Here is a 72,089-nt window from a genome sequence, read left to right as displayed (position 1 = left end):
GAATTTTTTTTCTCATTTGATAGCATTTTTTTTTCTAGAGCGTTTGTTAACCACGAATGTATTTGAAAGGGAAATAACTCTCTGGTAAGCACCAAGGATTAGAATATTCAGAATCACACAAGATTACAGTAAGAAGATGCGAGTAATATGCCAATGCGACAACCAACAAGACTGCAAAATTCGTGTATGTAAACCTAAACATTAATTGGTTATCATACGGCCTTCAATAAAAAGAAGTAAATAACTAAAACAAAAACGATCTCAAAGGACAATTCTAACAGAAAGTCCCTAAGTTAATGTCAAAATCTAAAACTAGAATACATTAAACGAAAGAATAACAACTGTAGAAGACCCCATACCAGTAAATAAGCCTTAATCGACATGACAAATACGAAATAATTCAAACAATAAAACCAACGGCTTGGTTTAGAAAACAGACGAGAAATATAAAAGATAACAACCAACGACAACAACGGAACCACAGGCTCCCAAATTAGAACATGCATAATGTGTCGGGTTTAACCACCGGCTCGGGAAAGTGATGCTTGAGTACATGTTGCTTTTTTAGTCTAGTTTGAAAAACTAAGGATTTTCTTATCCCAGGCATAGGTTACCTTAGCCGTATTTGGCACTATTTTTGGGAATTTTGGACTTAATGCTCTTCAACTTTGTATTTTTTTGGTTTATAACTATTTCGATATGAGCGTCACTGATGAGTCTTATGCCGACGAAACGCACGTCTGGCGTACTAAATTATAATCCTGGTACCTTTGATAACTATTGTTTTGTTAAAATGTAATCAACATATTATTTGGTTTCTGTATTGAAAAATTATTCAATAAAAACGTGTGACATTACATATATGAACAATCATTTGCTCTTAAAGTAATAATCTTATGTTATTTGACACAAATTGGCTAAGATAACGCAAAATTAATCGCTATGTGTAGTAATAAGATACTGATAAACGACTGCAATTTGTTCATTAACTACTAACATTTCTAGTGACAATTACTACACAATTTTATATTATCCTATGAATAATTTTGAATACATAGAAAGCTAGGTTTATGTTGATTCTTCACTTGGACATCTGGCTCGTTTTGAATGAAAAGTGTTTAAAAGTTGTAAAAAAAATATTTACTACGCTTTTGATGACAAGCTCTTGCTCTTTGTTATTTTTTTCAAATACCACTTTCCACAAGACGAACTATATTGTATTGGTTTTATTCTATGTTTTACGCCATTCTGTAACATATTATTGCTTCAGCAATTAGCTCCACGGCATTTGGTCTCTGGAGAATAGTTTATCATTGGAAATCATATCACATGTCCTGATATCATGGATGTGTACTGGTTTTGATTTTACGGTTTCTTGTTTTTTCTAATTTAATGACTTTTCTAACATTAAAACTATTTTACCCAACATAAGAAATAGAGCACGAAAAACTTTCTAAAAATCAGAAAAATTAGGCTCTCTCCGCCAGATCCAGCACAATTAATAAGTTACAATGCCCATTAACAGTTAAAAAAAATAAGAACTGACGGTGAGCCTAATCATACCAGTAATATTGGTCCAAGGAAAAATGGTAAGGTAAAGATTTTTCAAATACGATAGTTCTGTTATAATTTGAAAACATATTAGTTTTTCATTGTGGCAGAGTTTCATTTACTAAATAATTTAACCATAAAAATATAATTCTGATTTTTTTTTCTCTATTTTACATAAAGGCAACAGTAGTATACCGCTAGTCAAAATTCATAAATCGAATGAGAAAAAAAATCCGGGTTACAAACTAGAACTGAGGGAAACACATAAAATATAATAGGAGAGCTACGAACACAACACTAAAGTGTAACACACACAGACACGAACTATATAAAAATAACAACGGCCATTTGCCTGACTTGGTACAGGAGATTTTAAGAAAAAAAAGTGGTGGGTTGAACCTGGTTTTATGGCCAGCAAAACCTAGCACTTTCATGGCATATTTAATAAAACACTAAAATGACACCATTAGATGACAGGAATATAGTAGTATTACAAGAACATTCAGGTTAAACATGTTATTCAAACGTAATGGTGATTATTTCACTCTACATATGTTTCAAAAGTAAAAGTTCTAAATTATGAATAAATGGTATCTATAAAAATATTTATTTAGAGTATTCATAAGAAAAGCTGTTTGTGGAATTATAGTATTAATGACATAATGTTTATGCAAATATTGTATTAATAAGATACCCAAGTACCCAACTGATAAGGATCAAACTTCAAAACGAGTAATATAATTGTATCTTGATAACGATTTCGGTAATGTGAAATCTTGTTAAAAAAAGGAATATACATTTTCCAACATGTAACCCTATAATTGTAATGGATTGAACACAATAAACGAATGTTGAATATTAAAGTACAATGAAACAAAATCTAGCCGCTATTAATAGTGTGTTTATAGTTTCATTAAACTTCAAGCTCTAAAGTTAAACTCTACTGTCACATCATAGTGTTGTCTTATTATCAGTACTAAAATAATAATATATTCAACAACTAAATAGAAGTAATTTGAACTGATGAATGTGATGATATAAGTCGCGAATCATAAAAATCAAATTCTAGATCAAAATGAATTATTGGATTAATATATATTTCTATCAATTGCAATTGGTTCCTGTTGAAAATGAAATAGTAATGTGTAATATCGAAATTTAAAAAATCAATAATTAAATATAAGAATGAATGCGCAAGTTCATATGAAAATACAAAATTCAAAAGTGAGTGATCTCAGTGAATAGTTCTCCTTGGTTTTAATTTTTCGTTTAAAAGATACCAAGTGATTGGTTGAAAAGAATTGTACTTGATAAGTGTATTTTTAAATATCAGATGATGATCGGGTTTTAATCCTTGAAAATAACTATAACATGTCTTTATTCCGCTATGTTTTTTTGTTATCCAATTGTTTTCTCGGTTTGCCATTTGCATTAAATCATCGATCACAGTATAATTAATCGCTTGAGAATTTAAATCAATAGTGGTGCCTGTTATGAGCGCGACTTCATGATATGTCGACACTGAGATAACATTATTCCAACTTAATAGTACAATGCAACAAATATGTCAACCGAATATAACAAATATTTCCAATAACTATACTGCTTGATAAGTCAAGCATTCAGTATACAAAACTTAGCATTTTCACTATCGCGATGTGAAATATAGTTCATCTAAGCGAGATTTTGAATATCTAAGATCGCATGTTTGTATAATAACGGATTTCATCAGAGTGAAAAGGAGAGCTACACGAAAGCCAAATCCAATATTTGATTTTAAATGTTTTTGAGCCAGTTTTTTAAAAACCCAATTTTAAAATATGTAATAAGCATCGTACGATTTTAAGCTTTTTCTATTCCATCCTTTAAAACGTAAGAAAAGATAACTGATTTAGCCTAAGCGATTTCCTTGAACTTACTCTTATTTAAGTCCGGTATTGATGTGTCGATTAAAAAAAAAATAAAGAAAATATCTACCTAGAAAAAAAATCTATGTATTGTTATTTGGATGGAGAGTTGTCTCATTGGCACTCACACCACATCTTCCTATATCTATATATGACAAACTAATTGAACCTTATTTCCTTATGAACCAGTGTAAATAGAAATTCTTTTTCCACTGACATCACAGTAAATACACGTCTTTCTAATTATTTCTTTGGTCAGAATTAAAATCAAATTAATTGTGAGGCTGCAGACCAGAAATCAAATGTTACAATTTTGTAATATAACCTTTCAATTTACTCATCAGTGATACCAAGATTACGTAAAGCGGTGTGCATTATGTGACATAAAGGCAACAATAGTATACTGGTGTTCAAAAGTCATAAATCGAAAACGCGATAATGTACTCCAGATTGTTCTGTCAAACTATATTACCATTATTTCTTAAGATGACTAAGGACACCTTCTCGAGTACTCGTTACTTTTTTACCCTTTTTCTCAACCATTATATAACTTGAATATTTCATTGTGTCAGACAACATTTTCCTTTTGAAATTTCATCGACATTTATCACTTTTGAATCTACTCCAAAATAAACTAACCATTGTCCCAGGTTAGGGTGACTGTGGATTCCGCATGTTTAACCCTGCCACATTCTGTATGTATGTGCCTGTCCCAAGTCAGGAGCCTGTTATTCAGTGATTTTTGTCGTTTGTCTATGTGTCACATATTTCTTTTTGTTTAGTCATTTTTTGTACATAGATTAGGCCGTTAGCTTTCTTATTTGAATTGTTTGACATTTTTTTTTTCATTTTGGTGCCTTTTATAGCTGACCTTGCAGTATATGCTTTGCCTTTGTTAAATATTGTACGGTGATCTATAGTTGTTAATTTCTCTGTCATTTGATCACTTGTGGAGAGTTGTCTCATTGACAATCTACCACATTTCCTTTTTTTTTTATATCAATCTCAAAAGTTGCCACATAAAATGTACAGGTGTCTTCAATCTACTGAAATGTACTTATGGTTTTAACGACATTTTAGCTACTCAACGATATGTGTATGTATCAAGAGAGGCGTTAAACCAAATGAGACACGTGAACGAACAATTGTTCTTTTATCTACATTACAACAACTATCGGTTATTCGATTGCCGGTCATTTCACACGAAATAAATCTTTATTCATTTAATTGGTTTGCACATATGAATGCTTAAGCATGCATTTTTATTTGTAAATTGAATGCAAATTAAAAATATCGAAGCCATTTGATTATTCAAAATAAGTTAAATATTTTCTCTCGGGAATTTTCATAAATGCATTATAACGTCATACTATTCATTCATAATCTATTAGATATTTTTTATGTGTTGTTATTAATGTTAACCCCGCGTGACATTTTATATGTTTAATATGAAAGATTCCGTTTTAATTGTGATTTTCATAAAATAACTCATAACGGGACTGATTATAGAGATTGGCAAATTTATGTCCATCTTAAGTGCGGTTTAGTGCATGGGTACCAGTGTTGTATAATAAAACGTAGAATTAATATCACTAAGGAATCGGCATTTCGGACTATAATACCCTTTATAATAAATAACACAATAAACCCAAGTACATGTACGGCCATTATCTAAAAGCAATTCAATGATAGAAAAAATCCTTGTTTATGATCCTCGCAGAATATGAAAGTTGTTATCCATTCGTTTGATGTGTTTAAGCTTTGATTTTGTCATTTGACTACGGACTTTTTGTTTTGAATATTCCTGTCGTTCTATACTGTTATTGTGCATCGCCTGTAGTGACTCTGTTTAGAAGTTCAATCCAAGAAAAATAAAAGAAAGCTTTAAATAAAGGCAACAGTAGTATACCGTTGTTCAAAACTCATGAATTCATGGACAAAAAACAAAATCGGGGTAACCAACTAAAACTGAGGGAAACGCATTAAATATAAGAGAAGAACAACGACACAACATTAAAATGTAACACACACAGAAACGGACTAAGCATTAGACAAAAACCTATGAGAATAACAAACATAACATCAAAACCAAATACATGAATTTGGGTAAGATAAGTACCGTGACACGTCTTATAGTAATGTGAATTCACAATCAAAAATAGGAACAAACGACACAACGAAAACACAACGTTAAAATGTAACACACACATAAAAGGAAGTATAATATAACAATGACCATATTCCTGACTTGGTACAGGACATTTTTAAAGGAAAAAAATGTGGGTTGAACCTGGTTTTGTTGTATGCCAAACCTCCCTCTTTTATTGCCATGTGAAATATAACATTAAAATGACATTACAACATAACAGGACTACAATATAAATAAAAAGGAGAACACAATTGAAAACGAAACACACGACAAATAGCTAACAAAAGGCAACAAGTTAAAATTTAAATACGCCAGAAGTGCATTTTGTCCACATAAGACTTACTAATGACGCCCAGATACAAAAGTGTGAAAACCGAAACAAGTACAAAGTTGAACATCATCGAGGGCCAGAAGTTAAAAAAAAGTTGTGCCAAAAAACGGCCAGGGTTTTCTGTTAGGTACCAGAACATCCTTATTATTTAGAATACTTTATACTTTTGCAAAAGATATACATGATAAAAATGAAGTATTAACTCATTACAGGAACAACCGAAATACGATACATAACCCGACAAAATGCAACACAAAAAATAGACACATCCAAATAAGTCAAAGCCTCAACGCCAAGTGACGTCATATTTGAAATTAAACTATGAATTAATTGAAAAACCTAAGATTACCAGAAACATAAATTAAATAACAGCAGTAAATTTATAACCTCATTATTAATAATATTGAGAATGGAAGTGTATTACGCACAAACGAGAGAATTAAATAACAATGGTCACTCAAATACTGTTAGTCTGATAACACCCAACCGCCGATACTTCGTTATTTTCAATTTCCGACCAGAAGTTTTTTTAACACAATTCAAGTGACTGTCTATCTGAAGGGAGTAACTGATATGGATAGAGATAGCTCTTTTGAAGAAAATCCATTGTGTCAAATAGGGGTGATTAAAAAATTCTCCATTTTAGAGGAAATCTTCATTTGTTTGGCTTCTGCAAAGTTAAGTTTGGAAGAGGGTATTTTGATCAGTTGACTTATGATTTAATGATATTTGTATGGATTCGATGTTAAGAGGCTAGCTGAACCTCGCCTCCAAGTGCAGAATTTTCTCGCTGTGTTAAAGACCCGTTGGTGGCCGTCGGCTGTGTTCTGCTCTGTGGTCGGGTTGTTGTTTTTTTTGAAACATTTCTCATTTCCATTCTCAAATTTGTTGTCCTTAAATCTAACTCTTAAATGTAAACAAAGCAGAAAGACACAACAAAAACACAAAATGGACGTTGCAGGGTACTTTAACATCACAAAAACAAAAGACACTAAGTACCGTTCCCGAGTACTCACAGTTACTGACCGTAGTTCAAAACAAATAAAAACTGATAAAAAAAGGTCATGCCTTTTAAACTAAGATATCAATCAGTACACATCAAACACCAATATGAGTAAGTGTAAAGATGTCTTTAACAGTTTGAGTAAAACATTACCTTGTAATGTTTCCTGCTGTAATTAAGCGTTTCCTGAAAATTCAATTAGGACACATTACAAATTTATGTAAAGACGTCATAAGACGTATGGGCAGGAAAATACTCGTTAGAAGTACCAAAAAAACAAGTCCAAAATACAATCCTGGTACTTTGATAACTAATTACAATCTGTTTTGAAAAATTAAACATTTCCCTAGAAACTGAAAAAGTTAACTTATGCTTAGTAATATGAATTATCTTATTATTTCTATTCTTTGGGTGCAATATTCTACAACTAAAATAAATGACCATGTAATAAATAACTTTTAATTCCTTGATTTAATAAAACAAAATACGAGCTAAAAGCTGGTCTGAATGTAAGATTTGCTTTGTTATGGACATTTTTTATTCAAGGTCACAAAGTGAAAATGGATATAAACAAACTGTAACTGTTATTCTCTAATATCCAAATTAAAGTGTATTGAATTTAGAAAGAAATTATTAACGCTTACAATCAATCCAATATCTACTTTTATTATGTTTGGACGATATCCTTAACATTTATAGTATTTAGATATAATAGAAAAACATAATTTCCGTATTACTACATATAGTTATATGAAGTGATCGAATGACTGTTTGATTTTTAAACGTGATCTGAAATATGATGAAGGTTTGAGAAGCCAAACAGAGTTGATAGACTAGAGGTTCTATTATAATCGTAATTGTGATTTTGATTAGGAAAGTATCCTAATAAAGTATAATCAGTCCAGCAAAACAATGAAACAAAAAAAAACAGCATAGAGGTCTTCATACCATCTTCAACTCTCAAATATACCATCCTCGAAATCGCACATGTTTGAAAATGTTTTTAATTTGAATACTTTAAATCAATATCCAAGATAAGATGAGATTTGAGCAGTCACATCACATACACCCTTTTTGTTTGTCTTGGCATTTCTAACGTCGTCAAATTGTAAAAAGAATCTTGCATATCATTTTAAGTTAATGTTTTGTCTTTTAAATGTTATAAGTTTTTCGTTTTTTTACAATGACGTTGTCAATTTATATTAAACTTATGGGTTTAAATACCACTTTGATATCTTTCGCCTCTCTTTAAAGCTACTATTAGGATACAACTCGAACAAAAAGCATAACGATCAAAGTAGTTACAACCAATATATATTTATCTATTTATCAGTACTGCATAATGCTTACAAAACTACTCTTACACATTAAGCAAAAAATTGAAATGTATGGAATAAAACAAAGAGTATAAAATGTAGATAAAATGTAAATTTGCAAATTATCAGTGAAGCTTGTTTTGAAAATCAGTTTATTGTTTGTTAAAATTGACTTTCATTTTGTTACATTTGATTGATTTTATAGACAAAGTAATTAACTGGATAGAATTAAAACAGCGTGTGTGATACATGTCAGTTTACACACAATTGATTTTTCGAGTTTAATATTTTTCAAAGCTTCTGCAAAATTTACAATATATGAAAACGAAACCAACAAAAGTATAAAACGTTTAACGTCATATACAGGCCAATTGAGCTTAAGTGCAAATTTACGATTAAATAGTTACCATATTTGATAGTCCAAAAAGATTTCTATCTTTGTGAAAACTGTCTTATTTACCCGGGTTTAAACATCTGCACTCTGATTTTTATGCAAAAATAAAAACTGTTCATCTTTTCCTGTCTATGAATAAAGTACAAAAAGGTGGGCTTATTTTTTTGTTTTTGCAATATGTTTTTACTGGGAAAAAAATAATGAAATCATATATTAAATGTTAATAATTATGTTAATTATGGAACCCCAAAATGAGTAAACACGTTAAGACGGTCAAGTAGCCCTGATTGCATGTTTAAAAGTTTGATTTTAGAGGATTGTCACTGAGTAAGAGGTCTTCGTAACTCCCTAATAAAAAATGTCGATGAATATATTTCCTCGGCTACAACAATATGTTTTGAAAGCTTCAGGTACGTAAATCACACAAAAACATATTCAACTCTTATGACACACTAATTTCAGCCATGTGCACCTGTAAATTGTGTTTACATTGTAGAAAATGGCCCTATATACGACTACCAAAAGTGTTCTAATAACAATATATGCTATATCAGCATAATATGGTTGTAACATATTGGTGAATGTGTGAACATTTAGTAATATTTGGCCTCGCTATTGTTAATGGATATAGGACGGTTCGTTATAAGTGACATTGAGACAACTCTCATCCAATTTATTATAGTAAACTTTTATAGGTCAATGTACGGCCTTCAACACAACGCCTTGGCTCACACTGAACAACAAGCTATAAAGGGTCCTAAAATTACTAGTGTAAAACCATTGAAACTAGAAAACTAACGGTCTTATCTATATTTAAAAAAAATGGGCAAACACCTTTTCATAGAAATTGTGGGTTTTTTTTTAGAAAATGCTACATAATGTTGGAAATTATGTGTCGACTAAATAGAAAGGACATTGGAAGGAAATACGGAAATCTTTAAAATTTTCTAGAATTACTTTTGATGCTCAATGCTCTTCAACTTTGTACTTTTTTGGCTTGATAAATATTTTGATATGAGCGTCACTGATGAGTCTTCTGTACACAAAGCGCGCGTCTGGCGTACTAAATTATAATCCTGGTACCCTTGATAATTATTGATACTGTCGAGTTTGGATTCGTAGAGCTGCCAACATTACCACGATAATCAGCACTTCGATGTTGACATGAATTGTCATTGATATGGTCATATTTATAAATGAACTGTTTACAAAACTTTTAGATTTTTTGAAAAATTATGGCTTTTCTACCCGATGAAGAGATGACCTCAGTTGTATTTGACATGATTTTCAGGAATTTTGGTCCTCAATGCTCTTAAACTTCTTACTTTATTTGACCTTTTAAATTTTTTGGGATTCGAGCGTCACTGATGAGTCTTCTAGCGTAAATTCAAAATTTTAATCCTGGTATTTATGATGAGTTTATATATACGTATAAAAATTGGGGTTTTTTCCCAACGCAATCATAGGTTTGAACGTAGTTTTCAATTTAGACTCGTTTATATTTTTTCGTTTGGGCTTGTATCATATTTTCTCTCCAGTTTACATGATCCATTCATCCTTTATTGACTCTTAAAATTCAAGAGTCTATCTAAAAAATGAGGGTACTATTTCTAAAGATGAGGTTACTTTTTATATGGCCTTTCGAATACCGTTTCGATCCCTAACATCACTGAAGTGACATTTATTGTCGAAATCCGGATCTGGTGTACTAAAATTTTTTTGACATCGTATGTTAGTGGCATAACATCGTGGCCACAAGTTAATTTTTATCTGTTTAGTATCAAATTTATATTAAGATCCATTATGATACATCGTGTGATAAATTTTATTTGGCAATTGCCAATGGCAGTCAGCAGGGTTAAAGAACATCAGTTGTTCGACCTGTTACTCAAATGCGTTTTATTTAAATATACTTTTTCACTTTTTTGGTCTTTTAGAAAATGTTGTGTGTGCTGTTTTTAGACCCTTCTACAACGAAATTTGTTTTACATGCACACGTATAAAAATTGCGGTTTTTATCCAACGCAATCATAGGTTTGAATGTAGTTTTCTATTTAGACTCGTATATATGTATATATATAAAAACTCTAGCGGGACGGCTACAGTGCAGGCGATTTGGTGTCACGATATATCAGTAGCATGGGTTCCAATCCCGGCGAGGGAAGAACAAATAATTTGCGAAAGCAAATTTACAGATCTAATTAGTTATCAAAGGTACCAGGATTATAATTTAGTACACCAGACGCGCGTTTCGTCTATATAAGACTGGGTTGATGTTTAGACGAGTTGTATAAACATGATGTACACAGCCATCTATCACCATCATTATATTTATAAGTACGTCTGAGCACGTGACAACTCTACAACAGATTTATCCATCGGATCACCAGCAGTGATGTTGAAACATGGCTGATTTTTTTCCCTCGCCGGGATTCGAACCTATCCTACTAAGATATCGTGACACCGAATCGTCGGCACTGTAGACGTCCCGCTAGACCACACGACCACCTGGGCTTAAAAAAAGTTTTTGGTGGCCGGGTGTTACCTTTCCAGGTCAGTTTTAATATAGCGTCGTACTACAGTACATGATATATAAGGCAAGAAGATGTTATTGTTACAGATCAGAAAAAATATCTATACTAAAGCGTCGTACTACAGTACATGATATATAAGGCAAGAAGATGTTATTGTTACAGATCAGAAAAAATATCTTTAGTAAAGGATCCTACAAATAATTGTAAAATACAGTCATAGAAAATAATTGTATCTATAAGAACAGTAACAACTCTACAACAGATTTAGCCATCGGATCACCAGCAGTGATTGTGATACATGGCTGTGTACATTATGCATATACAACTCGTCTAAACATCAACCCAACGATGTTAGATCTGTTAATTTGCTTTCGCAAATTTGTGTTCTTCCCTCGCCGGGATTCGAACCCCTGCTACTAAGATATCGTGACACCAAATCGCCTGCACAGTAGCCGTCCCGATAGACCACACGACCACCTGGTTTTTAGATGGCCGGGTGTTACCTTTCCACGTCAGTTTCAATCTAGCGTCGTACTACAGTACATGAAATATATTTTCTTTATATATATATATATATAACAGAGACTAAAGTTACATGTAATATTTGAAAGTTCTGAGACCATAATTTGATTGGTAAAACATTTCAATTTTTATATATTTTGAATATCTAACAGTTGTGTTTGATTATTTTTATGCTATTTTCAACATGATAGAAGCAAACAATTTAACAAGTTAAGTTGTGTACGTTTATTGATATTGTGTTTATGAAATACGCAAATGATTTCCAAATTATATTAAAATATCTAAACTTGGATTGATTAAATGATTGCAGCTTAACAATTAGTGGAACTTATTACACGCAGAATCAGAACGATCACACATAGATATCAATATAGATAAGATGATAAACGTTTAACAATATTTAAGAATAGTTGATGTTGGTGAACATATCTTTTAAAAGAAAGTTAAGTGTGTTTAAAAACATACCAAGGTAGGAAAGCGGCTCCTGTATTTTTCAATATAAGATATTTGGTTGATTAAACAGTAACAGTGCAACTGTAGTCTGCGCACCTCTGCACCAACTTATTAATTGATCATACAAGCTACATTAGTGTACATCGTAGTATTTCGTGTTGTTTATTCTTTAGGTTTCTATGTTGTGTCATGTGTACTATTGTTTTTCTGTTTGTCTTTTCCATTTTTAGCCATGGCGTTGTCAGTTTGTTTTAGATTTACGAGTTTGACTGTCCCTTTGGTATCTTTCGTCCCTCTTTTATATAAATTATCTTTACATTTATCGCTGATATACGCTTAAGTCATTCAATGACATTGTTCGTTCTTTACTTAACGCATGTGGCTTCAATTATGTTTATACATTTGTAAATATTTAATGATCAGCGAAAGCTTCAAATAAAAGACAATATGATAAAATATAAATTCTAAAGATGTCGAACAATCATGAAATGTACAACAATGCTATGTAGTCGAAGTCATATAAAAATAAAAATCATATTGTAAAACAACCTATAAATGTTTGATATAATCATTTTGTTGGCCATAATGTATCAATTGCAAAGAGAATATCGTTAATATTGCCATCAAGTAGTGTATCGTTTAAAATGACCTCTTCATTTGATAGTGCTTGCATTGCTTCAGTCTTATCGTCCTCGTTCTCTGAAGCTTAAATTGTCATTGGACTGCTGCTCTTTCTTCGTCTTTTCCTTTATATTCCCGAGACTTCGACTCAAAATTCCTAAAGGAGTAGGCTTGTTTCGTTGGTTTTTTTTATGATTCAAAACTGACATCAAATTTTTCGGCGTTATCACTTTCAACCGACAATGGTCTTAAAGGAGTCATTTCCTCGTCACTATCCTGGTGAATATTTTCAATTATGACTCCATCTTCATCTTCGATGCTAATTGTGGTTTGTCGGCTCATTGAATTCTTTGACAATTTGACACTGTCATCGAGGAAAATGTCGAACGATTTGACAGGCTTGTTTCAAATGCTCATTCGATATTTCTCTTTCTTTCGGAATCCATCGTCACTTGTTGTTCTTTTACCTTTTGCTCTCGGGCTAGTTGATATGCATCGTGCAGAATCGCTGTCAAATGATTTAGAAGATGTTGATAAATAGTCTTTCTTGCTAGATGAGCTTTTGTCCCTTGGCTGTCTTGTGTATGTCGATGAAAATGGCTTGGGGACATCCAAAAAATTATCAAATGATTAAGTCCCTACGCCTAGCTTTTGTCTTGGTTGCAATTTGGTACTGAAGGATTCTGGTTCAGAGCTTTGTTTAATAAGCGTATTTTGTTCTTTTTTCGACATAATATTTTGATATCGTGCTTTCAATAATTCGGTTTCCTTCATTTTTAAGTTAAGTTCTATATCCTTGACATCCCTAGCAGATTTTAGAGATTTCATTGATTTGCTTATTTCTGAAGATTTATGTAAATCAAGAGATTTATTCAATTCCTTTGGTCTACTAAATGCAAGCGATTAATCCCTGTTAACGGCTTTTTTTGGCTGTTCTTGAATTATAAGCGAACAAAATTTGCTTTAAAAAAACTCCTCGTTGTTTTGGCCTAAGTGATTCAATGTCCTCTGACTGTGCACGATCTAGGTACCGAGTTTCCGGTATCGTGCATATTGATCTTGAATCGGGACTGATAGACGACTTCCAGGACATGTTTTCCGAACCACTTCCCACGAATGATGTGTCCGATTCAGTACCAGTATTATGTAAAACCGTTTCTCCATCTAGCATATCTTGCATAAGCGCTTTTCCAGTGCAATCTGTATCCTCCTTATCTATTATCCATGTTACAAGTTTCCAAAATGAGTCGTTCTTTAAATTATCATCACCATTTGTTTCTTCTTGTAATGCATTACCTGCAATTAGAGTCCATAATAGCACCATTATCCATAATATAAAACCTTTTAGGCAGATGACTAGGGAAAATTCGACGATTGTTGCATGCGCACTTTTTATGGTATATTGCTTTGGTTGCTTTTTTTTTATGTTATACGTAAAAGGATCATTAAAAATTTGTCTTTGTTCTTTTAAAATTAATTTGTGATATATATAAATATATAGATTTATAAATAATTGAAAATAATGAGGCATTGAGGCATTTAAAGTTTTCTTGGTACATTTTGATAAGCTGTCTAAAAATTATCCTACAATTTGAACCGCATGTTAACTAAAATGTAAGTAGGAAATGTCTAACAACAGCATATACAGTAAGTGTTCGATTCCTTCTTTTGTAGAATGTGGAGTAAAAACTTGAACCATCGCGTTTTCCATTGTCATCTATTAAGTTAAAGTAATGGGAATATGTTGGTAGTTTACAAAAACAATGATATCTACAAGTCTAGGTAAACCAGAGAACCATGGTCCGAATCTCAAACCTCAAACAAGAGTAAGCCCAGGGTCAAACATATGATAATACTTCTAAAGGGAGGTGTGGTGTGCTTGTCCCTGAGACAATAAAAAAAAAAAAAAATAGACAATGTCCTGCTATACCTATGCAGTATGCGTCAATTATATTCAACAGCATTCACGGCTAGGAACTTGACAGTCAATTAGGACATCCCTGGTTTTTTTTAATAAGCTGTTCATTTTCTCTTACCCTGTATACGCATTCGTTTCTTTATAATGAAACTAAGTTTTGCCAATTTTTTGTTGTCTTTTGTCTTCCAAAAACTATGCATAAAGATATGTACTATTATCTTAAAATGGTAACTTATTTAAAGACATTGTCTTCAGATTTTAGCATTGCAGCAGAAATATTGATTTAAAAAAAAGTTTCCAATATCAGACACGAATCTTGATCATAAACTAAAATTTGATAGATCAATAGAAGGGTTCATTTACTTGTTGCAATAACCCCTACTTGGCATATACGATAAACACATTACTTCTCTTATAAAAAATAAATTGATTGAAAAAGATAGTTTTATTACTCCATCAAAATTTTGTGTTTTAAATTTTATTTGATAACAATGTTAACAAGTGGATATACTGTTAAATCGATTATAGGTATAAAAAAAAAAGTAACTGAAACTAAATACTGAACTATTTGAGGTTATTAAAATAAACTTAAAGAACATTATTTATAACTCTGTTCAATATTTGATTGCGTTTCTATGAGATTTCTATAACTAGTATTGTAACAACACAAACACAACTGCACTAATTCCTTATACTATTTCTATCAATACACTTACGGTGTTCAAAACAAAATGTATATCAAGCACTAAATCGTCACATGTTTTTTTAACAATAAGGACTCAATAACAGAGATTTGCCGGATACTGAAAATAAAAGAAATAAATTAATGATTCAATATTTTGATTGCTAAGTATTTTAAATCTTTCTAATTTCCCTTGTGAATAGCATTGCAATTTTCAAAAGTCGTTAAAAATTTACTTAAAAACATAGCACTAAAGTTCCATATGATCACTTTGAAGTTCTCACATTATAAAACATTGCAATATTGTGAGCAGAAGAAATATTATCGAAAAGATCAAAGTTGCATAAAACTACTGTGTTAATATTGTTTGCACTTTTTATGTTCCTGTCATAAAACAATATATTGGAAATACATTCCAAACTAAAACATTACACAAAAAAGATCGTGTGTCTGACATTTACATAATTATGTTTCATTGTGTTCATCTATGTGTCCTTCGATGCAAAATCTACACTTTAAACACGAATACTGAATGGACATCTGTAAACATGATTTTTTCATAATAATTACAGGTGTACTATATTGCACCAGGAAATGCATGTCATTACGGAGAATCTGAGTTCTAATCCGTCTTTTTTTGTATGGGTTCGTGTTGCCCAGTTTTAAGCTTATTGTGCAGCGTTATTTAGACACGTGTTTTTTTCTTTATCGGTTTTTGTTGTTTTTATGGCCATGGTGTGGTCTATTCTGTAACGGACTCATTGAAAGATTGTTTCTTGCTAAAACATCATAGCTAAATGATAAACTTGTTTTGAATTTTTGATCCTCAATGCTCTTTAACTTTGTAATTGGTTGGCTTTATAAATATTTTGCTATGAGCGTCACTGATGAGTTTTATGTAGACGAAACGCGCGTCTGGCGTACTAAATTATAATCCCGGTACCTTTGATAACTATTAATCGCCAACAATAAAATACTTTATCGTGTAACAATAATACATTAACGTTGACACGTATATCTACATTCGAGATCTACGTTGGGACATATGTCCTCGTGTAATACAAATATGATATATCTAAAAGAGAAAAAAAATAAAAGAGCTTTCTTGTAAGATTAGCTGACTTCATGATACGAGTCCTAAAATCTGTTCTAATCAACTTAAATTTTGCTCTTTGCCTTATAAGACTTAGTTTCAAAGCATTCATTCTTTGTTTTATTATCCAATTATTAACAATTATTAACCTCTCTAATTTCAAATTAATCTTAACATTTTTTAACGAAGTAAAATGGCTTCTGTAATTGTTATGCTGTTATCTACTACATTCAGACGTGGAATAATGAACTCAATTTTTGTTTTGTATTGATAAAAAATAACTGATGTCACGTTGAAACTGTACTAACCAATTAAATTTACTGTACTTACTATACTTCACGATTTTTCAGTTTTGTTGTAAATGAAACCAAGGCTAAAACATGTCATAACCGGATAACATACAAAATACAAGTATACCAATAACAGACAGAAAAATCAATGGTGAAAGTAGGTGGTCGGGTAAAATCCTCGCCACAATGGTTAATATAACTTATAATACTTGACTTCTATCTACTCAAAGATCCCAAAAATCAAACGTATGAAACATTTGAAAACAAAATGTTCTTATTTATATAAAGATTGGAGCAACTTAAATAGGTCTGACAAAACAAATGAAAAACTTGTCAGTCAACTAAGCAGTCGCATAAAAATTTGGTTTAAAAAAAAATCTATTAAATGGAGATACGCATTCCCATTGTAGCCTTCCTAGTAGAAAGATTATGAGCAGACTAAGGAATAAAAACGTAAAATAATATATATCATCAGATCAAAATGCCTGCAGTATGCCAGCCAAGACGACAACAAAAACAAGGATTCGTTAAACGTAGTTGCAAATATTATTATGTGTATATGAAAATCGAAATACTCATAGAAACATAAGCGAAAAAGTAGGAACATCTACCTTGTTTAGTATACTGTCTTTTGATTTACAAACATAAGAAAATGTTTTAAGATTGCCAATGAGACAATTCTCGATAGGAGACCACATAATATAGAAGTTAACAACTATAGGTAGTGGTATGGCTTTCACCAAAGAGCGAAACACATCCCGCATAGTCAGCTACAAAAAACTGCAAAATAACTGTAAAACAACTAAAATAAGAATCTGTATACATAACTACGAACTGTAACAGTTGAAAAGGGCTCAACTCTTCAGATCTTTACAAAGCTGGAAGATAACTAACAATAACACAGACCGGATGTGTCAGGGGAATTAATACTTCCCTTTAACAAAAAAGGGAATTTAGTACATATCTGTTCATTGGGAATACTCTTAGATCAGTACTTTGTGTCTTTTTATTTGTTTTTTTTTAGCTTCATGTCAAAGTGATGATTCAAGCCTTATTCAATGGTGTGGATTTTAAATTAGTTCTTATTGTGTACGTTATATTACTGGTCAATACTAGCGGTAAGAGTGAGCACTCACAAACATGTTCATCTTGTATATGACTGTCCCAAGCGAGGAGTCTTTACTTCAGGGGTTGATGTTTGTTGTTGTCTTTCAAATTTATTTTATCATTATGAATCAGATTGCTGTTATTTTTTCTATTTAAATTGCGTTACTATTTTGTTGTGTTGGAACCTTATAAAGATTACTATGCGGTTTGGTTTTGATGACTCTCCATTTAAAATAACATGACGTCATTTGGTCTCTGGTAGATATTTGTCTCTTTAGCAATAATACCGCATCTCCTTATTTGTATACGTCTTGCATTTTTTTAAGTGAAGATAACACCTCCCGTCAAGGTGTGAAAGTGAAAATTATAATTGAGGTTGTTTTATCATATATAAATGTTTTTGAAATACATTCCTTTAGCTGCACGAACCAGATTCAATAAAAAATTGAAGTTAACATAATTCGACAGTCCTGTTGCATCATCAATTGGTTTGATAAAACAATCATTTAGCTGACATATCTGTTAAAATCCGGACATGGTTAGACTAAACTCGATGTGAAATATAAATAACTAACTGAAATGAGTTAAAACCAAAAAAAATGACATAGATTCATTTGTAATAAAACTATTGTCCTGATTAACTGTTTATTCTTAGTTGATATGCAAGCCGTAATCGTGTTATCATGTGATGATATTTGTGATGAATGTAAACATCCAAATGCCTGCAGGAAATTCTGGAAATATTGTTTATTTATTATCCATTTACTCACAGTATATCAACCATCCTGACGTTATAGTAGGTCATAAGAATTCGAAACCTTGAAGACAATGCTATGATAAATGTGGGTTTTTTTTCTGTGTATCAATGAGTAATATTGACAAATAAGATAATTTACATTTCTTCTTTAGATTGCGGTAAAGTTTAGGTTTGATCGCTTAAAGGGTTATAAGACATTCAGCCATTTTGATCAAGATCACTGGTCATTTTTTGGGAATGTTTTTTTCCCATTGGAGAAATTCTTCTGACCTGTATAAACAAGGTTATCTATATTTTGATATGTATTATTTATTAAGCAATGTATTTAAACAGTTATTTAGAAGCTCCGATCAATAGGAACATGACACTTGTGTTTCCAATTTTACGTTTTCAACAGGAAAATATTTTAAAAAGACGATTTGGTATGATAGCCAATGAGATGACTCCTCACAAGAGACCAAATGACACAGAAATTATCAACTGAAGGTCACCATACGGCCTTCAACAATTAACAAACCCTATACCACATAGTTAGCTATAAAAGGTTCCGAAATAACAAATATAAAACAATTCCAACGAGAAAACTAATAGTCTAACTAAAAAAAAAAGGAACAACAACATATATGTGACACTTGAACAAACAACAACCACTGAAAAAGCATATTTACAGTAAATCCATAAAATATGTTTTATTTATTATTTTCTTTGCTTTTCAACTTACGAAATTTAATAGATTACAAGAACCCCTTTGAGTATCTTTGATTTTAGACAACTTTATATTATAACTTATTCAGGGTTTGTAAGACATAATGCTATATGTGCTTTGACATCATATCAATGTAAGAATTTGAAACGTTTAAAGACAACAGAAAGATATATATATTTAAACTACAGGTGCATTCAGCGCGTATCGTTTCCATTATATAAAAAAATTAATTCAATATCCAGGAAGCTCTTGACTGTTAACAATACATTGCATCATTATTTCATCTCGTCTACAATTCTCTGAGAAGTATATCTAAAATCAAAATCAGCGATTTAATCTTATGCTGTAAAAGTATTTTGTTTGATCGAATTTGTCGCTTTACTCTATTATTTGCAAAACCTATCAGACCGTGTAATCTGGTATTGTGAATATAGTATTGATTTCTACTTTGATGCAATATTTGTTATCAAAAGATCACACTCTGAATTGTTTGACTGACATACTTTCACCGGAAACGCTCAAATCAAACAAAAGTCATGCAAGCAATTGATGTTAATAAATACCTGAAAACTCGAGGAGCTACACTGTATATGACCAAAAGGGACATACAAAGAATAACTTATGTCATCTAAGGTGAACTTTGCATGAGAGAGGATTAAATCATGTCAGTTTCGAAGTGCTAACTACAGAGAGGATGCAAGCCTTGGGAGTTGAGTTCCACTGTAGCGGTAGTGACGACCCAGTGCTAGGATAACAAATAACACCTTACAATATGTTGCGTCCGAAGCGTTTTTTTTTTTATCATACTTCCATCAAGAAAGTTCAATATAACAAGCTTGAAAAGCCGAGGATGACATAAGGATGTATCAATACCTGTATACCAGAAGAGCTTTATGACCAGACGAGACGTATAAGAAAAACCGAATTCATCTTTGGTAAATTTTGTCTTTTTGAGTTGAGACCATAACAATATATTATTTTTTAAATGAAGAATTCAAGAAAAGTACATTATAAATCAGGTCAATACAAACAATGATTTTGATTGCAGTTGATAACGCCCTCCGGAACTTACAGTCCACCCGCAGTGGGATCGATTCCAGTGCTAATATATAAACATAAAACTTTAAAAAGGTAATCACTGAGATGATGAAACCATTGGGAATGACACTGACTAGTGCTGCTGGTACATTTATGGACAAAATACCATTTCCTAACTATATAAAGATTTTCCATAAAATCTTGTTTTATACATTTGATTTAGAATAATAAATGTCCTTATATAACCTACAAGCATAATGTTTCAAAATGAAAACGCAAGAAGAATTCAAGAAACCAATTGAACATTATATAAGAAGAAACCGCAACTCTGTAGTAAAAGAATCAAAATCTAAATCAGGAACATGATAGTTGTTTTCTATACGTTTGATGTGTTTGAGCTTTTGAATTTGGCATTTAAAAATGGATTTTTTTTCTTGAAGTTCAGTATTTTTGTAATTTAACCTTTCATCAGGCAGAACAATACCTCACAGAAAACTAGAGATTGTGCATTATTCAAACCACTAATGAACTCATACTATGTAGCGGTTTTTGCTCTATTACTAGCATTCGGCCCTTGTCGTATGTTAAAACATGACAAGTACTATTAATAGTCAGTGATAAGACTTTATACCATATCGAATTACCCAAAAAAAAAATTTTTAATGTAAATTAGTACGGTATTTAAAACCAACACAGAAAAATATTGACCCACATTGAAAATTAAAAAACAGATAAGAGTTATGTTCATCTTTTAGTTGAACAAATGTTATTTTGGAGGTTAAACAAATATTATTTGTGTCAAATGTCTAGCTGTTCACGAAAATTATCCGACGAAAAAAACAACATTATACGACATAATTGCACTGCCAAGTATTAAGTGTCAGCAGTGGACACGATTGCTGGATGATGCTCACCTCGGTGTTAAGATAAATGCAGATTGAACGGCCATAATCGAGGGTTCAAACTGGCATTTCAAAATAGGACAAAGTTCTTTCAACCAGTCGGAGTGCATGTGTCGAGGTTCCGTCTGTTAAGTCGATGACAATTTTCCATGTTCACCCTTTGAAGATGATTGGCATGTACATGTACGGTCGTAATTGAACATTGTATCGAATAATTGGGAACAATTGGGAACAGATATTGACAATATCGCTAGAGATGATTTTTTTCTTCATTCAATACCATTTTTTTTTCTATCCACGAATGTATTTGAAAGGGCAATTACTCTCTGGTAAGCACCAAGGATAACATTATTCAGAATCACATAAGATAACAGTAAGAAGATGCAGTGTTAAAATATGCCATTGCGACAACCAACAAGAGTGCAACTTACGTGTATGTAAACCTTAACATTAATTGGTTATCATACGGCCTTCAATAAAAAGAAGTAAATAACAAAAACAAAAATAAAAACGATCTCCGAGGACAATTCTAAACAGAAAGTCCCCAAATTAATGGCAAAATCTAAATCTAGAATACATTAAACGAAAGCATAACAACTGAAGCAGACCCCTTACCAGTAAATAAGCCTTAATCGACATGACAAATACGACACAATTCAAACAATATAACCAACAGATTGGTTTAACAAAAACACAAAAAGCTAGTTTTATGTTGCTTCTTCACTTGTACATCTGGCTTGTTTTGAATGAAAAGTGTTTAAAAGCTTTTGATGACAAACTCTTTCTTTTTGTTATTTTTCTAAATACCATTCTCAACCCTTGACTGTGCTGGTTATAATCTGAAGTGATCTTTAATCATAGGGTACAATTCACGTAAGTTGGTTATATACTGAAATCAATTCATGTAATGAATCAATACTCTTGTTATGATCATCTAGGTTGTTTCCACAAGGCGGACTATATTGTATTGGTTTTATTCTATGTTTTAGGCCATTCTGTAACATATCATTGCTTCATCAATTAGCTCCACGGCATTTGGTCTCTGGAGAATAGTTTATCATTGGCAATCATAGCACATGTCCTGATCTCATATATGTGTACTGGTTTTGATATTACGGTTTCTTTTTTCTTCTAATTAAATGACTTTTCTAACAATAAAACTGGTTTCACCCAACATAAGAAATAGAGGACGAAAAACTTTCTAAAAATCAAGAAATTTATGTTCTCTCCGCCAGATCCAGCACAATTAACAAGTAACAATGCCCATAAACAGTTAAACAAATTAGAACTGACGGTAAGCCTAATCATAGCAGTAATATTGGTCCAAGGAAAAACGGTAAGGTAAAGATTGATCAAATACGATAGTTCTGTAACAATTTGAGACAATATAAGTTTTTCATTGTGGCATAGGTTCAGTTTCTATATAATTTAACCATAAAATATAATTCTGGTTTCTCTATTTTACATAACGGCAACAGTAGTATACCATTGGTCAAAACTCATAAATCAAATGAGAGAAAAAAATCTGGGTTACAGACTAGAACTGAGGGAAACACATAAAATATAAGAGAAGAACCACGACACAACAGAAACACAACACTAAAATGTAATACACACAGAAACGAACTATAATACTACAACCGCCATTTGCCTGACTCGGTACAGGAAACTTTAAGAAAAAAAGTGGTGGGTTGATCCTGGTTTTGTTGCCAGCCAAACCTCGCAATTTCATGGCAATATTTAATATAACACTAAAATGACACCAATAAATGACAGGCATATAGTACAATTACAAGAACATTCAGGTTAAACATGTTACTTCAAAACGTAATGTTGATTATTTCGCAATACATATGTACACTCATGATTTTCTTTTACAATCATAGACATAATTTACCACTTTTGAAAACTGTTCAAATGTAAAAGATCTAAATTATGAATACATGGTATCTATACAAATAATTATTTAGTGTATGCATAAGAAAATCTGTTTTGGGAACTGTAGTATAAATGACATAATATGTATGCAAATATTGTATTAATCAGATACCCAAGTACCCAACTGATAAGGATCAAACTTCAAAATGAGTAATATATATAGAATACAGGACTTTTAGTTTTTGATACTGACTTTATCACAGTAAAATATCAGGTGAGCCCAAAGGGCGGGCCTGATATTTTCTGTGATAAAGTTAGTATCAAAAACAAAAAGTCCTTTATTCTGTTTATCGGTAATTTAAGAAAAAATAAAAATCACTACAATAATAGAGAAAATAACAAACGAACTTCTTTTTTCGCGTCGAATCACGGTGAAAAGTAAAATCACAAAAATACTGAACTCAGAGGAAAATCAATTTGGAAAGTCCATAATCACATGGCAAAATCAAAAAACAAAACGCATCAAATCACACTTGTTGTCACAGGTTGCATTACGTCATTTGAAATTTTGTCACAGTGCAGTAAACATGGCGTTCTCTTGCACAAAGTATTGAAAAGGAATTATTGCATGTGTTTCATAAATATTCTGCTTTTGACATGAATATAACAATGGCAAATATAATGGTACCATACCGGTAAGTCAAATTTCTTTATTTTTCACAAAGCATCAACATAGAGGGGGTAGGAGGGGTGCTGATCCCGGGTTTAAAAACCCGAAATCACGAGGTTCCGAATTAAAATAAAGTAAATCCCGACATCCCGAAATCACGAGCTTAAAAGCACCCGATCCCGGAGTCCCGATAAAGTTCCTACCCCCCCTAAATTCGGTCCTGAAATAAAAGGTTACCACAGAGCCTTTAAACTCGTGTTGCTTATGTGATTACAAATCCGGTAAATAGTCTAATTCGGTAGGTCTCATTCATGAAAGGGAAGGGGATTGTAGTTACGACGTAAGGAACATATCCGATATCATTTGTGAAATGGTTATTCCATAACGGTCAACCAACTCGTGATGGCGTCCGTAAAATTTACGAAGGGATGATTTCAACTTCACCATTTGGAACTCTTGGTTTAATAATTTCCTTCTGAGCAGTAACCCTCTATCAAGAAAATCATGATAGGAAATGCAAGCACGGGAATATCGTATCAATTGGGAGATATATACCCCGTATGCAGGTGCTGCTGGAATGTTGCTACTTAGAAATGGAAAGTTCACAATTGGAAAGCTGAAATCATCTCATTAAAACTTCAAGTTTTGAAGTTAAACTCTATTGTTATATCATATTGTTGTCATATTAGTTTATCAATACTAAAATAATAGTATATTCAACAACTTAATAGAAGTTATGTATTTGAACTGATGAATGTGATGATATAATTCGCGAATAATAAAAATCAAATTAAAGATCAAAATGAATTCTTGGACTTATATATTTCTATAAATTAGTTCCTGTTGAAAATGAAATAGTAATGTGTAATATCGAAATATAAAAAAATCAACAATTGAATATAAGAGTGAATGCGCAAGTGCATATGAAAATACAAAATTCAAAAGTGAATAGTTTTCCTTGGTTTCAATTTTTCGTTTGAAAGATATCGAGTGATTTGTTGAAAAGAATTGTATCTTTAAATATCAGATGATAACGGATTTTAGTTCTTAAAAATAACTATTATAATATATTTTTATTCAGCTCTGTTTTTGTTGTCCAATTGTTTTCTCGATTTGCAATTTGTATTAAAGCATTGATCACAGTATAATAAATCGCTTGAGAATTAAAATCAATATTGGTGTCTGTTATGAGCGCGACTGCATGATATGCCGACACTGAGATAACATTATTCCAACTTAATAGTACAATGCAACAAATATGTCAACCGAATATAACAAATATTTCCTATTACTATACTTCTTCATAAGTCAGGCATTTAGTATACAAAACTTAGCAATTTCACTATCGCGATGTGAAATAAAGTCCAACAAAAAGAGAGATTTTGAATAACTAAGATCGCGTGTTTGTATAATTATGGATTTCATCAGAGTAGAAAGGAGAGCTACACGAAAGACAGATCAAATATTTGATTTAAGTGTTTTTGAGCCAGTTGTTTAAAAACCCAATTTAAAAATATGTAATAAGCATCGTACGATTTGAAGCTTTTTCTATTCCATCCTTTAAAACGTAAGAAAAGATAACTGATTTAGCCTAAACGGTTTCCAATGAACCTACTGTGATTTTAAGTCCGTTATTGATGTGTCGATTAAAAAATTTCAAAGAAAATATCTACCTAGAATAACAAATCTATGTATGACAAAATAATTGCACCTATTTCCTTATGAATCAGTGTATACAGAAATTCTTTTTTCACCGACATCACAGTAAATACACGTCTTTCTAATTATTTCTTTGGTCAGAATCAGATCAGAAAAGCAAATCAATTGTTACTTTTTTGCAATATAACATTTCAATAACCTCATCAGTGATACCAAAATTACGTAAAGTGGAGTGCATTATGTGAAATAAAGGCAACAATAGTATACTGGTGTTCAAAAGTCATAAATCGAAAACTCGATAGTGTACTCCAGATTGTTCTGTCAAACTATATTACCATTATTTCTTAAGATGACTAATGACACCTTCTCGAGGACTCGTTACTTCTTTTCCCAGGTTCTCAACCATTAAATGGCTGAACTTGAATTTTTCATTGTGTCAGACAACATTTTCCTTGTGAAATTTCATCTACATCTGTCACTTTTGAATCTAGTTAAAAATAAACTCACCTTTGTCCCAGGTTAGGGTAACTGTGGATCCCGCTAACATGTTTAACCCTGCCACATTCTTTATGAATGTGCCTGCCCCAAGTCAGAGGCCTGTTATTCAGTGATTGTTGTCGTTTGTCTATGTGTCTCATATTTCTTTTTGTTCAGTCATTTTTTTTGTACATAGATTATGCCGTTAGTTTTTTTTCATTTGAATTGTTTGACATTGTCATTTTGGTGCCTTTTATAGCTGACCTTGCAGTATATGCTTTGCACATTGTTAATTATTGTACGGTGATCTATAGTTGTTAATTTCTCTGTTATTTGATCACTTGAGGAGAGTTGTCTCATTGGAAATCATACCACATCTTCATTTTTTAAAAACAATCTCAAAAGTTGCCTCATAAAATGCCCACGTGTCTTCAATCTACTGAAATGTACGAATGGTTTATACGACATTTTAGCTACTCAACGATATGTGTATGTATCAAGAGAGGCGTTAAACCAAATGAGACACGTGAACGAACAATTTTTTTCTTTTATATATTACAACAACTATTACTTATTCGATTGCCGGTCATTTCACACGAAATAAATCTTTATTCATTTTATTGGTTTGCATATATGAATGCCGAAGCATGCATTTATATTTGTAACTTAAATGCAAATCAAAAATATCGAAGTCCTTTAGATTATTCAAAACTAGTTAAATATTTTCTCTCGGGAATTTGTATAAATGTATTATAACGTCATTCTATTCATTTATAATCTATTAGATATATTTTGTACCACATTTTGCTATTTATGTCAATCCCGAGTGATACTTTGATATACGTTTAATATGATAGATTCCGTTTTAGTGGTGATTTTCCTTAAATAGCTCATAATGGGACTGATCATAAAGATTGGCAAATGTATGTCCAACTTCAGTGCGGTTTATTACATGGGTACCATTGTTATATAGTAAAACGTAGAATTAATATCATTAAGGAATCGCCGTTTCGGATTATAATACCCTTTATGATAAATAACACAATAACATAAGTACAGGTACGGCAATTATCTAAAAGCAACTCAATGATACAACAAATCCTTGTTTATGATCCCCGCAGAATATGAAAGTTGTAATCCATTCATTTGATGTGTTTAAGCTTTTACTTTGTAATTTGACTACGGACTTTTTGTTTTGAATTTTCATCAGAGTTTGGTATTTTTGTTATTCTACTTTTTAAGTAAAAGTTAGCTCAATTAATTTCCTGTCGTTCTATACTGTTATATCAACCTTGTGCATCGTCTGTAGTGACTGTGTTTAGAAGTTCAATGCAAGAAAAATAAAAGAAAGCTTTAAACTATGAATTAGCAATTGTTGAGAAACCTTAGAATACCAGAAACAAAAATTAAATAACAGCAGTAATTCATTAACCTTATCATTAATAATATTGAGAAAGAAAGTCTAGTTAGCACAACCGAGAGAATAAGATAACAATGGTCATTCGTGAACTGTAAGTGTGATAACACTCAACCGCAGAATATTCGTTATTTTCAATTTTCGATCAGAAAAGATATTTAAACACAATTAAAGTGATTGTTTATCTGAATGGGGTCACTGTTATGGATAGACCTAGATCTCAAGAAGCAAATACATTGTGTCAAACAGGAAATTTTTGAGAAAATCTTCATTTGTTTAGTTTGTGCAAAATCAAGTTTGGAAGAGGGTATTGTGATCAGTTGACTTATGGTCTAATGATATGTGTATGGATTCAATGTTGAGAGGCTAGCTGAACCCCGCAACCAAGTGCAGAATTTTCTCACTGTGTTTAAAACCCGTTGGTGGCCGTCGGCTGTGTTCTGCTCTGTGGTCGGGTTGTTGTCTTTTTGACACATTTCTCATTTCCATTCTCAAATTTTGTGTCCCTAAATCTAACTCTTAAATGTAAACAAAGCAGAAATACACAACAAAAACACAAAATGGACGTTGCAGGGTACTTTAACATCACAAAAACAAAAGACACTTCCCGAGTACTCACAGTTACTGACCGTAGTTCAAAACTAATAACAACTGATAAAAAAGTTCATGCCTTTAAGACTTTGCTATCAATCAGTACACATCAAACATCCAAAGGAGTTAGTGTAAAGATGTCATTAACAGGTTGAATAAAACATTACCTTGTAAAGTGTGCTTCTATAACTTAGTGTTCACCTGAAAATTCAATAAAAACACACGCTACAAATTTTTAAAGACGTCATAAGACGTTTAGGCAGGAAAATACTCGTTAAAAGTACCAAAAAATAAGTCCAAATTATAATCCTGGTACTTTGATAACTAATTACAATCTGTTTTGTAAATTGAAATTTACCTAGAAAATGACAAAGTTAATTTATGCTTAGTAAAATGAATTATCTTATTAATATTTCTATTATTTGGGTGCAATATTCTACAACTAAAATAACTGACCATGTACTAAATAACTTTTAATTCCTTGATTTAATGAAACGAATTATGAGCTAAAAGTTGCTTTGTTATGGACATTTTATTCAAGGTCACAAAGTTAGTATGGATATAAACAAACTGTAACTGTACCTCACACAGAGTATCGTGTAATGTTCTAATATCCAAATTAAAGTTTATTGAATTTAGAAAGAAATTATTAAAAGCTTACAACCAATCCAATATCTTCTTTTATCATGTTTGGATGATATCTTTAACATTTATAGTATATAAATACAATAGAAAAACATAATTTCCATATTACTGCATATAGTTATATTAGGTGATCGAATGACTTTTTGATTTTTAAACGTGACCTGTTTCATGATAAAGGCTTGAGAAGCCGAGCAGAGTTGAAACGATTGTTAATAAATTAGAGGTTCTATTAAAATCGTAATTATGATTTTGATTACAAAAGTATCCTAATAAAATATAATCAGCACAGCGAAACAATGGGTGATATAATATATGATTCGATGAAGCAACAATACAATGATACAAAAAAAACAGCATAGAGGTCGTCATACCATCTTCAACTCTCTAATATATCATTCTCAAAATCGCACATGTTTGAAAGTGTTTTTAATTTGAACAGTTAATATCAATGGCCAATGTAAGATGAGATTTGAGCAGTCACACATACCCTTTTTGTTTGTCTTGACATTTCGAATGTCATCAAATTGTAAAAAATCTTGCATATAATTTTAAGATTTTGTTTTGTCTTTTAAATGTTTTAAGTTTTTCGTTTTTCACCATCACGTTGTCAATTTATATTAAACTTACGGGTTTAAATGGCACTTTGGTATCTTTCTTCTCTCTTTTAAGCATTATTAGTATAGTAAAAATAAACACAAAAAGTATAAAGTAGTTCCAACCAATATATATTTATCTATTTATCAGGACTGCATAATGCTTACAAATATATAATTACTTTTACACATTAAGCAAAAAAATGAAATGTATGGAATAAAACAAAGAGTAGAAAATGTCAATACAATGTAAATGTATAACTTATCAGTGAAGCTTGTGTCGAACATCAGTTTATTGTTTGTTAAATTTCACTTTCATTTCGTTGCATTTGATTGATTTTATGTAAATAGACAAAAATAATTAACTGGATAGAATGAAAACAGCGTGTGTGATTCATGTCAGTTAACATACAATTGATTTTTCGAGTTTAATATTTTTCAAAGCTTCTGCAAAATATACAATATATGAAAACCAAACCAACAAACGGATAAAACGTTTAACATTTTTTAAAGTGCAAATTTATGATTAGATAGTTACCATATTTGATAGTCTAAAAAGATGTATATCTTTGTGAAAATTGTCTTATTTACCCGGGTTAAACATGTGCTCTCTGCTATTTATGCAAAAATAAAAACTTTATTCCTGTCCTTGAATAAAGTACAAAAAAGATGGGGCTTATTTTTTTGTTTTTGCTACTTTGTTTTGACTAGAAAATAAATAATGAAATCATATATTAAATGTTTATCATTGTGTTAATTATGAAACCCCAAAATGAGTTAACATGATAAGACGGTCAAGTTGCCAAGATTGCATGTCTATAAAAGTTTGATTTTAGAGGATTGTCACTGAGTGAGAAGTCTGTACAAATCATTTATAACAAATTGCGATGAATATATTTCTTTGGCTACAATAACATCTTTTAAAAGCCTCAGGTACGTAAATCAAACATAAACCTATGCAACACTAATTGCAGCTATGTGCACCTGTAAATGTTGTTTACATTGTAGAAAAATGGTACTATATACGACTACCAAAAGTGTTCTAATAACAATATATGCTATATCAACATATTATTGTTTGTAACACATTGGTCAATTTGTGAGCATATAGTAGTATTTAGCCTCGCTATTGTTTATGGATATAGGACGATTTGGTATGAGTGCCAATGAGACAACTCTCCATCCTAATAACAGTTTATTATAGTAAAATAGTATAGGTCAAGGTACGGCCTGAAACACGGAGCCTTGGATCACACTGAACAACAAGCTATAAAGGGCACAAAAATAACTAGTGTAAAACCATTCAAACGGGAAAATAATGGTCTAATATACATTAAAAAATGGGAATACGTATTTATACACCTTTTCATAGATTTACCAAACACATGAAATTGCGTGTTTTTTTTAGAAAATGCTACATAAAGTTTGAATTATGTGTCGACTACATAGAAAAGATATTGGAAGGAAATAACGAAATAGAATTTACTGATTCGAGTTGAAAAAAATCTTTAATATTTTCTAGAATTATTTTTGATACTGTCGAGTTTGGATTCGTAGAGTTGCCAACATTACCACAGAATCTTATGTAAAAGAAAGCCCAGTATTCAGCACTTCGATGTTGACATGAATTGACATTGATATGGTCATATTTATAAAATAACTGTTTACAAAACTTTAGAATTTAAAAAAAAACAACCTAGGCTTTTCTACCTCATGAAGAGACTACCTTAGTTGTATTTGACAAAACGTTTCGAAATTTTGGTCCTCAATGCTCTTAAACTTCTTACTTTATTTGGCCTTTTAATTGTTTTGGATTCGAGCCACACTGATGAGTCTTCTGGCGTAAATACAAAATTTCAATCCTGGTATCTATGATGAGTTTAAATATATAAAGTGATATAAGTATTCATATGTACTATATATATATGACAGAGATTAAAGTTACATGTAATTCTTGAAAGTTCCTAGACCATAATTTGATTTGTTTTTGTGCTATTTTCAACATGATCGAAGCAAACAATTTAACAAGTTAAGTTGTGTACCATTATTGATATAGTGTTTATGAAATACGCAAATGATTCCCAAATTATATTAGAATATCTAAACTTGGATTGATTAAATAATTGCAGCTTAACAATAAGTGGCAAATACTACACGCATGATCAGAACGATCACACATAAATATCAATATGGATGAGATGATAAACGTTTAACAATATTTTAGATTAGTTGATGTTGGTGAACATATCTTTTAAAAGAAAGTTAAGTCTGTTTAATAACAAACCAAGGTGGGAAAGCGGCTCCTGTATTTTTTCAATATAAAAGATTCGGTTGTTTAACCAGTGACAGCCCAAATGTAGTCTGCGCACATCTGCACCAACTCGATAACTGATCATACAAGCTACATTAATGTACGTCGTAGTATAGAAATTATCTTTACATTAATCGCTGACATAAGCTTTTGTAACTCAATGACAATGTTCTTTACTTACCTCATGTGGCCTCAATTATGTTAATACATTTGTAAACATTTAATCAAAAGCGAAAGCTTCAAATAAAAGACAATATGATAAAATATAAATTCTAAAGATGTCGAACAATGATGGAATGTACAACAATGCTATGAAGTCGAAGTCATATAAAAATAAAAATTATATTGTAAAACAACTTATAAAGGTTTGATATAATCATTTTGTTGGCCATAATGTATCAATTGCGAAGAGAATATCGTTAATATTGCCATCAAGTAGTGTATCGTTTAAAATGACCTCTTCATTTGAGACTGCTTTCATTGCTTCAGTCTTATCGTCCTCGTTCTCTGAAGCTTTAATTGTCATTAGACTGCTGCTCTTTCGTCGTACAAGTGACTTTAATTTTGAAGTCTTCTCTTTTATATTCCCGAGACTTCGACTCAAAATTCCTAAAGGAGTATGTTTGTTTTGTTGATTTTTTGATGATTCAAAACTGACATCAAATTTTCCGGCGTTATCACTTTCAACCGACAATGGTCTTAAAGGAATCATTTCCTCGTCACTATTCTGGTGAATATTTTCAATTATGACTCCATCTTCATCTTCGATGCTAATTGTGGTTTGTCGGCTCATTGAATTCTTTGACGATTTGACACTGTCATCGAGGAAAATGTCGAAAGATTTGACAGGCTTGTTTCGAATGCTCATTCGATATTTCTCTTTCTTTCGGAATCCTTCGTCACTAATTGTTCTTTTACCTTTTGCTCGAGGACTAGTTGATATGCATCGTGCAGAATCGCTGTCAAATGATTTAGAAGATGCTGATAAATAGTCTTTCTTGCCAGATGAGCTTTCGTCGCTTGACTGTCTTGTGTATGTCTGTGAAAATGGCTTGGGGACATCCAAAAAATTATCAAATGATTTAGTCCCTACGCCTAGCTTTTGTCTTGGTTGCAATTTGTTTCTGAACGATTCTGGTTCAGAGCTTTGTTTAATAAGTGTATTTTGTTCTTTTTTCGACATAATATTTTGATATCGTGCTTTCAATAACTCGGTTTCCTTCATTTTTAAGTTAGGTTCTATATCCTTCACATCCCTAGGAGATTTTAGAGATTTCATTGATTTGCTTATTTCTGAAGATTTATGTATATCAAGAGATTTATTCAATTCCTTTGGTTTACTAAATTCAAGCGATTTGTCCCTGTTTAAGGCTTTTGGGGCTGTTCTTGAATCACACGCGACCGAAATTTGCTTTTGAAAAACACCTCGTTGTTTTGGCCTAACTGATTCAATGTCTTCTGACTGTGCACGACCTAGGTACCGAGTTTCCGGTATCGTGCATATTGACCTTGAATCGGGACTAATAGACGATTTCCAAGACATATTTTCAGAACCACTGCCTACAGAATCAATTGAAGCCTGCTGACTTGACAAGTTAAGAGATCTTGATGTGTCCGAGTCAGTACCAGTATTATGTAAAACCGTTTCTCCATCAAGCATATCTTGCATAAGCGCTTTTCCAGTGCAATCCGTATCCGCCATATCTATTATCCATGTAACAAGTTTCCCATATGCGTCGTCCTTTAAATTGTCATCACCATTTGTTTCTTCTTGTGATGCATTACCTGAAATAAGCAAAGATGAGTCATCAAGCGCTCCATTATCAATAATTTAAAACCTTTTAGGCAGATGACTAGGGCAATTCAGACGGTTGTTGCACGCGCACTGTTAATGGTATTTTGCTTTGATTGCTTTTTGTAATGCCATACGTAAAAGGATTGTAAAAAGGTTTGTTTTTTTCTTTAAATTTTGGTAACCTCTTCGAGAATTTAGCTTTATTTTGATAAGCTGTCTTAAAATGCTCGTATAATATAAACCGCAAATTAATTAAAATGAAAGAAGGAAATGCTTAACATCATCATATAATGTAAGTCTTCTATTCCTTCTTTTGTAGAATGTGGAGAAAAACTTTAACTATCGCGTTTTCTTTTGTCATCGGTTTTTCTTTTTTAGTTTTAGTGAAAGAAATATGATGGTTATTCATAAAAAAAAACAGCTACAAATCCAGGAAAACTAGAAATCCATGACCTGAATATCAGACCTCATACAAGAGCTAGACCAGGGTCAGGAACTTGATAAAAGAGGGGCGAAGATAACAAACTCATAAATCGAAAATAAACTGATAACGTCATGGCTAAAACTGACCAAGACAAACAGACAAAGAAAAGTAAACTTGACACACCATAGAAGACTAAAGAATAATCAAAAATGGCGGTGATCTCAGGTGCTCTGGAAGGGTAAGTAGATCCTGCTCCACATGTGGCACCCGTCGTGTTGCTCATGTTATGACAAATTCGGTAAATAGTCTAATTCGGTAGGTCACATTCATGAAAGGAAAGAAGATTGTAGTTACGACGTAAGGAACATATCCGATACCATCTGTTAAACGGTTATCCCATAACATATTCATATTCATATATGGAGATGTGGTATTATTCAATTATTCATCAAAAACAACAAAATGGACAGTTTCATTCTACATCTATGCAGTACTCGTCAATCATATAACAGCAATCATGGCGAGGAACCTGACAGTAAATTAAGACATCCCTGTCTTCTTTAATAAACTGTTCACTTCTCTTACCCTATATACGTCATTCGTTACCTTTTATTGTTTCTAAATTTTGCCGTGTATTTGTTTTCTTTGATCTTCAAGCAAAAATGCATAAAGATATTTACTAATCTAAAATTGGTAACATATTTAAAGACATTGTGTTCATATTTTAGCCTCACAGCAGAAATATTGATTTTGAAATAAGTTTACAATATCAAAGAAGAATCTTTATCATAAAAAAAATCATAAACTAAAATTTGATAGATCAATAGAATGTGTCATTAACGTGTTTCAAGTGACCTTCACTTGGTAAATCCGATACACACATAACCTCTCTTTTAAGAGATTTGTTTAATTTAAAACAAAAAGTTTTATTACTTCGTTGAAATTATGCGATAAAAATTTTATATGATAACAATATAACCAAGTGAATATACAGTCAAATGATAATAGATATAGAAGAAGTAACTGAAACTAAATACTGAATTATCTTGAAGTTGTTAAAGTCAACAGAAAGAACATTACTTCTGATTCCGTTTCTATGAGATTGATATAACTGTTATTGGAGACATTTATTTGTTCATCAACGCGTAGCTTTTGAATGTATATAAAATGAATAAAAGAAAATATCTTGTATGTACACATGAAAGCAACGGCAACCCAATATCACAAAAAAAGCTGCACTTTTTATAGACTTAGTAAACTAATGGTGTTTAAAACAAAATTTTCCTATCGAATTCTTAATCATCACGGGTTTGGAAAAAAACTTTTTTTTTTTTTTAAACCAGAGACTTATCAAAAACTGAAAATAAAAAAATTAACTTGATAATTAAATATTTTGGAAGGTAAGTTTTTTTAATCTTTCTAATTTCCCTTGTGACCAGTTAGCATTGCAATTTTCAAAAGTCGTCATATTAGAATATTACTAAAATTCATAGCACTAAAGTTCCACATAATCCCTTTGAAGTCTTCACATTATACATAACATTACTGTGAGCAGAAATATTATTGAAAAGTTCATAGATAGCTTAAAACTACTGTATTAATATTTTTTTGCAATATGTATTTACCTATCATAAAACAATAAAAAGGAAATATATTTCAAACTTAAACATTACACTAAAAAATCGTGTGTATGTCATTGAAGTGCCAGAGTTCAAATCCGTCTTGCTTAGTTTGAAGTTTCTTGTGAAGTGTTGTTTAGACACTTGTATGTCTCTATCGGTTTCTGATGTTTTTAAAATGGCCATGGGAATGGGCCGTTCTGTTTCGGACTCTTTTAAAATATGCAAGTTAGATGACAGTTGACAATATTGCTAAGGCGCATCTATAAACTGACTGCCTTCGAAGTAATGTTATATCTCTCTGAACCAACATGCAATTATAATTCATAGCTGAAGGACCAACAACACAATACTTTTTTGTAACCATTATATATTGAAGTGAACACGTTTATTTATGTTCTGGAACTGGTCTGATACAAAAATAATACATCTAAAAGAGAAAGAAATAAGTCCAGCAGACCTCATGATAAGAGTTCAGAAAGCTGGTAAAGTCGGGTTAAGCTTTGCTCTTTGCCTTATAAAGCTTCGTTTTATAGATGTCAGACTAATTACTAACAAGTGCGTTCATTAACCTTTTCAAAATTTTAAAATTAAACTTAACATAAGTTAACGAAGTGAAATAGCTTATGTAATTGTGATGCTGTTATCTACGACAGTCATGCGTGGGATAATGAACTCGTTTTTTATCTTTTATTCATACAAAGTTACTGGTGTCACGTTAAGACTTTACTAATCAAGACAAAAAATTGTACTTAATCGACTTCATTAAATTAAGTTTTGTTATAATTAAAACCGTACCTTAAACATGGCATAACCGGATAACTTTCAACATACTAACACAATTGACTAGGCAGAACAATCAATGTTATAGGTGAATGTTCAGGTAAGAGCTTCGCATAAATTGTGACACTTATGTCGACTAAAAATCCCCAAAACGCACAAATATGTAAAATTCACTATAAAATCTTCCGCTTGTTAAAAAGATAAAGTAATTAAAACAGGACTTGCATAGAAATTTAGAGAAAATGTGTTAGATAAAGTAAGTGGTCATATAAAATTTGGTTCAAAGAATTTCTTGTATTCAATGGTAACTAAATGCAGATACTCATTCCCTATGTAACTTTCTTAGAATTGTTTTTTAAGAAAATAAGCCGACTAAGGAATCAATAAATAAAACATATAATCATCTGTTCAAAATGCTTAGAGTATGCTGGTAAAAATTTACACTACCTTCACAACACTATAAAACAAATATAATATACCGTAGGAAACGAAAACCGCTGAAATACAGGCTCCTGATTTCGGGACGGACACAGAATGTGCAGGGTTTAAACTAGCTTGCTGGCGCCAAACATATTAACATTGGATAGTGGTGTAACAGAACAACATAAGGACATACTATATAAATCCGTTGAAATAGACTTAACTCATCAACAAAGCAGTACAAATATATAGAAATTACACAAACCGGACGTGGCAGGGTATTAATACATTCCCACAATAAAAAAAGTATTAAACACATATCTGTTCATTACTAGTACTTTTATATTGGTACTTAAGGGTTTTTTTTATTTGTGTTTTTTATAAGCTTCGTGTCGAAGTGATGATTGAACAACGTTTTTTACCATTTGCTCTTATATTAAACTTTGCACCAGTGGCCAAGGCTAGCGGGAGGGTTGATCGGTCTCAATTGTATTTATTATCGCCATATTTTGTATACGCTTCCAAGCTATGAGTCTGTATTTTAATGTTTGCCGTTTGTTGGTGTCTGTCACATTTTTATCTATTATAATAAATCAAGTGGGGTTGCTTTACTTTTTTCGTCGTTTTAAACCCTTTTAAAGCTTACTATGTGGTATTGGTTTTTCTCGGTGTTGAAATAATCACAATCCATTTAAAATTACATTCACATTATTTGGTCTCTTTTAAATAATTGTCTCTTTAGCAATAATACAACATCTCCTTTTTTGTATACGTCTTCCATCTTTTTTAAAATGAACTCAACATTTCCTGTTAATATGTGAAAAATAAAAATTATAATTCAGGCACTAATGAAACAACATATTGAACTATATCAAGTGAGCTGCACGAGACATTTACCAAAACAAAACCGGACGTGAAAAACATTTGACAGTCCCTTGCATTATCAATGTAAAAGCTTGTATGATAAAACAAACATTGAGCTGACATATCTGTTTAAATCCAGACATGGCTAGAATAAACTCGACGTGAAATAATGTAAATAACAATGAAACATTTACGCGTACCGACGATCTTTCATTTTGCAAATTGTTTAACACAAAGAAGAAGAGGCATTAACTGAAACAAGTTAAAACCACGAAGAATGACAAACGTTTATTTGTTATAAAAACTGTTGACCCGGTTATCTGTTAATTCTCAGTTGATAAGCAAGCTGTAATCCTGATGTCATGTGATTATATATGTTTGATGAATGTAAACATCCAAATGCCTGCAGGAAATTCTGGAAATAGTGTTAATTTATCATCTATTTACTCACAGTATATCAACCATCGTAACGTTATAGTAGGTCATGACAATTCAAAACCTTGAAGACAATATTATACGAAATTTAACAGTGAGTGACACTTTAAAGACAACTGACATTTCTGTTTCAGATTGCGGTAAAGAATGGAGTATAGGTTTAATCGTTAAAAGGATTGTCAGGCATTTGAGTCATTTTGATCTAGATCGCTGGTCATGTATACTTTTCCCAATAATAAAAATTCTTTCAGTGTAAGCAAAACTATTTAGATTTTTGTATGCATTAATTATTTACCAATGTATTGAAACATTTAATTAAGGATTGAATGCTTCTTTTTGTAAATTTATTTGGGTGTTAAGGCGTTGACCGAATTACATTTTGTATAAAGCGCGGAAGCGCTTAATTCGAAAAAAAATGTGCGCACTGTCAACGCTTTAACGACCCTATACAAATTTCTAAAAGAAGCATTCAATACTTATTATTACAATTTTTTGCTATGACAATGGAAAATCAATTTTTGTCATTTCTTTTTTTAAATGACCTGTACACTTTTTTGTGATAGCACGTGTCATCAAGAATTCTAAACTTCATTGGACTATGAAGGTGAATTCTAGTATGACGAATAAGCGTTGTTATCCAATAGCGAATTCTTCTAAAACATACATTTAATGTAATTATTAATCGTCTATAACCCTGATCAATAAGAATATGATACTTGTGTCTCGAGCTAAAAGTTTTCAAATGTAAAAGCATGTCCATTGTAAATCCTGACAATATATTGTAAACGTATCTTGTTTGTCAATTTACGAAATTTTAAAGATTAGTGAACAAGCTTTCTACGAGAAGCCTTTTCAAGTATCTTCGAGTTTACAGCGTAAAGTTTTGTAAACATATATGTGCTTTGAAATAATATGAATCATTCAGGGTTAGAAATTTGAAGTATGATTGTTCATATAATATCATGTGTCGAACTATAGTTACTTGCACAAATAACACAACGTGCATGTTTTGAAAAGTAAACCAGTTAATTGTATTGTCTAAATATAGAGTATATACATTTAGCTGATAATGGTTTCTTCGATAGACCTGATTACAATACATTTACTATGTTTGGTATGTGGGGTAATCCATGTCCGTACTTTATCCATTATGAAGGTGGATATGTAAATGATTTTATTTGTTCATGACAATGTTTCATGATAACTTACAAATCGGGTAACAGCTAAGGGTCTTTGTACAAGTTACACCTCCTACGTGTCTGGTCTTTTATATAATGACTTCAAATCTAATCGGATTTATTTTTTTAGAATAGTCTAATGATGATGATTAACACATCAATTGCCCGGTTAGTTTTTATCGGGAATCATGATAAAATAATCTAATAAAAAAAAACAGAAAACAAATACGGAAGTTCGCGAAATGCCATACAGAGAACATTCCTACCAAAAATGCGGGATGAAATCGTTTTCCCCACCCTCAGTGACAACTAGTTTTTTGTAACTTATAGAATACTATTTTAATCATACAAAGTTGTAGACTTGTTTGAAATGACGTTCATAATAGTGAAACGGCTTTTACGTTCAGTAAAAAGCATGCATTAGTAATAACTTCTACTTAAGTTTTCAAAAGAAAATAAACAAAAATTAAATAAGATTGATTTACGCTTGTAGAAAAATAAGCTAATATTATTTATATCGAAAAACAATGGCATCTGTATTACTTAATATAGTATCGTAAAGGGGTATGTTTCAATAGATTTTTCAAGATAACGATACTTTTTTTTAATGATTATGATTTACAGTACTGTTTGAAATACAACACCACTGTTTCTCTGTCTCATTAGCTCAGTGTATATTTCATAAGCGAACATATACATCTATTTAAAATACAGATACATATACATTCAGCGTGGATCGTTTCCATTACATAATAAGTTTATTTCAATATCCAGGAAGCTCTTGACTCTTAACAATACATTGCATCATTATTTGGTATCGTCTACAATTCTCTGAGAAGTATATCTAAAATCAGAATCAGCAATTTAAACAAATGTTATAACGGAATTTTGTGTGATCAAATATGTCGCTTTACTGTATTATTTGCAAACCTATCAGACTGTGTAATCTGGTATTGTGAATATAGTATTGATTTCTACTTTGATGCAATATTTGCTGTCAATAGATCACATTCTGGATTGTTTTACTGACTTACTTTCACCGGAAACGCTCAAAGCAAACCAAAATAATGATATCCAATGATGTTAATTAATACCTGAATACTCGGAGAGCTACACTGTAAATGACTAAAGGGTCATAAAAATAATTACTAATGTCCTCTATGGTGAACTTTGCACGAGAGAAGAATGAATCATGTCAGTTTCGAAGTACTAACTAAAGAGATGATACCTGTCTTGAGTATTTAGTCCACTTGTGGTGGTATCGACGACCCAGTGCTTGGAAAAGAAATAACTCTTTAGAAATTGTTGCATCCAAAGCGTATTTCTTGATGATTATATTTCTATCAGGAGATATCTATCTAAAAACATCCTAAATCCAAGGATGTATATATAAAAACCCGAATACACCAAAAACTATATTTTCAAATGAGACATTATTAGTTACATAGTGTATTAGTGACCTAATATGATATATACAGGGTCAGTAAATTCCATATGGGATGAGAGCGAAGCTCGAACCCCAAATGGAATTTACTGACCCTGTATATATCATATTAGGTCACTAGCACACTATGTAACGAATTTATCTTACCGACTATCTTTATTTGTTAAATTTAGAATAACGTTGTCTTATTTGCTATCATAACATATCTTCTTATTACTGTATTAAAGTGTTCAAGTGTTCAATTTTAAGAACCTTCTTCAATTGGTCTGCACTAAACAACTAACGTAAACGATAAATATTCATTATCAACAACCTTGATATCAACAATATTATACAGAACCTTAAAAGTTTTAAATAATCAAACAGTGCCCAAGTCGTAAATCCACAACTAACCGTGTATTGAAATAAGCCCCGCCTCCCTACTAACCTAATATTGAATATACACGGTCTCCACGAGTTCGCTTTTAACCAATCATATTCCTAGAAATGTACAGGAGGTAAGATAAAAAACAATAACAAACTTCATCTTTGGTTAACTTTGTCTTATACATTTGGAACGTTAACGGTGCCTATTTATTTTCATTGAAGAATGTAAGAAAAGACTGTTATTAATTATGTCAATACAGAAGTACTGATTGATTGAAAGTGAATATCCTCTAGGGGTCTAACATTCCACTAGCAGTTGAATTGAACCAATACTAATATATTTACACTTATAGTTGTTAATATAATTTGGTAACTTGTGAAGAGTTGTCTCATGGCAATCATACCACATCTTCTTTTTTAATTTAAATAAGTGTTTTTGTTCTTTTTCTGGAATAACATTAATTAAAACTGAACGCCAATGATATATACACACCTGAATACGCTAGAAGCTATATGGTCAGAAGTGTCCAAATTCAACTTACGTAATGTCATCTTTTCTTGAGGAAGATAGAACATTAGTTTCTTGATAATTTCTTTATCAATTCATATAACAAAGATTTGAGAAAAGTATGTTAAAAATGATTTTTTTTGTACCCAATGAACAGACTCCTGATATGATGATATCAACAACAATATCGACTCTGTGCTAGAAAATAATAATCCATAACGTTACAATTGATAAATTTTATTGCGTCGGAAGATATTTTCTGGGATGACCTTCACTAGGGACTCCCAAACTCAAAATTTCAAAAGCAGGAGACCTATAATTAAAGTACCCGAGAATCTACATATTATATGACAAAAAGAAACATAGAAATGTAGCCAAATTAACACGCTTACAAATCAAATCAAATACGATTAAAAATAGTTCTGTAACAAATGGGAAACGAGTGTTTCATTGTGACAAATGTCTCCTGATACATGTTCTAAATTATGTAACGATACAAATTTAATTATCTAATTATCTATTCATTAAAATTGAGACTGGAAATGGGGAATGTGTCATACAGACAACAATAGTATTAATGACATAATATTTATGCAACTATTGTTTTAATCAGATACTAAGTCCCAACTGATAAGGTTCAAACTTCAAAATAAGTAATAGAATTGTATCTTAATTATGATTTCGGGTAATGTGAAATATTTTTAAAATATGAATACGTTTTTTCCAACATGCAACACGAGAGTTGCGCTTAAATGAACACACTAAATGAATATTGGAGATACAATCCCTATGAAACAAAAGCAAGCCGCCCACAATAGTGTGTTCCTAATTTCATTAAAACGTTAAACTCTGTTGTCACATTATATTGTTGTCTTAACATAAGAACTTAACCCATTAGATATCCAACAACTAGAAGTGATGTATTTGAACTGATGAATGTTGAGATATCAATCGCAAATCAGAAAAAATCAAATTTCAGATCAAAATGAAATCTTGGACTTATATATTTTTATAAAATGGTTCCAGTTGAAAGTGAAATAGTAACTTTTAATTTCGAAATATAAGAAATCAATAATTTAATATGTGAGCGGATGAGCAATTGAATGTGAAAATTCAAAATTCAAAATTCGAAAGTGAATGCTCTCAGTGAATAGTTCTCGGTTTCACGTTGTCTTTTTCGGATACCGAGTGATTGGCTTTAAATCACTTGTACTTGCATTGGCGGATCCGGGCAGGGTTCCGGGGGTTGGAACCCCCCTTTTGTTAAGCCGATCAATGCATTTTAATGGGGACATGTAGCTGGAGCCCCCTTTTTAAAATTGCTGGATCCACCCCCGAGTCTTGATATATTTTTTTTTAAATATTTTAGCGGTTCATCACAATCCATACAATGATAGGTTTTTCTTGTAATTAGTTGTAATATATTTTTATTCAGCTTTTGTTTTTGTTATCCAATTGTTTTCTCGATTTGCCATTTGCATTAAATCATCGATCACAATATAATTAATCGCTTGAGAATTTAAATCAATAATGGTGTCTGTTATGATCGCTACTTCATGTTAGGTTGACACTGAGATAACATTATTACAACTTAATAGTACAAATGCAACAAATATGTCAACCGAATATAAAAAAAACCAGTTCCAGTAACTGTACTTCTTGATAAGGCATGCGTTTAGTATACAAAACTGACCATTTTCACTATCGCGATATGACAAATCTATATGACAAACATTTGCACCTTATTTCCTATGGATCTGTGTATACGTTTATTCGAAGTTGGACGTAAACACAGTTAACATAGGTCTTCTTTCATATGTGTTTGGTCAGAATAAAAAGTGTGAGGCTACAGACCAAAAAAGTAAGTCAAACGTTGCAATTTCGTAATATAACATTTAAATTAACACATCTTTGATACCAGGTTTACGTAAAGCTGTTTGCATAATGCAGTATAAAGACAACAGTTGTTCAAAAGTCACGAATCGAAAATTTGACATTTTTCTCCCGTTTGTCCTGTCATCCTGTTTACAACTTTGTCGTAAGACGATAAAGGGCACCTTCTCGGTGACACGTTTTTCTTTTTCCGTTTTCTCAACCAAGGCAGATCAAACTTGATTTATTCATTATGTCACACAATATTTTCCTTATGAAAATTTCATCCCCATCTGTCACTTTTGAATCTACACAAAAATGAACTCAATCTCTAAAGTTTTCCCATAAAATACCCAGGTGTTTTCAATCTGTACTAATGGTGTTGATAGTTGCACGAACGACATTTAAGCTACTCAGCGATATTTGTATGTATCAAAAGGGGCGTTAAACCAAATGAGATACCTGAACGAACAATTTTTCTGGTATCTACTTTAATTATTAAACAACGGTTATCGGTTTATTGATTGCCGGTCAATTCACACGAAATAAATCTTTATTCAATAATTGTTTTGCACATATGAATGCCGAAGCATGCACTTATATTTGTAAATTGAATGCAAATTAAAAATTCGAAGTCATTTACTGAATAAGATAATTCAAAACTAGTTAAATATTTTCTCTCGAGCATTTTTATAAAAGCATTTTAACGTCATACTATTTATTTATAATCCAGTAGATATATTTTGTTCCACATGTTGCTATTTATGTCAATCCCAAGTGACACTTTTATATGTTCAATATGAAAGATTCCGTTTTAGTTGTATTATTCCAAAAATAGTTCATAATGGTGACTGATCAAAAAGATTAGCAAATGTATTCCAAAAATAGTTGGGTTATATAATAAAAACTACAATTTTAAAAATCATTAAGGGAAAAGGTACTTTAGACTATAATACCGTTATGATAAATAACAAAAATAAAAGATACATGTACAGCAATAATCAACAATATCTACAAGAAATTCGAGGATAAAACAAATCTATATTTCTGATGCTAGCAGAATATAACAGTTGTAATCAATTCTTTTGATGTGCTTAGCTTTGATTTTGCCATTTGACTATGGACTTTCAGTTTTTAATATTCCTCTGAGTTTGGTATTTTTGTTATTTCTCTTTTAACTGAAAGCTAGCTCAATTACTTTCCTGTCGTTCTATACTGTTATATCAACAATCTTGTACATCGCCCGGAATAAACCTGTTCAGAAGATCAATGCAGGAAATAAAAAAAGAAAGCTTCAAACTATGAATTAGGAATTGATAAAAACCCAAGATTATCAGACGCATAGATCAACAGCAGTATTATAACCTCGCTATTAAGGGGGCTCGCGGGTCTAAATCAAATTTTTTATTTAATATAAGATTTCGCTATATTTTTCTATAAATTAACTTTATCTTATACCAAATAGAAAAATGAAATAAAAAAATGGGGTCATTTACGATCACAATCTGCCTTCGAAAAAACCATACATTTTTGCTAATGTCCTTTTTTTCTGTTGAACTAATAGGAGAAAAAGCTATAACATAGAAATTTAAAAAGAACTAAATTACAGAAATGGCTAAAATGTAACAATTATTTAGTTTATGTACAGCTTTTTCGAAAATAACAATAAAAAATATAGGTCACCGATGAGTTAAAAAAGATATTTAAATTTTAATGCCAAAAAATGGCATTTTTGCACCAAAGGGAGATAATTTGGAGCTTTTTCAATGATATCTACATTTTAAACGTCACCTGGGGCCAACATGTATTGATTTTTTGGAATAATTTTTGTACCATATGATAAAGTAACAACTTCTTAAGGTAATTAATAAAATTTGTAATGAAAAATAAACGTTTGATTTTTTTCTGAAAATTTTATACCCGCGAGCCTCCTTAAGTCTATTCAGCCTAAACGAGAGAAGTAAATGACAATGGTCGTTCGTTGAACGTTTGTATGATAACAGTCGACAGCGGATAATTCGTCATCCGCAATGGTCGACCAGAACATTTGTTGTGACAAAATCTGTTTAAACTGAATCTAACACAATTTAGGGTGATTGTTTATCTGAAAGAGAGTCACTGTTATCGACGGCCTTAGCTCTTAAAAACCAAAACTATTGTGTCAAACGGGAGAGATAAAGAAATGCTCCTTCAAAAGAGCTTAACTCATCAGATTTATTTAAAGCAGAAATATATAAAACAGAAACACAAATACTAAAATGAACGTTGCAGGAAACAAAATACATTGAGTTCAAATCTGATAGTACTCACAGTTACTGACAGTAAATGCTGATAAAAAACCAATCATGCATCTAAGACTAAAATATCAATCAGAACACATCCAACATCCAAGGAGTTAGTGAAATGACGTCATTAAAAGTCAGAGTAAAACATGACCTTGTAAAATTTAGCATGTACCTGACAATTCAATTAGAACACACGCTACGAATTTGATGTAGAGATTTCATAAGACGTCTGGGCTGAATAATACTCGTTTATAATGACAAAACATGTCCAAATAACAATCTGCTTTTGAAAAAAAACATTTCCCTGGAAATTGACAAAATTAACTTATGCTTAGTAATATGAATTATCTTATTATTTCTATTACTTGGGTGCAATGTTCTTCATCTAAATTAAATGATCATGTAATAACCTTGTATTCACTAATTTAGTGAAACAAATTACCAGCTAAAAGTTGTTCTCAAGGTTAAATTTGCTTTTTATGGACATTCTATATGAGGTCAAAAGGTGAATGTGGATATAAACAAACTGTAACAGTGCTTTTATCTGTACCTTCTGTGTCGTGTAATGATCTAATATCCTAGAAAAGTATATTGGATTCATAAGGAAATTATTAAAAGCTTATAACCAATCCAATATCTACTTTTATTATGATTGGACTTGAGATTAATAGCAAAAAAAATAATAATAAAACATAATTTCAATAGTACTGAATAGATTTATATTTAGATTCGATTGACCTTTTGATTTTTAAACGTTAGTTGTTGTATAATGAAGTTTGAGTAGCATCGTTGAAACGATTTTCTAATAAATTAAAGGTTCTATTATAATCGTAACTGTGATTTTTATAAGGAAAGTATCATAATAAAATTCAATCAGCCCAGCAAAACAGCTGGTGATGCGATATATGGGTCGATGAAGCAACAACACAATGACAAAAAAACAGCATATGCGTTATCAACTTCACATACGATATTCAACTCTACAACACGTCATGCTTGGAATGGGCACATATTTGAAAGTGAACAAATCGAACATTTAATTTCAAAGTAGACTTGTTATCCAACTGACTACGGTTACAGGAGAAGAGAACCGTCAAACATATATGGTTTAATCCGTTCTGTTTGTCTTGCCTGTTTGTCTTGAAATTTTGATCTTCGTCAAATTGTAAAACTAAGCTAGAATATCATTTAAAGTTTTTATTTTTTTAAAGAGTAATTACCTTATCAACTTTACTTAAGTACGCCTTTTTTCTGTGTTGTTCTCATCGATTTCTTGTCTCACTTGTTTTTATATATACATGCACTTTTGTCACATATACCGTCTCTTTTAAGTCATATTTGTCAACAAATACATATCCGGTAGGCGTGAAACATATTTCTCATCTTTACTTTCAAACAAACAAACACAAAATTGGTGCCTATTCATCTCGTGTTCATCACATTTTCCTATATAAAAGTATCAAAGAAGTAAGTTTTTCTTTATATACAACCTGTCTCTTGGGTCATTAGGCTGTTTAATATCTTTGACGGGCAATCATCGTGACTTCTTCGGCCATAAATTTGTTAAAAATAAAAATGTAAGTATATTGTATATCAAACTTATTAGAACAAGTGTGTCCTTGATTTTTTATACATGCATGACATGATATATTGCCAAAAGTAAACGGATTTGTAAAGACTCATGGAAAAGTGGTTTTGGAATTTTAGTGTAGCTGAAGTTTTAAAAGATATAACTACGGTCATCTTAACGCATAATACAATGCAGTGCGGTCGAGAGTATGTGTTGACCATCGTCGGGTACTCAATCTTGGTAAAATTCAAATAATAGCAAGCAAAATAATGTTTTTTTTAATGTGCTACGTCACCATTAAAAAGACGAAACAGCACAAAACGGCAGTCTTGATTGTGTCTAGACCAAAAATTGCGCAATCAATTAAAAACCTGGAAAAAAATCAACTGTAACCAAGGTATAAATCGTTCAAATAAAAACCTCGAAGTGGAAGAAAAGAAAATGGTCTGCTAGTCGTCTTTACTCAAATATTTACATATAAAACAAAGGACAAGACCAAAAGGTCCAGAAAAATACAATTTTTCTTAATGCTTTAAAGTCAAATGTCATAGCTACATTATATAGGTATTTCAATATGAAAATACGTTATACTGCACCAAACGCACATTCCAACAACTGATGTCTCTTCATTGATGCTTGAGGTCAAATATTTTAAATCGTTTAGAGTTATTAAACTAAGAAGGACCAAACGTGTAATAGTATTTGTGTATCGATGAATTTTGTTCATTTTGATTTGATAGTAGTCTCAGTCATAGTAGATTTTCTTATATTTTAGCATTTCGATCTTAAAATGCATGTCTTCTCGAGAACAGTAACGACAGACAAGAAAAAAGTTTTCCCAGTAAAACCTCAAGCATAGTTTATTTTGGATGCCTGGTATCAAATCATAATAAAAAGAACATGTTCAAAAAGTACTAGAGTTTATCTTTTTGTCTTGAATTATGTATTACTTTTTCAGTAATTGCCATTTGAGATGATTGTTATTTTGTTGCAAATGGACATTTCGAAATGTCCATAATTAGATAAGTAACACAATGGACTATTTAAGACTTAAATTATTAATGACTTCTCATGACGCAATTTTACCGTAAAAGGTATACATAATGGACATTATTTTCTATTCTTGGTAAACTGACATCGAATAAAGTATCTGTAAAAGTTTTAACAAAAATGCAAACCCGTTATACTTAATTACACATCAAAAAGATTTACCTGTATTACGAGATATTGTTTTCTAATCCAAATAGCTACTTCAAACCATTTGCCAGCAACCCATGAATTTTGAAAGATATGAAATATTTAGAGGATACATCACACATATCATTCTGTATACCGTGGATTCGTTAGAGAAAATAAACTATGGATGAGTCCGATAACAGTAATATGTGAAGAGGATGTTTGAGACTTTGTATACATGAACAGCGGTATACAACTGTTGCCTTTATGTATAACATTCTCTTTTCCTTTATTTCATAAAATGGTCAATGTCGATTGCATGCTGTCTGATAATTACACACGGATTTTGAAAAGTTAACGGAAATGAAAGTCTGGCTAATAGAAAAAAAGTGAAGAAAGTCGAAGGAGCGGGTTTATTTCTATATGTACTGAAATTAAAGAGAAAATTATGGTTAGTATAGGCAAACATGTCATGAACTGGTACAGCGTAAAGAAAGCTGTATAATGTTCAGTTAAAATATGAAATCATGATGTTCGTAGTCCACGAGTTTCAATCCAATCATTGCTACTCTGCAATCGAACAGAGAATAATGATGTGCATTTTACGATTAGCTTTGTTGCTCATTGATCTTAATTATTTATTATTAGATAATCGCAAAGTCCCTTGTTGGTATCTAAAGAAATCGTAATTTTTGCGTGTAAATAGATGCCATGAGTCAGTAATTAGATAAGTGTTATTAGAAAATTATTATGACTTAAATACTTAATGTCTTTGTATGACGCAGTGAACTCAAATATTATAAATAATCGATGTCTAACGTTCTGCTTCAGTCTCACTTCAGGTTGTTATCACATTGAAGTATCAGTTGAACATTGCATGGTCCTGGTTTTTTTAGGATAAATATCGCTTAAAGATACTGAATTGCAAAGGCGACATTCAGAATGTCTGGAATATGACAGTTGTTTTCCATTCGTCAAATGTGTTGAAGCTTTTGGTTTTTCCATTTTATAAAGGAATTTTCGTTTTGAATTTCCCTGGAAGTTCGATGATTTTGTTATTTTATTTTTTCAAACATAATATAAATGAAAAGATGTAGTATGAGTGCCAATCAGACAAATGTACATCCCTCGAGGTACATCCAAGTCACAATGTTCAAAAAGATAACATTTATAGGTCAAAGGACGGCCTTTTACACGTAGCATGGGTTCTCAACGAACAGCAAGACTCTTTAACGGGTCATTTAGATAAAAACATTGCTAAATTATATTGGATAATATATATATGGGATGTCGATGTAATTATTACATGATTACTAGTAACGTATTTTTCTTTAAATAATTACCTTTTTAATTTTATGAAAATAATTTTAAAAAAAATATATTTTTAAATCAGATTCTATGAAAAAAATCTGAGGTATGGTCTTTTCAAACTTATAATTGCTTTTGTGATGAAACCTGCAGAAATTAAACGAACTATTTGCTGAAAACGATAATTCTCACAAAAATATCTGTTTACATACCAAAATGTCTATGAATATTCTTTTCGTATATTTTTTTATAGGTCATTTCTTACTTGATACCTTATACATTACTTATTTTTACATATTAAAAGTTTATGTAATCATTCATTTTGATCAATCTTACAGCATGTGGACACTAACTCAAATATTTTCCAGTAAATATTTTTCTCTTTCATTAAGAATCTTTTTATCTTCCAAACTTTATTTTAAATATCAGGAAATCTAAGTATGCTCTATCGTAGTCAGTCAAACTTAATGTCAACAGTCAAGGCTTGGTTTTAAAAAAAAAAATTTAATGGTTAAAAAAAAGTCCCATACAAGTTCTATATTTGCGAACTAGTATTAAAAGCAGCAGGATAGGTTAATGATTAACATTGAAAACGAACTTAACCGTACGGTAACCTACAGTTGCTAAAATTCAGTCCATCTGGACACTGTTGGATAGTTGTCGCAGTGTTAATAATGAATCTCCTTAATTTGTATTCAATTTGCATTTAACTAAATCGCAATGATACTATAAAAGACAACACACTTGTAAAATGTTTGAGCCATTAGACGTTGCTTATACTTTTATTGTTATTTTTTATAAGTATGTCTTATATAAAATTTTCAAAACCAGTCATGTAAATAAACTAGTTATAAATACTAGGTGTTAAATTAAGGCAACAGTTGTATACCGCTGTTCAAAAGTCATAAATCGATTGATAGAGAATCAATCTGGGTAAAAAATGTAAACTGATGGAAATACATCATCTATAAGAAGAAAACAACGAAACAACAGAAACACTGAACTGCAACAAAAAAGAAACAACAATGCAACACACACAGAAAAAAGTAAGATGACTGACCAAAAGCCTATAAAAGATAAAATTTTTTTTAATTGTGAAGGGTAAAGATAACTATCAATTAGAAACGTGCCATGAAATCTATGAAAATTTGTCAATTGAGGACATGTACAAAACAACAACTTATGTTTATGGTAAATAAGTTTGATTTGTGATGACAACTTTATTGAATTCAGTACTCAATTGACAAATGTTCATAGATTTCATGTCACGTTTCTTATTGATAGTTATCTTTACCCTTCACAATTTAAAAAGAATTTTGGTTTTTTCATAGGCTTTTGGTTAGGCATCTGCTTACGAGAGCACATTCATTTATAGCAGAAAACAAAACAATCTGGATGACTGTTGTATATCAATATGTTTCATGATTCTTTAAGGATGTCTTATAATATCTTGTAAACAGGACGTCTGGTATAAACTACATCAATGGTTCATTATTACATGTGCACTAAGTATGTAATTCTGCCGAAAAAGACACGTGATTTTTTTAAAGTAAAGCTCAGTGAATTGTACTTCAATATCAAATTCCTGCATCTTTGGTTGAATTCACTAAAGTAATTTTTGACATAATCTTAAATTAAATACTAGATACGAACATAGCAACAGATAGCATGAGAAATGATACTTCATAAATATAGGTCAGAAATGTCACATTGGTAGAATATTTAACGGTCTGTTGTGGAACTATAATTGTCATATAGGGACACATAGATGCAACGTTTTGGTAGTAATATTTCACTTTTTATAGCATTTCGGCTTACAATTCAAAAATGCCGATGTTAAGCTGTGTTTATCTGAAAATAATTGATATCTGGCAGAAAAAATTCCAACTTTTCATGTCAGGAAAATTACCTATCAATTGGCAGTTAAATATTTTCGTTTAATAAGGTATGTTTGTAACTCTAAAAATGGTAGTTAACATGTGTTCATCATAAAAAATAAAGCTACAATAAACACATATCGCATTTCTTAAATATATACGTATACGTAGTTATAACTTTATGAGGCATAGGATGGTAGGTATAAAAATGGACCCATTATTTTATATAGCTAAAAGAATTTATTCAATGCAATGATTGTATGTTTAAAATTCTAAAATCTATAAATAATCAAATTTAAAAAAAAACACAAGTCCTGAAAATTAAGTAAATTGAAATTAAATGTGTTCGTTTACCTGTATCTTCCTTTTCATCAATAATTTGTTTCTTCCTGCAGTTGCAATTTCCCATTTTCTACTACAATCAACAGATAATTTTCCAATACGTATATCCAATTTAATCAAATCATTTTAGCAAAATTGTATCACGCTAATCAATGGTGTGCCTGATTTCCAACATACATCCTAAAGAAGTACAGTAAAAGAAAACCTAACTAAATATCCTGCCTTACTTTACTTTCCAATTAAGCGGCTTATGAGACAATACCATTATGACCACGAGCGATTCTTTTTACATCGCATTTTAGATGAAATTAAAATCGATTGATTTCCGCCAAATATGTGTTTTGTTGACAGCGCATACATGATATAAATGTTCAAAACAACATAATAAGGTTTCAATAATTTACTATCATATTGCTATCATTTTAATAATTAAAATTCTGCTATCAGAGTTGACGTGTATTGATTATTGGGATGAGGGCTGTTCATGTGTAGCTGAAGTTATAAAATATTAACTAGAAATGTTATCCTTGTGTCACGAACCTTTGGGGAGGTGCTTTCGGTGCTTTGTCCTAGAGAGGGCGTAATGACACTTTTTTATGCTTTATCAATGAAGGACTCAATCAATTCAGGAGTGTGCTAGGTTTTTTTTCAACTCCTACATTGTTTGTTAGACTAATTCCAGGAAACAAGACGAACGAAATAGAAGGTCATTGGCTCATCAGGGCTTCAAAATATGTTGCCAACGTGTTTTCGTTTTGATTTAGTGTAGCAATTAACCTTTGTTGGGTTAATTAATAAAAATAACTGCGATTCACATTAGTAAAAAGAAAGAGTCAACATAACTAGCTTACCTATCTGTATCCTTCAAAGTGTATCTACACAATATAAAATATAGATGGATGAATTGGTGATAAAAAGACCAGTGACAAAATTTACTTTAATGTCAAGAAGTGAACTTATGTATGACAACTTGTGAATATGATACCTGTCTTGTACTTAACCGATACACAGAGCCAGTCTATTTTAATACACGATGATATGCCACCCTACACGGACACATTATGAGGACACATGAACTACCATTGTTCAAACCAAGACCCTCTCGCACTTTTGACGTCCATGCTACCACGAAAAGATTGACACGGTATACAATAATTGTATAGAGATGGTGGTGGTCTTAGTGTTCCGATTATACATTCTTTCTTATTTTTATTTATATAGCCGAATGATAAAATTTTGAAATCATTAATGGTGGACTCTTATGAAATTTGCTGTGTGGCGCAATCACATAAGAAATTTCTGTAATCATTCAAATACTTTTCTTTACAGATTGAAAACTCACTTTCAGCCTTTTTATCAATGACTAACGTTTGTGTGTTATTTGTTTGGTTTTTTTTATACATCAATGAGTAGTTATCAAAACACAGTCAATTATTTCATTTTTCAAATTACGAAACGAAAAAAGGATAGATATAAAAGATTTTGCGGTTGTGTACAAATCTGTACTTTTGTTTTGTTGTCCCTCATCTTCAGCATTTTAGTTTTTCTTAGTTCAAAACTAAAGCTCTGCGAATGCTTACATATTTTCTCCAATGATTAACTAAGGTAAATGGACACAAGAATAATAGATACATTTAAACAAGTAAAGTATAACGGCGTCGCGTTTTTTGTACAAACGGTAAGTTAGAACATATTTTGCCATACCAAAATTGTTTTTGTATGTTTTGCAAATACAATTGTAGCATTAAGAAAACTGTTATAACATACCACATTGGAAAAAATATCGTAATATCATTAAGTAAGATTTTTTAAATATTCTATTGAATATATGTGTTTAGAAATCATGAATACTAGCTTGTAACGATTATATTAATTGTTCATCAGTCAAAGACTTTTGAAATTAGAGGCAATAAAAGTTTACTGATGCTTAAATCTTAATCATATAAATCAATGTCATAAAATATCCTGCGGGAGTCCTATGAACTAAAAAGAAGCGAGATCAGCTTAGCAGACTAGGGAATATCTCCTGCTATGCATGCTTCACCCGTCATGCGAATATACATTCAGTCAAAATGTCATAATACATAAATACAACGCAACCAACAAAGAACACTATTCTGAGATCGGAAGGTTTAAGGCCGTTAAAACATGCCATTAATGGGTTGTGACATAGACAAATCGCATTTGTCATTAAATTCGTGATGATGAACGTAAAATCTTACTTTTTGTGCTGACATGAATTGTCTTTGATATGGTTATATTTATAAATTTCCTGTTTACAAATTTTTGATTTTTTTCTGAAGTACTAAGGCTTTTCTACCTCAGACATAGATCACCTTAGCTGTATTTGGCAAAACTTTTAGGAGTTCTGGTTCTCAATGCTCTTCAACTTCGTTTTTTGGATTCGAGCGTTACTGATGAGTCTTTTGTAGACAAAACACGCGTCTGGCGTATATACTTAATTTAGTCTTTGTATCTATGATGAGTTTACTTACTTGTGACGTTTAATAAAAAGCAGATCATGTGTTATATTTGAATCCTGAACTATCAATAACCTAAGTTTTACCGTAAAGCAAAATCGCTGAACATCGAAAACCATACAGATTTCATTTCCTCTACATACCTTGGAAAACAGCTTATGAGTGATGTACAATAATTTTAACTTCTGATATGAAATGAACATTGAACGGCATAAGTTTGAAGAACAAGTCGTACAGTTACAATATATTGAAGAAAAGATAAATATATCGTTTGTGAAGAGGGATTGCAGCCTCTTTTAAAAGGATAACGATTTATTGGATGGGATAATTAGTTAGCATTAGGTGTCATGGATATAGGGTTGAAGTTGCCTCTTGATAATACCATTTACCAATCTGACTATCAAAATTGAATACTTCGAGATCAGAAAGTAGGACATAAAACAGTGGTAAGTTGTTACTGAAACAAGATTTGTTCTCATGATAAGAAAACATTGAAAAAATCATTGCACGCTTCTATAAAATTGTAAAACCCAAAAGATCCTTTGTTGGTGTAATATATGTAGTTCACAACGTTCTTTGTATATACATAAACATATTTGAATTAGCGTGCAATAAATGAATTAATCAACAAAAGTTACGGTTAAAATGCGTGGGAATTTATATACGAACAAAAAATAGATTTTCATTCCATGATTATATTCAAGTCTTTAAAAGGCTTTGTCCTAATTAATTACCATATTTTATGATAGCTACATGTTTCAAATATTGATATGTTCAGTTGATATAGTATAAGTAAGCTGCTAATAACTATTTTATCTTATGCGTTGTGCTTGAAATGTTCTAATTATCTAGGATTGAATCTTTTTTTAATTATTTTTTTTTTCATTCATTGTTAATTTTGTTATTTTTCCCCAAAAACCCTAAACAAAGCAAGTAAAAGGTAAGGGATGGCGGAGGTGGTAAATATTCGTGTGGTTTTTATCCAATTTTGTGGATAAAAACGATTGGAACCGACAACTGGAAAACCTAAAATAAATACATTTAGTCCATACAATAAAAATACAGCTATCTGCTTTCACAAGAAGATCACGACAAAACCAATCTTTAATTATTTCTACTAATTTAATGGTGTTCAATCTTAAAAAATATGTATGATAGCTCTTAACAAATCTACGTCAAAATTTAAAAAGAAAATGACACATAAAATATTTAGCATCATAAAAATAATCATGAAAATTGACATGCTGATAACTAGGAAGCTTTTTAAACAGTGAAGTTGAAATCACTCAAAAATATTACTGACGACATAACGAGTTGCTTGATCGTTATGGATTATGTGTTTCACAGATGAGGACGGCTATGTTTCAATCGTCGTAATTACAATCCCGTCATCCTTGTCCCAAATGTGATGTACCAATTTAGATTTATCACTGACTTTGTACTTACACGAGTGCCACATATGATGCAGGATATGCTTACCCTTTTGGTGCACCTGGAATCACCCCAAGTGCTTGGCGGAATTATGTTGCTCAGCATTAAGTTTTCTGTGTTGTGTGTTGTATACTATAAAATTGAGAAAGGAAATGGGGAATATGTGAAAGAGACAGCAACCCAACCATAGAACAGACAACAGCAGAAGATCACCAATAGGTCTTTAATGCAACAAGAAATTCCCATACCCGGACTATTGTCCGTCTATTGGTCTGTTTTATTTGTTTACCATGGCGTTCAGTTTATTTTTGACTATAAGTTGTAATGTCTCTTCTGTTTCTTTGGCATCGCTACTGCCGTACAAATATGTTTTTCCTTCTTTGCATACGCTTATCGTACACGCTCAGAAACAAAACACATGAAAAGTTGTTTAGGTTAACCATTTCAGTGTTACTCCGAGGTGAATGAGTATTCACTTACAATACTTAGGAATACCAAAAACGGTTCCAATAAATAATTCTTTTTCAGCGATAATTTTTCTTATCAAAGTTTTTGTTCATTACTATAACTTTCCTTTCTATATAAACTTATATAGATATAGGAAGATGTGGTGTGAGTGCCAATGAGACAACTCTCCATCCAAATAACAATTTAAAAAATAAACCATTATAGGTTAAAGTACGGCATTCAACACGGAGCCTTGGCTCACACCGAACAACAAGCTATAAAGGGCCCCAAAATTACTAGTGTAAAACCATTCAAACGGGAAAACCAACGGTCTAATCTATATAAACAAAACGAGAAACGAGAAACACGTATATATTACATAAACAAACGACAACTACTGTACATCAGATTCCTGACTTAGGACAGGTGCAAACATTTGCAGCGGGATTAAACGTTTTAATGGATCCAAACCTTCTCCCTTTTTCTGAAACAATAGCATAACATCACAACATAGAAATATTATATGTATAGATAGATACAGTTATTTAATACGACTAGACAAATGCGGGTTGATAAACCAATATTTACTTTCCACTTGTAGCAAGTTTCCTTGGATTCTGTTCATGTATGTTGTTATATATCGCAGTGATATAATTTTTTTAAAACTAAAACAGTCTAAGTAGATTAATAAAGTATAAGGGTTTTTTATAATTACTTGTGTGTTATTAGGGGGACAGAACAATTGATATGCTATTTTTCTGATAATAATGTTCCATATTCACAGCATTTCTTTATATTAACTCTTTGTGTGAGCTAAAGGTTCTAGAAAACCCTTGTATAATATGAAATAAAACCAGATCGATGATCAAACGGAAGTAAAAGTACAAAACCGTCTAGCAGATTTCTCTGTTAGAACATCAACATTGAAAACAAACGTTTATAAAATACATAATTACCAAACTTTAGTGGAATTACTTTCAGAGGAATGAGTCTTCTATATCATATTAATGTCGATCAAAAATATGTTTCTTTCTAAATCTTATGAGTCAAACAGTCAAAAGTATTGTCGTGCTGTCATACATCTAATACTTCTAACATCAAAGACAATAAAAATCAGAATGTAATTTGGATCTAAATGATATATGTTACGCTCTTACGGGTCCCGCAGATACATCAAAACAAAACATGCAGTAAAAGACTGAATAATGCCGATATCATAATTGATTTAGAAATACTTAGACATGACAACAGACAGTTTTCTATGACTATCTAGCGTAAAAATCTGTTAATGGAGTGGTATCGAACGTAATCATCAATTTATCGTCAAATGTCATAGGGTAAGTAAATGTTAATCTGTTTATCAAGGTTGATTAAAGTTTCTGTGTAAAGTTTGTCGCGTGTTGTTGATGTGTTTACTCTACCATTCCTCTAAAGTAATGTCATTCATTAGTACAACAATGTAAGTTTCCTCTTATTGTATTGTTTACTTTAAAATCAACAGGGTTGAAACAAAATTATTTACACTTTTAAAAGTATTTGTGAAAGTTGCATGCCTCAAAAGATATATGTAGTCTAATGATTTGAATCAATCATAAATATTTTCTGTTTTTTATTCCAAAGCTATTTAGAAAGATTTTCGAGTGAATAATTAATGTGTATCAGAGTACGCAACTTTTATTACTGAACAAATCTTCAGTGGTTATTTCATTTAGGAATTTATCATTTTTTTCTCCCAATGCTCTTCAACGACCTCTTTTGAGTCCTTTATAGACGGAACGTGAGTTTGGCGTACACAATTATAAGCCTGGTGTCTTTGTTGTTTTTTTTATGTGTGTTTAAAATTATCCATTTGTTTTATTTTAAATGCTTCTCGGGTTTCAATACAAAAAATAGACACATTGTATTGAATTGGAAAATAGATTTATGTTTAAGTGAACGAACTATGCGTTTTGTAATCACAGTTTATATTTTACATGCTGGTGTCTTAGTTGTCCGTTATAACAAAAAGTATTAGCTTTATCTGTTTATTTCAAATTAATTGAAAGATAACGAACTAATTTGTGTATTTAATAACTACTGTTGCCTCTGATTAAACATAATCCTATGTTGGTAGGGTTTTTTTTGCCATGTAATTAATATTGTCATAGAACTTCAATAGTGAGACTTTGGTTGTTGAATTGTTATACAAACCAACTTTTGACGAAAGCAGTACATGAAGTACTACATATTGAACATGTATGTAAATTATCGGCAACATGCATTAACATATGCTTAATTATTGTAAACCTGTATAGTAAGTATATTGAAGGTACCGAACTCAAAGAAAAATTCAAAACAAAATTTCCCTTTTTAAAATAAAAAAATCAAGAGCTCGAACACTTCAAACAGGTGGAAAAAAAATGTTATATTCCCGACTTCGAACAGGCATTTTCTGATATGTAAGGAGTGCTGTATTAAAAATTGTAAGAACTCCAAACGGAAGAAGGTGCGTGGACATGGTAGGCGTCTCTTGTTTGACGTTTTCATATAACAGATTTTACAATATTGTCATCAATTTTGTATATGACCTTTACATTACTTAGAAGTTGAGTACCTTTATTCTTTCCTCTTCTTATCGAGTTATGGCATCGGTAGTACATGATTACATATATGTATTGATAATAGACTCTTGATTAATGATTTCGTAAAAGCTGACTCTAGGATATTACTCTTGGGAATATTGTTTATATATATGTTCTCTTCCGATTCGTCTTTAAAGGTAAATTGCAAGTAACCTTTTAACATTTAAATATTTGTGATCTTTCTATAGCCACTTTGTTTGGGACATTTCAATGTTTTTTTTATTATCTGATAATATAAAAGGTGATGTGAATTGACTTCCTTCTGAACAACAATTGGTACATCACGGTTAATATACTCTCTACAATAATAAATTCAGAATGTCCCATCATAAATTTGTTAGTCGATGACGTCATAAAGAAACAAACTGAGTAAATTTTACAATACAAATTGAAATTCAATAAAATATAGATTCACCCTCGTATACTTTGAAATTCCAAAATCTTACAATAGAAATCAGAATTCTAATTAATAGCTATTAAAATCCATTAAAAATCATAATTCCAATATCTACAAGCTAAAAAGGAATATCCAGGTAGATGCGTTAGAATGTGTCGCGTCTTTGTGGAGTGTGTCCTTATTTTTAGCTATGATCGGTACTAGAAGGATTCTGGAAAGAACTTAGATATAATTATGAGCATGATTCTGCATGATACTGAATTTATTTTCTATTAATACAATATATAATAATAAAATAAAACTTAACTAAGAAAAGACGTAAATTTCGTGAAAAAGAGGGTCGAGAGATATCAAATGGACATTTAAACTCTTTTAAAAGTAAAAAAGAAACCAAAAATCATGGCAAAAACGAAAAACAACAATAAACAAAACGCAACAAAGAAAACGAAAAACTAAGGAACACGAACCCTACGAAAAACGGGGGGTGATCTCAGAAAGAGTAATTAAGTAGATCTTGCTTCACATGTTGCAGTCGCCGTTTTGATCATACAAGTATTAAGGATTGGGCTTTTGACAAAATTCTTTTCGAATAGTTCAAAGAACAATCTTTTTGTAGATTGAGACGGGGTGGATAATTTTGTTTTATCAGATTATATATTCCAAACGGAAACGTAATTTTGTTTTATTCGAGCGTCACTGATAATCCTTTGTAGACGTTTGTAGACGAAACGCAAGTTTGGTATAAATACAAAACTTCAATCCTGGTATCTATGATGAGTGTATTTATAGTAACATTTGTTAATATTCATTTTATGACATTTTTGTGAACAAACCATTTTGGCTTTACAGCATCAAATCATAGTGTGTTCCATTATTATCGACGTCTTTCGAATGCCAGCACTTTCCGGTACATTCCCTAAGTCACAATATTGTTATGTTTACGTCAGCATGAGCTTGTTCACTGACATTTTTAAGCCGATTGACCTTAGCATGAATGGCATTTTGGGGAACAAATAATTTTGGTTCTACAACATGAACTCAAATTATATTACATTATATACGACATCTTTCGAATGTCTCCACTTTCCCGTAAAGTCTGTATGTCAAAATGCTTTTATTGTTACGTCAGAGTGAGTTTGTTTGATGACCTCGTTTAATTTTTTAAAATAAGCATAAATCGAAATATTGAATCTAACATTTTATTTATTTTTAAAGTCTGTATAACATGTTCAAAAATATGTTTTGGCATGTTTCCTAGAAATTGAAATCTGTACACTCAGTACTACTTGGTTACGAGATCAAGTGATAAATAACAGATAACAGTATTTTACCGATGTTTAAAACTCGTATATCTATTTGAAGGATAAAAATCAAAAGACTACAGCTGTTAGTACCGCATTAGTTCCAAACGTCACGAAATCGAGTGCGTGGAAAATATAACGTCTTATGCTGTACATAAAATTGAGAATGGAAATGGGGAATGTGTCAAAGAGACAACAACCCGACCAAATAAAAAACAACAGCAGAAGGTCACCAACAGGTCTTCAATGTAGCGAGAAATTCCCGCACCCGGAGGCGTCCTTCAGCTGGCCCCTTAACAAATATATACTAGTTCAGTGATAATGAACGCCATACTAATTTCCAAATTGTACACAAGAAACTAATATAAAAATAATACAAGACTAACAAAGGCCAGAGGCTCCTGACTTGGGACAGGCGCAAAAATGCGGCGGGGTTAAACATGTTTGTGAGATCTCAACCTTCCCCCTATACCTCTAACCAATGTAGAAAAATAAACGCATAACAATACGCACATTACAATTCAGTTCAAGAGAAGTCCGAGTCTGATGTCAGAAGATGTAACCAAAGAAAATAAACAAAATGACAATAATACATCAATAACAACAGACTACTAGCAGTTAACTGACATGCCAGCTCCAGACTTCAATTAAACTGACTGAAAGATTATGATTTCATCATATGAACATCAGGCACAATCCTTCCCGTTAGGGGTTTAGTATCATACCATCATAACATATATGAGAAGAACATAACCCGTGTCATGCAAACAACTGTTTTTAGAATAAATGTGTTTAGTTCCGACGCAAAGACCTTATCAGTGACTCAATATTAACGCCAAAATATGCAATCTTTAATGACTTGACAACAGTATCGTAATTATATCCCTTCTTAATCAGTCTATTTAAAGGTTTTGTAAGTTTCTGAGGTGAATACTGACACCTTTGTGCTTTATTAAGAATATTTCCATAAAAAATTGGATGTGAAATACCTGAACGTATAAAAAGTCTGCATGTTGAGCTATATTTACGAATGATGTCTTTATACCGATGATAAAATTTAGTAAAAGTTTTGACTAGTTTGTGATATCGAAAACCTTGGTGTAATAATTTTTCAGTAATACATAAATTTCTCTCGTTAAAATCTAAAACATTGTTACAAACACGAGCGAATCGTACAAGTTGAGATATATAAACACCGTAAGATGGTGACAAGGGAACGTCACCATCTAAAAACGGATAATTAACGATAGGAAATGAAAAATCATCCCTTTTATCATAAATTTTAGTATTCAGCTTTCCGTTAGTGATATAGATATCAAGATCGAGGAAAGGGCAGTGGTCATTATTAGTATTAGCTTTAATTAAAGTAAGTTCAGCAGGATAAATTTCATTAATATACATACTGAAGTCGTCATTTTTGAGAGCCAAAATATCATCCAAATATCTAAAAGTATTATTAAATTTGTTTATCAGATGTTGTTTTGATGGGTCTTTGCTTATTTTTGTCATAAATTGTAACTCATAACAATACAAAAAAACATGTATCACATGCCCTGTAAAAGAAAAAAATGTTGCATAATGAAGAAAGGAACGTTCGGGAAGTTTTATGCGATTTTTGTTGCGTCCTTTGTTTATTATATAAGACTATAATATCTCCCAGGAGTTTAAAAACAGATATTTCGTAACATTCAACCAATTATGGTATGCGATGGTGATCGTAAAACAAATGAACTGTCATAATTTATAAAACATACCAAGCTTATATATTATGACAGACGTTTGTTTCCACTACATGAATAATAAGTGACTGTAGTGCTAAAATTCTAACAATAAGGTCAAATCAAATTATTGATGGTTGTGTAAATACGTTTGATCCATATCATTTTCTTTAACTAAAAAAGGGGTGAAAGATACCAGAGGGACAATCAAACTCGTAGATCGAAAATAAACTGACAATTCTATGGCTAAAAAAGAAAAAAGAAAAACAGACAAATGATAGTACAGAAGACACACTATAGAAATACTATATTCCTTTACGCTGATTTCTTAAGTCATTTAAACGTTGTATGGGCTAACTGGATCTCTGCAATTGAACGGATAAAGTAATTGTAACTGCTTTACATTTGTTTTAATACCCGTCTATTTTCTTATAATTTAATTTTGGATGTAACGCGTCTTCTGATTGGTTGACATAATTTTGTTATGAGCCCATAGACATAATTTAGTCATGTGAACGTAACGTCATCAATGTTTTTTTCATGGTTTAACGGTTTAAAATGGAATCTAGAATTAAATTATAAGAAATGACTGTACTATTTCTTCTGTCTATTCGAAATAACATAATAAATGTGGTGCACACTGTTAAATAACCCGCTACGCGCGTTATTCAGTGTGCAACAAATTTTTAATGTTATTTCTAATGGAACTCGTATTAAGATTGCAGTTAACAAATAATTTCCTCATTGGCGATAATCTTAGCCTTTTTGAGATACAGACTTTGAAAAGTTGCTTTTTTTAAACGAATTCTGCTACCATAATACTGTTGATAAAGTCTATACAATTTCGAAAGGAACATGCACACTCGTTATGTATAATTTTATATATAAAACGCCAAATCCTGGGGTATTTTAAATATCCATTAAGCTTATTATAAAGGTATCTGAAAAGATAGTAATGGAACTGACATTTGATGCAATCCTTTTATCCTCTAATTTGATGGCATTACTAATGTTGTATGTAGAAGTATTTTTTGTCTTCTTTTTCTTATACATTTAACATGAAGAGAAATAAGATATTCAGAAATGAGTTTTAGTCCTACATTTCTTAAGAAATGTAACATAGATATAGGAAGATATAGTATGAGTGCAATTGAGACAACTCTCAATCCAAGTAACAATTTATAAAATTAAAACATTATATGTCAAGGTACCGTCTTTAACACGGAACATTGGCTCACACTGGCAAGCTATAAGGGACACAAAAACTACTAGTGTTAAACCATTTAAACGGGAAAACTGACTGTCTAATTAATATGACAATGAGAAACGTGAAACATTTACGAACCACATAAACAGACGACAACCACTGATCATCAGATTCCTGACTTAGGACAGGTGCAAACAATTGCAGCGGGGTTAAACCTTCTCCCTTTTCTGAAACAATAGTTGAGCATCACTTTAAAATATGAGTTGGAAAGATTAACTGAATAAAAAAAAAATATAGAATGCCGGAATATTAACATTTATTGATTTCGTTGGTTCGTTAGTGCTATGAAATATGGCTTATTTAATTTTATTAATCAAATCGATACTTAACAACATCATCAACACAATAGTAATAAATCACCATGTTGTTTTACTATTGGCAAGAAAACAAATATTTCAATTACTAGTATGTAAGGTGAAAAAAGACATTAATGCGATAGTTAACATTAAGTTGATAAATGTCAAGGGCAGTCTGTACTATGCTCTTTTTCGTGTGTCAATAAATAGGAGTGTAAACGTGAGTTTAATATAAAAATGAAATCCCCTGAAAGAGACTGTGACATTAACATTCAGTATAAACGAAGAGCTATGGCCTCTTTTTTTAATCATCTATATAAAATCAGAAAATTAATATCATTTTTATTATCAATATTTGATCATTTTTTTCAATAAAAAAGGCTTCGATAAGCGTTAATGCTTACAAATTAAGCAGTTAGGCCATACTATTGTAAATGTCTTCATTGAGCCTTTAATATATATTGCCTTTAAAATGCAATCAATAATATTAACTATATCAATTCAATCAACAATATTCCAATTCACAGAATTCATACAAATTATGTAAATTAGTTTTTTATTTACATATTATTAACATATGCAAACTATTATTATATCCCAGTATTACTATACTAACGAAAGGATTGCAGGTGTCTAAAAGTCCAATGTTCTTTATAGAAAAGACGATAAATGAAGTCTGGGTTTGAGACCCTGATCATTACAAACTTTTAAACCTAATGATCTATCGCTAATCATCTGAAACAGAACGGCTTTTTACTCACCCACATAGATTGCCTACGCCATATTTGTCATTACTTTTCAGAATTTCGATTTTAATGATCTTCAATGTTTGTTCATTTTTTATTGCATGCATATGCATTTACATAAAGAGTAGATTTTTTTACATGTCAAACGGTTCATTGAAGAAAAACGTAAGTAGAATTTATGAATTAAATTAGATAAACCAGTGAGATAATGACACAACACGAATAACTAACAGATATATACTAGTCAATATAAAGTAAACAGATCTCCATACAATATGGAGATCCGAAAAAAAGTTTCGATTTAACAAGTATGAAACCAAAAAAGATATGCCATAAACCTTTACACAACAGAATGATGTCGTAGACTTGTTATACAAGAAATACTAAACTCCATTGTAAATTCAAAAGGGGAATTCCAAAAGCTATGACAATTGCAAGCATTCGACAATATCAACCAACAGAACATCTAGAAAAGACATTGAAAACAAACAAAACAATCAACTGAACGCCAATGTCATTTTCAACTTTGGAGGTCAACAGTTAAATAAAATTAAATATATTTTTTATAGAAATGTTAGTCATGCCTTTAGCATTTGATATAACATATTAGAAACATGTTCGTTACTTATGGACTGCTGATCAGCTTGCTTCTTACTGATCAGTCGAGCAAACAATATACAAGGGACTTTACATTAAAAGGGTATAATAAGTTAATGTTTTCTCTAAGGTATTTCAGTTTATAAGTCAGTTAACTTTATGTTCTGATATACTATAATCAAATATTCACTTATCATCATGGAAGTTTATAACAAGTTTTATTCCTTGCAGACGGATAAAAGTTTATCATTTTTATTTTTGGTCTTTTTAATCATAATACGTAGTAAAAAAAAATATATTAGCTAGCCTAGATTCTTTATGCTGTGAAATATCTATCTCAAAGGAATGGTGATAACTCAATAGTATAAATAATTGATGAGATTGTGTAAAGTGAAAAAAAGACTTTATTCATAAATTAGTGCACATTTTTTTCTGGAATCTCGTTTCACTAAATTGCCATGGGTTATAACTTAATTCAATTCTGATGACTATTTACAGCATGTGTCATTTTGGAATTTTTACCGCAGTTATATAATTTTATAACCAAATATATTTAATGATTTTAATTTTGTAATCGGCTTGATTCCAAAGTATTATATAACTTCTGATTTCTATCTTAGTTGACGTAGTAAGAAGAACGAGGATTGACAACGCAGGTGGTGCACTAACCTTTGAAAATGATGGAGGGCTTGGCATTGTAAAACAATGACTTATTTAGAGAGTTTGAACCAATAACCGAAAAATCGAATTCACAACCTCGTCAATTGGAGAGAAAGTTTCTAATGAATGCAATTGGGGACTATGCTAGAAATTGTAAAGCCAGTTATAACAAAAACTTGACACTTTATCTGATGCAAACAGTGCATAACAAAGCTGCGATGTACATCGAGCATATGGGTTTCGAGCCCTTTTAAAAAATCCACGGTTGTGGATACTTTAAACTTTCGTAATGATAAATATGTTGGTGTTGCACAAAAAGCCGCGAACATTGTGTTTTAAACATGCAAAATATCATAGTTACGAATGACTATTGAAAGAAAATTGGTTTCACAGCAAACTTTGAAATTCTACATTCACGCCTTCATTTTCACAAAAGGTGGAGATTTTCGTCCTTATTTTTTTTGTTTTTGATACTAACATATTATAGAGGGGAGAAATCCAGTCCTTAAATTGATTACCCAAATTCAAAAAATGTTAATAAAGCAAAATATATATCCGAGTCGTCAGGATGTTCGTTTTAACAGTTTTCTCCAAAAGATGGCCTCCCGAAATATTGTGATGAAGTTTATCAAACTAAAGGTGTCAATCATACGAGGTTTCTTATTAATTGAGATCATGGTCTTCAGTCTTTGATTTTAAATTTACATTCGTGTGGCTTGTGTATCTTTTCGTCGCCTTTTGTCTTCTGTCATTGAGTTGTAAGTTTCTCTAAGAGTTATATGGCGTCATCTCTGTATGCTTCTTTTAGTTTTAGGGTGAGTGAGACTTGAACATCGGTATACCTCTTTTGCCTAAATTTTGACGGCCACCAAAAAAATGCAGCGATCGAGAAGGGTAAGCAGCTCTAATATATTCATCGAGTAGTTCAAACGGGAAATTGTGGTTATGAGACGAGGAAAAGACAAGAATTTGACTTCGACTACTGAATACGATTAAAAGAAAGATGTGTTTAAATTAGACTTAAACACAGTGACCACAAATATCGTACATCAAAGTACCATCTGTAGTCCAACAATAGATAGGTGTCAACATCTAAAACATCTCTCTGGACATATGTGACAAATAAATTCCATAACTGTCGACCAAGTCATACATAAATCTGCAAATAGTTTACTTTAACTATACCAGTTAGAACCCTTGATATAGAATCTGCCTAGTAAGATGCGATTTTCTATCCGGAAAATAAAAACAATAGAAACGCTCTGAAACATGGTATACTAGTATATACTTCGATAGTATATTGTAACATAATATGGAAATTTTGAAGTAAAAAAATGAAGTCAACCTTTTTGTACTACAATTAATTCTCAACGGACCCTTATTTATAGTTGTAAATCAAGATATTAAGCAGACCTATCTCAGATATACTCTATCAATCTATAAATATGAAAGGACACACGCAATGCTGACAAAAATATTTGTGTTTTCTACATCATGGTTATTTTCCAAAGTTAATTATGGGTAGTTTGTGTTTCTTGCAATTCCCATGTTTTGAGTCTTAGAACTTCTGTGTGTTATTAAGAATAGATGACATGATTTAACATAATCTGATTTATCTTAATTTATTGCTTTCCTCGTATAATTTGGTCGATATTGTCTTGCGTATAAACGATGCATATGAGTCAACATTGATATGATTGGATATTACCATCTTGAAATGAACAGTACCTTTATTCTTATTCTAACAGTATCTGAAAGGCTTTCAACACGAATATCACACGGATATGTAAATAAAAATTCCATGTTTTGTTATTCTTTCGTAAATAACCTTTCATATACTACAACAGTGGCAAAATATACCAAAGGGACAATCAAACTCATAAGTTCGAAAAAAAACGACAACGCCATGGCTCACAAGAAAAAAAACCAAAAAGACAAACAACTAAACACAAAATAAAAAACAAGGACTGAGCAAAACGAGTGCACTTGTCTACATATCAACAGTTATAATGTTAAACTGCTGAATATTACTTTTTTTGGTTGACAGAAATAAAGACATTCTGAATTATTGTTATTTCCAAGTATATGCAATTATTGTCTCAAAAACACCCCCCTTTCTCCTTTTCCGACTGTATTGAAGAAGGAATTTAGAAATTAAGGAGGCAATCGAGATAGAAGGACTTGAAATAATTCGTTCAAATCAATTATGAATATAGTGACGTTTTCAAATCAGCATTTACATGACATAATCTTCAAAGGAGATCCTCCATAACAGTAAATTACAATAGATTACTTAAAAGGACAAAAGTTATCAGACATGAATATAGCCAGAACTGAGAACATTTCCATACACATGTAGTTGAATTAATATTTGAAAACGATATCAGTTATCATAAACCTAAATTTCAGATAAAGTGGAATTATGTTTGATGGGACAGGATCTACAATGGTATCAATCGAATATGAATTTGGTTATATTGTATATGCATATACAGAAAAAAATGATGGTATGCCGTCTTTCTGTTAGTGCAAATAATGTAAATACCATAGATATTGATAAAAGATGCTGCAACAATTCTGCGAGCAGACACTGATATTGTTAATATTTTTTGGTATTTCTAGGAAGATGAGGGTTTGCTAAATATTTCATTTCGCTATATACTAAGTAATGTGTATCGTAAGATAGTGTAGTATTACATATGATACTGAATTTGTTGTCTTAAAAGTGATTATTTTTTTTATAATAAAACCAATAGATAATACAAAACACAACCGAGATAATACAAAAGCAAACAAAATTGGTAGGTGACAACAGTGAACAACAACAGGAAATCAGTAGGAAACAAAACAACATTTAAATAAACTCATCATAGATACCAGGACTAAATTTTGTATATACGCCAGACGCGCATTTCGTCTACGAGAAACGCATCAGCACGAATCCAAAAAAATTAAAAAGGCCAAATAAAGTAAGAAGTGGAAGAGCATTGAGGACCAAAATTCCTAAACCCAGTGTGAAAGATATGATCAGATACAATCCATGGGGACAAAAGTATTTACATTATGTTCAGATATAATCCATGTAGACTAAAGACGTTACACCATGATCAGATCGCATAAATCAATTTAGAAGTTACCAATCAAAACTGAAGGAATATCATGATCTCCAAACGGAAAAAGATCGGTGCGTCGATAGGGTGTGAGCCTCTTGATATGATGGCATCATCCGCCATGAGAATCCATTTGGTACATTAGAAATGTACCAATCGAGAGTACGACACAATCCGTAAATTTACTGATTAGAGAACTATTCTGGTATTGATGCTCCAAGATTAAGAAAACAAGTCTTTTGTTAGTTGATACATAGACATATCGTATTTGTCGACTAATTCGTGACGGTGACCGTGAAACTAAAGTACTGTAGTTTATGGTAGCAATACACAGTTAGGAAAAAAACTTAAAATTGACACTCATAATTTTTAAACACCCTCTTTCCCCTCCTGTCTAACAAAGAAGGCTTTATATGTGTGTTATGCATGTATATACTTGTAGAAAGAGAATCTTCCATAGATTTGATTTCTAATGGTCATAAGGGTGAAATATAATCCCTTTTGGGTGTAACCATGGCAACAATCTGCATTTCTTAGATACAAAATATAGCAAAAAAGGGGGGTTAACATGTCACAAAAGTCTCCAAAATTTAGTCTAAAGGAAAATTTCAATGAATTACAGTGATACCTTTCCTGAATCCATAGGTTTATATCTATCAAGTGGTCCAAAAAAATCATATGTCTTCCTGCTCGTTTTTCCATAAAATTGAGTTGAAAAGATCGAGCGCAAAATCTTTGTTGATAAACACTACAATAATTTATGAACCTATGAACGGTACGGATAGGAAAATACGGACTGTCAATCATTGAAATGGCCTATAAAACATGTTCAAATCAATCTAAATGTTCATATAAACCCACTAAGAAGGCTATATTAGTCTTCAATTATCTAAAAATCAATTTTATTGTACAAAAACTTTCATATTTAAAAAATTCACAGGGGCCATAATGCGAAACTAAACTTCTAACTGTGTATTGCTACCTATACTCTAGTCTTCTTTCTCATAACTCGGTTGCGTCAGTTTGTATAAGGCGTTAATGAAGTAGTTTTATAGAGTGTACATCGCAAGTATAACTTATTAGTAGTAATTGAGATATGATAGGTAAGCGTTATACATTGGAGCAGAAGGTGTGTTACTGCTACGAATGGGAAGTTAACAATCAAAAAGGGAAAATCGAGATATTTTCAAACATTTTAGTTTGAATTGTCCATCTGTGTCTATTCTGAGAAGAAATTTCAAGATATAACGCAGAAGATGAAAGCAAGTTGTCATATAGCAGAGAACAAGCAATGTTCTGGACACGGCACAGGTATTTTCTTTTTATATATTGGTTGATCAAACCTGATTGTATAGCTAGCTAAACCTCTCACTTAATATATGACAGTCGCATTACATTCCATTATATTGACAACAGTGTGTGAACAAAACAGCCATCATAAAAAAAATGTCAAATATAGGGGTAAGGCATAATATTGTGTCATAATCTTAATCCCTCTTAAAACAAATAAATTTATTACAAAGAAACACAAAAAGGTATATTGACAAAGCAGATGTGCAAAAATGAAAGACAGAATACAAAAATGTACCATGGCTCAATAATACAATTACGGGATGTATACTAGACGTACCGAGCCACGACAAATTGATGTTACCAAAAATAGACTAAACAGTAAAAGGAACAATTAAAAAAGACAAATAAAAGATCACTATAACACTTTATTAAGATGATAAACAACGTCATTATCTTTAATGTATATACTAATACCATCGTGTTATTATTTGTGAATTAATATTTATCAACAATGTCTTGGTATCTTCCAATGACCATTTTAGAAAAAGGATGAGACGTTCATTGACATAACACTGGTTCGTCGACGTTTTGCTCAGACATTGGTGATTTTTTATAAAGTCTGATTAGCAGCTGCAAGCTCTTTAATACCGAATTAGATGGAAATGTATATCCCATACGCAGGTGAGGTTGGTGTATTGCTACTAAGGTTGGGGAAGTTGATAATTCAACATTAAAATCGTCTCGTTTGTCATAGATTCTGGTACTTAAATGACCGCATATGTCTTATTCAAGAAACAGGTCTAAAAATGTAACAGCCTAAGCATAATATTTCATTGCGACTTCATTTAGTAGTAATGAAATCACAATATAATAGAATAAAACATGACATATAAGTATTTTTTTATGTTGAAATTTCACCAATATGTTCAGAACAAAATGGAATTTTTATGGTAAGTTTTCTTCTTTTTTTTTTAGATGACGGCATAATTATTTTTCAATTATGGCGATTGTAAATCAACGGTCGAATCTCGTTATTAGAAAATGAACAGATGAAATGATAACAAAAAAAACTTGATGGAATCATATAAACTTCAAAGGAACCGAGACCGGTTGCATCGACAGGGTTAGCAATTCCTGCAGCACATGAACATCAACCATGTCAATCCAAATTCAGTAAAATTGTCACAATTTTTTTAATTGATGAAATTAAATAAAACGTGTGTTGTAAATAAAATCAAAAATTGATCGTCCGCACATTATAAGAGCTTCAGCACTTCATACAACGCTTTTTAAAACATCCCAGTAAAATTACAAAAAGAAGTCCTAGAAGTCAATTCCTAAATAAAGTGTCTTGTTCTACAGAAGTAGTATACCAATTCTTACTTATTGACTTTTCAAACTGGTATATAAATAGAATTACTCAAACTATATTTACAGTGACATGTCATCCATTTCTTTTGCTTATACGTTATTGGTGTCTCACCTTGACATTTTTCACAGTAAAATCATGACGAAGACGTTAAAAATTAATGACAATTTCCTTTGGGAATATTCTTAGCTGAACAGCAAAATTAAGTGTTGTCTGCTATCTCCAATTTACACCTCAGTAACAGAGATTTGAAACGTCATACAACTTATTTTAAGAGGTTTTTTTTCTATTTTAATAGATGAAACAAGTTTGATTTTTATTCTGTTATATTTCCCACGGTCTGTTACCAGGGGAACAATATCTACTGGTTATAGACATATGGATGAGAAATTTGCGAAAAAATAAGATAATTGATGCGTCATTTTCTACCTTCTGACACCGTTTCTAATGGCAGACGCTAGGACATTAACAGAAAATTGATATATTCCCAGGAGAGACAAAGAGTTAAAAAAGGTTAACAGGAAAATAATTCATTCTTAGTTTTCTGTATCAGTTTAACATCACTTAAATTGTTT

The 72,089-nt window shown here is 31.4% G+C and overlaps 1 protein-coding gene across 1 annotated transcript; it reads right to left on the bottom strand.

The window, feature by feature from the left end:
• Nucleotides 1–31,843: 31,843 nt before the first annotated feature.
• On the bottom strand, nt 31,844–52,088 carry LOC134712182 (uncharacterized). The gene is made up of 2 exons (XM_063573481.1): nt 51,794–52,088; nt 31,844–33,300 (listed from the first exon to the last, which is right to left on the bottom strand). The coding sequence occupies exons 1-2, from the start codon at nt 51,846–51,848 to the stop codon at nt 31,892–31,894; spliced, it is 1,464 nt and encodes a 487-aa protein (XP_063429551.1). The 5' UTR covers nt 51,849–52,088; the 3' UTR covers nt 31,844–31,891.
• Between the last annotated feature and the right edge of the window lie 20,001 nt (nt 52,089–72,089).

The sequence above is a fragment of the Mytilus trossulus genome, chromosome 3, assembly GCF_036588685.1.
Source record: "Mytilus trossulus isolate FHL-02 chromosome 3, PNRI_Mtr1.1.1.hap1, whole genome shotgun sequence".
Classification (NCBI taxonomy): domain Eukaryota; kingdom Metazoa; phylum Mollusca; class Bivalvia; order Mytilida; family Mytilidae; genus Mytilus; species Mytilus trossulus.
The sequence above is the reverse complement of the archived record's forward strand: the minus strand, read 5'-3'. Positions and strand labels throughout refer to the sequence as shown.

Bases quoted from the DNA above. Each gene is read 5' to 3' on its own strand.
- LOC134712182 (XM_063573481.1), bottom strand. From the start codon at position 51,848: ATGGGAAATTGCAACTGCAGGAAGAAACAAATTATTGATGAAAAGGAA. The intron at 33,301-51,793 runs GTAAACGAACAC...TGCTTATTTCAG, and splicing joins TGATGAAAAGGAAGATACAG to GTAATGCATCACAAGAAGAA.